This window comes from Mercenaria mercenaria, chromosome 14 (genome assembly GCF_021730395.1).
Source record: "Mercenaria mercenaria strain notata chromosome 14, MADL_Memer_1, whole genome shotgun sequence".
Lineage (NCBI taxonomy): Eukaryota > Metazoa > Mollusca > Bivalvia > Venerida > Veneridae > Mercenaria > Mercenaria mercenaria.
This window is the reverse complement of record NC_069374.1, coordinates 25,871,701-25,935,211: the sequence shown is the minus strand read 5'-3', so window position 1 is coordinate 25,935,211 and position 63,511 is coordinate 25,871,701. Positions and strand designations below refer to the sequence as shown.

General features: G+C 35.8%; 3 protein-coding genes across 3 annotated transcripts; 2 read left to right on the top strand and 1 right to left on the bottom strand.

The window, feature by feature from the left end:
• Positions 1-35,636: 35,636 nt before the first annotated feature.
• LOC123528304 (uncharacterized) lies at positions 35,637-39,570 on the top strand. The gene is made up of 2 exons (XM_045308040.2): positions 35,637-36,070; positions 39,118-39,570. Exons 1-2 carry the CDS (start codon positions 35,698-35,700, stop codon positions 39,525-39,527), a joined length of 783 nt encoding a protein of 260 aa, XP_045163975.2. The 5' UTR covers positions 35,637-35,697; the 3' UTR covers positions 39,528-39,570.
• Positions 39,571-45,263: 5,693 nt separating this feature from the next.
• LOC123527072 (betaine--homocysteine S-methyltransferase 1-like) lies at positions 45,264-52,349 on the bottom strand. Its single transcript, XM_045306339.2, has 7 exons — positions 52,229-52,349; positions 50,941-51,131; positions 50,292-50,486; positions 49,560-49,671; positions 48,661-48,839; positions 48,143-48,224; positions 45,264-47,509 (listed from the first exon to the last, which is right to left on the bottom strand). Exons 1-7 carry the CDS (start codon positions 52,269-52,271, stop codon positions 47,226-47,228), a joined length of 1,086 nt encoding a protein of 361 aa, XP_045162274.2. The 5' UTR covers positions 52,272-52,349; the 3' UTR covers positions 45,264-47,225.
• Positions 52,350-58,688: 6,339 nt separating this feature from the next.
• LOC123528072 (complement C1q-like protein 4) lies at positions 58,689-63,251 on the top strand. The gene is made up of 4 exons (XM_045307816.2): positions 58,689-58,719; positions 59,140-59,217; positions 62,742-62,780; positions 62,812-63,251. The coding sequence occupies exons 1-4, from the start codon at positions 58,689-58,691 to the stop codon at positions 63,192-63,194; spliced, it is 531 nt and encodes a 176-aa protein (XP_045163751.2). The 3' UTR covers positions 63,195-63,251.
• Positions 63,252-63,511: the final 260 nt, after the last annotated feature.

Genomic DNA, 63,511 nt, shown 5'->3' with positions numbered 1-63,511 from the left:
TGCTTGTGAAAGGGTTCTTCTAATAACAGACCAAAATGAAAAAAAATATGTCTGATATCATATTTGCCTCAATTTCGAATCGAATGTGATCTTTCTCCAGTCATTACCGGATAAAAATACAACATATATATGTCTATATCCTTTCGGCTACCATAGCAGACTAATACGTACCATAAAAACGGGGGTCGCTATTACCGCTATCATACACCGACTGACTACCGCAGACGCCTAAAACGTACCATCAAAACGAGGGTCCAGATTACCGACATCGTACAGCGTAGGACTACCGGAAGTTTTTAATTTTTCTTTGTATCTGGGGGGAATCTGAATGCTTTTCATTTATTGCAGAATTTGATCTGAAGTGTAAACTTTCATTTATGTTATTAACAAAACGGTATAAAATCAGTTAAACTAATAAGTTTAATCATTCATATGACATATTAAATAATATTACGCAACAAATTACAGGTCTCCATAAAATTTAAAAACAAAACCAAACGTCTCGTGCGCAATAATGTTCTAAAATTATTGTTATCGCAATTTGTTGACAAGAAAATCGTTTTCAGACAATTAAGGGATCATTACTCTCCAAAAATACCCATTAGTTTTGATGGTTGCTCGTCGCGGTAATTACCGAACTCAGTTTTTAAAACTTAATTAATTACTCATTTCTACGCTACGGTATTTAAAGCTATTTTACTACGTCTGCATTATGCGGCTCTGGCATTCTAGAAGTCTGAAAACCACGGGTCTGCCACTGATGCGTTTTGTAGACTTTTCACCAGTTACTTTCACTGTGGCACTACGGTATTTCTGAACTTTTTTCGATGAAATACAAAATTTCACTGTGGTAATCAGAAATAGTGTACATTTATACACTACGGCAGTAATATTTTAAATTGTTATTGCACATGGAACATACATATATACACTGTGGTAATTCTCTACAGAACGCTTCATCGTTTTTACGCCGCAACGGTAATACATATGCACACATCGCTTCTTCCATTTGCATACTAGACGTGTGTAAATTTATCCACTATGGAAGTATTGTACTTTTCAAATTTAAAACTCAAACTTTAGGTAAGAATGCATTTAAATTATCCCAAAGTACACAATGGTAATTTTGACCTTGAGCTCCATGCATTATGCATTATAATGCATGGATACTCTGGAATGCTTAATAAATGGTACAGTATTCAGTATTTCACATGTGCCTTTGTATACTCATTATATTAATTTATAGTCCGGGTCCGTAATGTAGGAAGGTCGCAGGTTCGAGCTGTGCTACCGACTAGGATTTTTTATGTGAGAAAGTAGGCAGTTGCTTACGGACTTTGGCGTCTAGTACTGGTCTTTCCCAGGAACGATGGTTAGTTGAACTTATTTGCCTTATATAACTGGAATAATGTTGAAAATGGCCGTAAATTCAAACAAAAACAGACTTTAAAATGATCTGTTTCCAAAACCGTACATGAATGTGCTTTCGGTGAAGTGAGATCTTATAATTCTTCATTATATGATTAAACAATTGATACCTTAATTGTGACTTTAAAGAAAAGTAACAACGGAATACAGCTCGCAACTGGGATATGCTCTAATTTAGATATAATGCTATTAATAAATTCAGTTATTTTAAAATCTGTTTGAAAGTCAGTAAGGCATAACAAACTAAGAAAAAGACACTTTTAGCTACTATTATAAGTTTTACCACGAAGTGTATTTCGACATTTTTGAGTTTTGTTTTGGCACTTGCATCGTATACACCACAAAAACAGATTATGAATACGAATAAATTTAAATGAACCTTAATAACGTATAGTTGACGCGTTTACATGGTCCGATCCGCTGACATAACTGGTAGGTGACTAAAAGTAAAATGCAACAAAAACATTTTTATAACAGAAAATAATAAGATAAAACAATAAAATTAACAACTGAATGAAAACACTATAGTACAGGCAATTTCCTATGAACGGGTATGAGTAAGAAGAATCATATATCAAATGCTACACAACCTGAACAACGTATTTTGGACTAAATTTCATGATAGACAGTCTACTTATAGTCCGATCCGGAGAAACGGGTAGGAGACTAAAAGTAAAACATTAAAAGCAAACAAAAACATTTGACAGAAAATAAAAAAAAAAAAAACATATATTTAAACGAAAGCAAGTTGTAAAAGGAGGATCATTCATTACTTACAAATCATCACAAAAGGTAACATAGAGCATATTTAATGTTACATAAAAAGTTCACTAAAAGTCATGAAATAATTCCTGTTTTTGTTGAATTTGTACTGTAGTCCGTTTAAACTGAGTAAGAATGAAACAATTTTGTCAACAATTTACGACAATAACCGTTAATCTATATATACATGTATTTTTAGCTCACCTGTCACAAAGTGACAAGGTAAGCTTTTGCGATCACGCGGTGTCCGTCGTCCGTGCGTGTGTCCGTAAACTTTCGCTTGTGACCACTCTAGAGGTCACATTTTTTGTGGGATCTTTATGAAAATTGGTCTGAATGTTCATCTTGATGATATCTAGGTCAAGTTCGAAAGTGGGTCACGTGCCATCAAAAACTAGGTCAGTAGGTCAAATAATAGAAATACCTTGTGACCTCTCTAAAGGCCATATTTTTCATGGGATCTGTATGAAAGTTGGTCTGAATGTTCAGCTTGATGATATCTAGGTCAATTTCGAAACAGGGTCATGTGCGATCAAAAACTAGGTCAGTAGATCTAAAAATAGAAAAACCTTGTGACCTCTCTAGAGGCCATACTTGTGAATGGATCTCCATAAAAATTGGTCAGAATGTTCATCTTGATGATATCTAGGTTAAGTTTGAAAGTGGGTCACATGCCTTCAAAAAGTAGGTCAGTAGGTCAAATAATGAAATAACGATGTGACCTCTCTAGAGGCCATATTTTTCATGGGATCTGTATGAAAGTTGGTCTGACTGTTTATCTTGATAATATATAGGTCAGGTTTGAAACTGGGTCAACTGCGATCAAAAACTAGGTCAGTAGGTCTTGAAATAGAAAAACCTTGTGACCTCTCTAGAGGCCATACCCTTGAATGGATCTTCATGAAAATTGGTCAGAATTTTTACCTTGATGATATCTAGGTCAAGTTTGAAACTGGGTCACGTGCCATAAAAACTAGGTCAGTAGGTCAAATAATAAAAAACCTTGTGACCTCTCTAGGCCATACTTTTCATGGGATCTGTATGAAAGTTGGTCTGAATGTTCATCTTGATGATATCTAGGTCAAGTTTGAAACTGGGTCAACTGCTATCAAAAACTAGGTCAGTAGATCTAAAATTAGAAAAATCTTTTGACCTCTCTAGAGGCCATATTTTTCAATGGATCTTAATGAAAATTGATCTGAATGTTCACCTTGATGATATCTAGGTCAGTTTCGAAACTGGGTTACGTGCGGTCAAAAACTAGGCCAGAAGGTATAAAAATAGAAAAACCTTGTGACCTCTCTAGAGGCCATATTTTTCATGAGATCTTCATGAAAATTAGTGAGAATGTTCACCTTGATGATATCTAGGTAAAGTTCAAAACAGGGTCACGTACCTTCGAAAACTAGGTCAATAGGTCAAATAAAGCAAAACCTTGTGACCTCTCTAGAGACCATATTTTTCAATGGATCTTCATGAAAATTGGTCAGAATTTTTATCTTGATAATATCTAGGTCAAGTTCAAAACTGGGTCACATGAGCTCAAAAACTAGGTCACTATGTCAAATGATAGAAAAAACGACGTCATACTCAAAACTGGGTCATGTGGGAAGAGAAGAGCGATTCAGGACCATCATGGTCCTCTTGTTATTAATAGCCGTCTAAAGTCAAGGGGGTTGGGGTAGGGTAATTAGCATTGTTAATGACGCATAGAAAGATAAAATGTCCAAAATTCACTGTGTTAAAAACATGGCATCGGTAGAACTGTTTAATAAGTTAGTTATGTGTCTATATTTAATATGCCCGGTTGTATGATTATTATTTCTATACCATATTACAATGTATCAAAATTCACAAGAAGCCAAACTTTATGAAACATGTTTTACTTGAATTTCAAAACTTTAACTCTAAACACCTTTTCCCTTGAGACAGCTCATATTAGAAAAGTATATTGCATGTGAAAATTAATTATCAAAAGATGAATCAATCAAACTTTCTCATTCGTACTAAAAACATAACGTACATATACACACGACACATAGTAAAAATGTGTACACCGTGTTATGTTGTCACTAATCTGAGACACCGTCTGTTTCTTTCTCCAGTTTGTGCTTAATGTCCGCTAGTCAGACAGTCATTTCTTCTTCGTCGATTTCCAAGATAATTTTGTTGGCATTTTACGGGGTGTTTCTATTTTAATATCTACTTTCCTGGGTGATTTTTTGCAACCGTTATGTAGCTAAATTGAAGGAAGGGATTTCTTATTAAAATGTAGTAATAATGAGCAGTAACAAAACGTATCAAGTTATAACATTTAGTGATTTGCAATGGTTATATATACTAAAATCGATTTTCTGGAGTTTCCAATTTTGCTCTTGTTGCCATATGTTTTACGGACGTTTTCGGATTGGAGGTCTGTATGGACTTGTCCTTTAGTTAGCCAATCCCAGTTCTGGACGCATGATACGAAAGAAAGCATTCCCTGAAAGTATTATTTAAAAGATCACGGGGATTAACCCTGAAAATAGATGACAAATATTTTTATGTAAGCAAGACATTTTGATTTTCAACTACAATTATTGCACAACTTCTCTGGAACTGGCTTTTGTACTTAAGGGCTGAATTTTCCGAAACATTTTATCTTGTACTAAGAAGATTAACCTGTTAAGAGCAGTCAAATATATAATGCAATAACAGACTTTTCCTCTTCTGACATGCTTAAATATTTCGAAAAATTTGACCCAGAGCAATAATTTGAGTACATTTTTGGATTTGAGCGACTTGTTGACTCAGACCTAATTTATATACATGGAGTAAAAGAAAGTACGTTCACGTAACATAGCAATGACTCAATAATACCATGAAATCTTTAAAACTACTCATTAGATCAATATAACTTTTTAAGAAGAAGAGTATTGTTATACCTGTGTAAATTGTCTTTACACTGCTTACAACCAAATGATGACGTTGGTGTTCGGAGACCACCGGCGGTCTTTAGTTTCTTCATACTGCAAAACTGACAAGCATTTGTTCGCCCTGACATTGAGATAATTTCATGTGAGTCTACAAACTCTCGGTCAATGGTATCAACTACCTGTGTTTGTTTGGGTTTCCTAATTCCTGAACGGTAACCTTCTTTACTCTAGTTACCATGTTTCCATCTTTGATTTGACGTGTCATATGCTGTCCTTTGTTCATTGTACTAACCGAAACCAGGAATTATAATGTATTACATGTATTACTTTATTCCTGCCGACACATCCTTCTGTCGGACTAATTTCTGTGGTTTCAAATCATACGGCAAGAATTTTTGCCCATATTAAAAGACCCACAAAGATGGGTTGAGCTGGCAAGGAACGCCTGTGCCAAAGGGATGTGTCTAGAAGCACTATACGGTTCAACCAGATGTTCAACAACCTTCCTCGTTAGTTCTACTTCTTTCTTTTTTTTCCCTCTAATATAAACTTTAAACTTCCAAAGATATGCAGAAACTGCATCTGCTAAAACGAATATTTTAAAGCCTCTCTTTAATACATACTATTAACTAAATGTTTATCTATTTATCTTTTTATACTGCATCAGCTGCGCGCCTGTACAAGAACTTTCAAAGTATAATGGACAGGAGAATAAAAGTAACACAGGATGTGTATTGCAAGCATGAATACAGTTGACAGTGTTAAAAACAAGAAGGATTTACAGATAAAAGCAGTTTAAAGAAACAGGTCTATCATGTTAAGCATTGTATGCAAGTTTGGTTACACCCTGCCTAAACTGGTTCAGGGTTGGGGCTTGCACAAGTTGTACTGGAAAGGAATTCCAAAGCACTATGGTGCCTGGAAAAAAAGAGTACTTATAGTAAATACAGGGAGTGAGGATCTAGGTATAGGAGTGGGGATCATATGTCTTGTTAGACGGGATTGGGGAGTGGGAGGTGCTGACATAGGGAGGAAGTGGTACAGCAACCAAACCACTCTGCAAATAATTACCACAGTAGACGTTTGCAGGAAGAACGAATTTCAATGTAGTACCGCAGTGTAGTTTTACTCGTCCTGTTACTAAGAACTATATTAGACTTTTGTGAGAAACTTGAATTTTAAGGCAGTGCCATAGTGTAGTTATACATATTAAATGAAATTAAGTGCACTTCCACAGTGCTGAGAAAGTTACCCTGCGAAAGGATTATACTAGAAATCAAAACTTATCCTGTAGACATTATTTATTCCCCCGATTACCACAGTAGTTTAATGCAGTGCATGCGAAACCAAAGAGAGTGCCGCAGCGTATTAATACATATTCACACAAAATGGCATGTACTGCCACAGTGATGCAGTGGCCGTTTAAATATGTGACTTTTAATAAATAACATTAACTGTTTGTTTTATCTGCATGTAAATACCGTTGTAGACTTTTGCAGGAAACAAGAAACTATAAGTTGTGCCACAGTGTAGTTATACCAATAACCACACAATGGACATAACTACCATAGTGTAGCAACCGTTTTACATAAAAATTACCGCAGCATAAAAATGTAGTATATTTTTGTTAATTCATTCTATTTTCAATTGCGAAAAAATGCAATTTTTACCCAAATACTGCATAATGCGCTATGGAAATGAGCACCCCCATTTTTCTGGTACGTATTAGTCGTCTGCGGTAGCCCGCCTGCAAAACAGTAGCGGTAATGGAGAACCCCAAAATTATAGTCTGCATTTGGCGTCTCAGGAAGTGCGTCGGTGTACGATAGCGGTAGTCGAAAGGATATTTAATATGCGTTGATATTCTATTTTTTATCATTTCAATACACGTATTCAACCAATAATATTGTTTATTCCAAACAATGTTTAGACCCTGCATATATTTTCGTTATAATAAAATTATACGCCTCGGTCGATATTTAAATGCTCATAAAATCGCACAGTTTCTTGGCAAAGATAGATACTAATAACTCATTTTCAAAGTAGTACCAGCGTGACTTGCTCCCACACATAACATCTTGTATGTCTTTAAATACTACGTTTGAGACCTAAATAAGTAATAAATATCCATTATGTCGATATCATTTCCTAATATAAGCAGTAAATACACCAATATTGAAAAGCAGATGCGTGCAATTCCCGAACATTTTCAAGTTCCACGATTAATGACCTAAACCATTTTGTATTCTTTAACGTATACCAAGCAGAAATAAGTAAAATTTATCATACAACCATTCAGCCGAATTGTAGGTCTGTTCTAGTGCTGCATTTAATTCGTATGTTGTAGACATATAAAAGAAGTTTACATTTATTATTAAAGGCTGTATCGAAACAATGGCACAATAGTGCAAGTACTTAAAGTAATAATGTTTAATAAAGAATCAGTAGTTAACTACATACGTATAGCAAGTCTGATTCCTTCTTTATCTATATAAACCGCCATTTTGTTTTTTGTGGGGTCAATTTTTGAAATCAGTCAGGCGTGGAGTTAACGGTGTACGGTGTGCAGACGACGTATGTAAGGTCAACCTAGTGCTAGTGTACTTGTATCCATTGCTTTGTGGGACTCGGAGGCCTTTTGGGGTGAGGCATAGGGGAAAACCCATGTCAACACAGCCGCACCCTCAAATAGAAATTATATCTGATTGTTGAGTGCGGTCTATTGTTTAAGGAATCGTAAAAATGACAGATCCAGGCGTGTCCCTCCGCTCTTTTTGTTCTCGACGAGAGTGCGGTGGTGTTGACATGGGTTTTCCCCTATGACTCACCCCAAAAGGCATCCGAGTCCCACAAAGCAGTCGATACAAGTACACTAACAACTATTGTGTATCCTTGAATGGAGCATCATTTCTCCTTAACAAGTAATGGAATGCCGAGATGCTAGAATTTGGCTAGATGTATTAATTTAGTATAAAGCGTTTCACTTCCATGACTTATTTCCGAAATCAAGATTCTACTGTAAATCTAGTTAGATTTCAAGTCGATATGTCTTTAATTTGTATTCTCCAGATATAAGTAATTGCATCTTAGGTCTGAAATATCTAAGCGTGATAATAAAAATGTCTTGATTAAAAACGAAAATGTAAGTTAAAATGATTAAACGTACATACTCTGGGGATTTAGAAAGAAAAGCAACGGTAATACAGTCACGTTTGCTGGAGAAACCAGGAATAATCAGCAAGAACTTGTATTGAGATACCTTTTTTCAGCTCGTTTGTATGTTGTTTAAGAAACTATTAGCTGTTGTTTTGATATATTATGTGGACTTTGGGGGATATCAAGTACCTTGGTCCCCACCGTTACGTAACTGAAGTACTGTTGAAAACGAGCTTTAAACCATCAGCAAATGCTCTGTAGTATTGTTGTTGCCAATGAGTGTTGGAATTGTAGCAAGTTGTTACATCTGCAAAGGATGCATTTGTTATTATTACATTCCATTTGATTCAATAACAATATGATATTTTTATTAATCTATATTAACTGACTTATTTTTTATGAAACATTTATTTTTTAGCACGTTAGGCATGAAAACTGTGCCTTGTTGCATAAACGTTGAAACCTCTGTTGTTTCAAAAACAGCTCGAAGGTTCAAGTTGTATTGTATGAAGAGTTTCGTGTATGTGCACGACAAAGTACAAGTACATGTATTATGTACTTCCCTCGAATTTGCGATTTTTCTCAAGACAATGATGAATAGAAAAACATTTCCACTGGAGTTCGTATCACTACTTAATGTTAATACCACAAAGCACATGTGTTTTCCACTGGCAGTCATGACACAGGCTAGTCCTAGCACCCAAGGAAGAACTGACTCAATTGTCGCCTTACTGAATTGAAAGATACAAAGCATTTTAATTCGCCAAGCGACTTCTTCCTTCCGGCCACAAGTTCCGGTCCGTAGCTGTGTGTGTAGCTCAGTGTGATTTTTCTTTATCTTTTTGACGCTCCAGTGATAGATTCAGACTTGATAACGGTAATCATATGTACGTTTGAAAGTAAGGCAGCAGTCTGGTCTCATTAAAAAAGTAAATGAATAAGCAAACTTCAGTTCCAGAAATGATATCCTAGAATCTTAAAACAGTTTGCTTGCTTCGCTATCAAGAACTCTTCTTATATTTTACATATTCCACTGACTCGTAACTAAGGTCAGTTTGAAGTAAAATATTATAATCTGACTGCAAGTAAAGACGTATAGAATGTTCATCATCTAACTTGTGTTATCGGCTACCTAACAGTTTTTACCCGATTGTAATGAAACATGGTAAAGAAATAGAGAAAAGTAGAAACTTCACAGGCCGCCCAACACGACGAAAACGAAAATGTTGCATGCTCGGTTTGATTGAGCCTGTAATGGACGGTAATGGAAATGCATGCTACCGTCCACGCCCTCTAGCCCCGGGTTGAGCAGAACTCAACATTTACACATGTTAAAAGTACAAAAAGCAATTTAAAGACATCCGCAGATGTATTCAAACGGCGGTGAACATGGAACCTTCAATGAAACACGTGTTGAGGCGTGTAATTCCATGAAGAGCGGCGTTTGGTCCCCAGATAAAGTAAAGGGTTTGCCCCAAACGAGAAAACAATGGGCAGAACTAAACAAACTGGAATTTAGAAAGGGGATCTGAGGCTATGGAGCCTGCGTATCACAGGAACTGTCAAAAGACAAAATTAAAAAGCAGGCACCATATCCAAGGGGTGATTATATAACACCCAAGGCTATGAAAGCGGGAGTATTGGAACCACCCAGGCCGAAATGGTCATGTTGAGAAACTAAACAGTACCAATAACATGACATAAAAGTCGTGCTGAACGATCTGAGAAGATCGAAATATAACAGCCCTGATTTTTGTTTATATCTAAACTGAACAGCAAATAAAGAATTATTTTATTATGCCACTAAAACATTTTGTTGTATTGTCATTTACAAAAAGTCCAGAAAGCGACTACATGAACGGTCACACTTCAGAATAGTTCAAAGCTTTTAGTACGATACTTTAGTCTAAGATCAGTAAAACGTGTTCAATGTATTTGAAAGACTGTCCAAGTCCTAAAATTGAAATAAAAAGTGTTTCGATCATATAATATTATTTCTATGAGTCCGCTCCCTGATTTACGATTCGTGAGATTTCAGCACTTAGGTAACGAAGTTTTACATTTGTATAATATATTTTTGAAAATGTTGGGATTTTAAAGATGTTGAACTCTCCTGAAGTGTGACATGTTCATGCAACCCTACAAAATTTATTAGTAAATTGACAATCGTTTTGAAGAACAATATACATGTTTACATGATGTTCCATTTTCATGTTACTATAGACAACACTTTTCCCCCATAATCTGGGTTGGGAATGTTTGAATGTTTGAATTTCTCTACTCCCTAAGTTCAGCCACTCTTTATATCCCAATCAGACGTGAATCTTCTCTTGAAACAAACTTCCCATCACATGTGATTGACGAGATAATTGTAATCTTTTTTCCTTATAAATTATAGAGACATAGTCAGTAGCTCCATAAATCATTTTGATTGAACAGTCTTCTTTTGAAAAGAACAAAGTAATTTTCTAGACCAATATTTTAGACTCAGAATGATCGAAGTATCTGAGAGACAATTTCATGTAGCTAGATAATGTTTCCTCGAACTCTTGATCGTGTTGATTTATGCTTTTCTCGTTTCTTCTTTGACAATTGAATAAAAACCTCATCGTGAATGAAGGCGCCAGTAAGCTTGACTGTAATAAGACAGACATTAACATGTCGAACATTTACATCTGTAGATATATGTCAATAGCCTTTGACACTTGCAAGCAGAGGTTTTGGAGTTTCCGCATGTGTGGAAGCATCTGTCTTACAACCAGGGTACGATGACATTTTTGATGCAAATGACGAAATAGTGAGTTATACTTATGCTGTAGATTTATTTTCTAAATTTCATTTTTCTATAATGCTTATAGAATTTGAATAATCCAATTCTGTGTTAGTTTCACAAGTTTGCTTATATAATATTTTTATCAAAACTGTTCATACATGTGTACACGAAAAACACATAACTTTACACTACAGATAAATGTCAACCGGAAATTGCTGCAGCGAAACTTTATCTTTCAAAAACTTTGAATAACGGAGAAATTCAATAATATCAACAACAGTAGTTGTGCATGGGGCATGTTAGGTTCTTTCAGAAAAAAAATTGCAGAGTTACGGGACTTTGTTTTTTGTTACTATACTATATACATAGACACAATCTTGTGCGCACCATCTCTCCTCATCCCCTTGACACAGTTTAATGAAACTTCACACAAGTGATCAGTAACAACAGTAGTTGTGCATGGAGCATGTTAGGTTCTTTCAGAGAAATGTTTTGCAGAGTTGCGGGACTTTGTTTTTGTTACTATACTATATTCATAGACACAATCTTGTGCGCACCATCTCTCCTCATCCCCTTGACACAATTTAATGAAACTTCACACAAGTGATCAGTAATAACAGTAGTTGTGCATGAGGCATGTTAGGTTCTTTCAAAAAAAATTGCAGAGTTATGGGACTTTGTTTTTCGTTAACATACTATGTATATAACGTCTACATAGGCAATCTTGTGCGCGCCTTATCTTCCGAACCCTTGCACACAATTTAATGAAACTTCACACAAGTGATCAGTACCAACCCTAGTTGTGCATGGTGCATGTTACGTTCTTTTAGATAAATATTCTGTATAGTTATTGGACTTTGTTTTTTGTTATTATACTGTATACATACAGTCCACATAATTATGCAATCTTGTGTGCGTCAGATTGCAATGTACTGTGTCAGTGCATGCGGGGGGTACATTCATCCCCTTTAGTGAAAGCTCTAGTTTATTGTGATGGTTTTTTCCATTAATATTATGTATAGCCTTCAAAGATAGCTTTTGTTATTTCCGACGTTATAGAATGTCTCAAAAATTGATTGGAGGTTGAACAAATCCAGATCAATTATAGCATCTGCTTTAATTAGCTGCTGATATAAAAGTACAAAAAACTTAACTATATTCGTATGCAGGAGAAATAGTAAAATGGGGGAAACTTACACGTGTAAGTTTTAAGGTTTCGCGGTAGACAAACATAAGGTGAAATATTGTCCAGAGGAATGTTTTTTACAAAGAGGCAAGCGGAATCTGTAAATAGGCATTGTAGTTTGCATATTGTAGGCAAATCAAAGTTTAAGGCGATCACATCTGGCATTTAATGAAACATTGCATTCTAAAATTTCAGTTGCTTATAAGAATGTCACTTAAACTTTAATCTTCAACAGTTACTGCGCTTTTCAGAACAATATATCATTGTCATCAGCTGACTTACAATTCTAGTAAACATTTCTTAGAAACATTCCAAGTAAAACATTTCTAGCAGACATCCATCACCTGCCGTATCAACCACATACTGTCTTGCGGAATACCTTTACACTTGGGCACTTTATTTTTGAAGGGTAGATGTTAAAATTTGAAAAAATATATGTGCTCACAAAACAATGATCTTGTTATGCATTCACTTCTCTGGTAACTTTAAAAATAATCAGATTGATATGCATTTTAAGGCCTATATTGATATTTGTTTCAAACTTATCTTTTTCCTGTTGAATACATTAGACATTAGCAAATACTTTGATCGTCGCCATTTCTAAAACAATCTTTCTCCCTATCTTCTGATGAGATTAAATTAAAAGGAATAGCGTTTTCCAACTTGTAACGGTAAAGCAGACAAACATTCCCATTAGTCATTATAGAAAATGCATTCAGAATAATATATAATAGCTTAACATGCACAACTTAAAAAACAGACATACAAAACATTCAATACCATCAATTGTGTTTACTTGGTAATTCCCTAGAGTGTAAGGAGGGAATAGAAATAATTTCAGTTTTGTTAGAATGTAATTACATTGTGCCACAGGTAAATCAACAATACATTGATTTATATTGCATGTTTTTGTCAGACGTCATTTACTTTATCCAGTTTAGCAGAATATAAAGTTATTCATCACGATACTTACATTTAAGAAGCAGACGAATATCAGCTTTATATTATGCGAACTGCATGCAGAGTGGTTCTAAACAGACTGGGACAATTATACAACGTTTCGATAAACAATGCCTGTTTTAGCAAATAGAAAGAATTTAATGGTTGCTGTCTGTACGTTCGATGTGTTCAAGTCAGTCTCTTTTCAAGTTAGAATTAACCGCCTAGTGGTAGAGCGCCCGTTTCGAGTGCAGGAGGTTGTTGATATGCTGCCTATAGTCACATCATACTTAAGACGTGAAAACTGATATAAGTATCTTCTTGCTTGGCGCTTAGCATTAACAGGATAGTGCTAGAAATGAATGGTCCGTTGTCAGTACATATCGACTGGGCGGGTTGTTCAAGTAAACAACGTCGATTATACGACTGGGTATTGGAAAAGACGCTAAATTCAAACACACACTCAAATTAAAATTATTAAGATTTGGATATGATCAGTGCCACATAAAGTTTTGTTTAGTAGGCAAAACAACAATCTAATTCTTTCTTCGTTATTTTGCACAACATCGAATATATCCTCGGTTAAAGGTGTCGGCCTTCTTTTCCATTTGTTATATAATATAAAAATGACTATTTGAAGAACAGAAAAATTCAAAAGGGTCATTCCTCGAACATACAGTAGCAAAGTAGACAAGACCGTGATGCTCTATTTACTGATAAAACATTTATTATATGTCTTTGATGTTTTCAAAGATTTGGAAAATGTTCTTAATTCTTTACTATTTATTTGGCGAATTTATAAACTGTCTCTACAAAAGATCCAAAATGTCATAACTCAAAATAGCCGCTAGTATGCCAAAATTGAAAAGAAATATTTTGTAGCATAGGAATTAATAATCGATTTAAAGTCTAACAGTAGAAAAACGAGCAAATAGATTGTTTGACAATATTTGACAACGGTCACATAGGGTGCTATTAAATTTCAGCTTGAAATAAGTTTTCTGATTGTTGAATATCTTAAAATACTGACGCTTTGAAAACTTAACGTATTGGCTCCCGTGATGAAAACAAGTACCAAAGGGTTAAATTCATTTACCGTTTGACGCTTACTGTTTAAACTTTATCCTGCTGTCGGCAACGGTTCTACCTAATATGCGACCAGTGCAGACTAAATCCGTGCAAGCTGATCATGGTCTGCACTGTTCGCCATTCAGTCAGTAAATTTTCATTGAACATCCCTTCAAATAATCAGTTATACTGCCCACATTGAATGATGGACCAGTCCATTTTAGAAAAAAAGCAGGGTTAAGTCAATGATAATAGTTTTCCTGAAGAAAATGGAACCGAGATGACCTGTAAAATGTCGGAAGTTTTGATGGCTTTCACTGTTATCAGCTAGAAAGTTGCGCATGACTTAGATTTTGTTGTAATGACAAACGAGGGACAGAATATCTAAATGCCACCTAAGACAGATGTATCAAAAATTAGTTCCGTTTTTGTACCATTATTTCGGTTAATGGATTAAAATAAATTTGTTTATCATCGCTTTCCCAGAATACATTTGCAAAAATTAGGTGTTAAAATGAAATTTCAGACAGATTCTACATCAAAAGTTATTTCATTTGCTTTTATATAAGACAAGTAATGGATCAGAAACACTTTATATCAATACATCATTATTATCATTATTGTAGAAATATTCAGCATGGAGAAAAATGGCAAACATGTACTGCTACACGGTTTTCTACATTCATTTACTTATAATTTATAGTTCAATTTTGTGAATAAAAAGAAACGAAATTCATCTCAAATTCACTTTTTCGCATATCGCGCAAAACTATAGTACGGCTTATATAATGAATATAGGAAGACTTATCTATAAAGACGTGTCGATATAATAAATCATCACAAAACATAATAATGAATTTCCCGCACATACACGTAATAGTGAGATGTTATATCCTATTAGAGACTTCCATAGGGTACAAATGGCTGAGCTGCTAACATTTTACTGTTTGCATAACTTAAAAATTGCTGAAAACTTAATCGTTGATTTTTTTCACGAGGAAGAATGATTATGATGATCGCTTTATTATGTAGGACACAACTTCTGATTTAGAAGAATTTATACATAAACATTATCATTTGTATATGTAAGCAATGCGTTATATCAAGCAGATGTGTTGTGTAAGGAAATGTTATCAAAACAACAAGAGGGTCATGATTACCCTGAATCGCTCACCCGAGTAACATAAGCCACATGTTTTAAATGACAAACTGATGCTAAATTATTAGAAAGTAGGTCAGTAGTTCACATTCATGGTCACTGAAAGTCAGTTTTAAAATCGGTGTGCAAAATTGTACATGTCATCCAAATTTCAAGGCTGTATCTTAAAAAAAAAAACAAGGAAGTAGGTCAGTAGGTCAAGGTCACAGTCAAGTGACCCCTTATTGCTTGGGGTCATCCGGTAATTATAATTAAACAGTCTAGGAAATACGATCTGATAATTTTTAAAGTTTTTATTCCTATATAACTCTTATAACAAGTGACACCCAGGGTGAGGCCTCTTTTCATCCCAGGGGCATAATTTGAACAATGTTGATAGAGATTCAAACAAAGAAGATTTTTTTCCCATTTATAAGTCTATGTTAAATTTGGGACCCCAGGGCAATGCCTTTTTTTACCACAGGGGCATAATTTGAACAATTTTGGTAGTAGACGACAGGGCAATGCATCGAGTGCGGGAGGTCGTGGGTTCGATCCCCGCCCGCGTCATACCAAAGACGTAAAAAATGGTACTAGCAGCTTCCTCGCTTGGCGCTCAGCATTAAGAGGGTAGTGCTAGGACTGGTCAGCCCCGGTGTCAGTATAATGTGACTGGGTGAGGTATCATGTCACGTGTCTACGGCGTGATATTCCAGTGAGGCAGCACTATAAAGTTGGGCATTGTGCTCACTGCTACAAGTAGACACCGTCGTTTATATGATTGAAAAATTGTTGAAAAAGACGTTAAACCCGAACACACACACACACACACACACACACACAAGGCAATGCAACATACCAACTATCAAAAGCCTAGGCCTTGCAGTTTCAGGAAAGAAGATTTTTAAAGTTTTTTCCTATATAAGTCTATGTAGGACATGAGACCCCCGGGGCAGGGCCTCTTTTCACCCCAGGGTTATAACTTGAACAATTTTGGTAGAGGACCACAAGGTCATGCTACATACCAAATATCGAAGGGCTAGGTCTTGTGGTTACAAGAAGATTTGTAAAGATTTTTCCAATATTAGTCTATGTAAAACTTGTGACTACCGGGACGGGGTCTCTTTTTACCACAGAGAAACAATTTGAACAATCCTAGAGGACCATTAGATGATGTCACATGCCAAATATCAAGGCTCTATGCCTTGCAGTTTTAGACAAGAAGATGTTTAAAGTTTTTCATTTCGGTTGTCATGGCAACCAGAGTTCTGCATGGAATTCAATTCTTTGAATAATTTTGAAAGGGGACCACACAAGGAGCAAGCCTTTGACGTTTGGTGTAATTCTGTCCAGTGGTTTTCAAGAAGAAGACTTTTTATAGAAAATGTTGACGGACGCACGACGGACTACCCACGACTGACGACAGACGACGGACAATGAGCGGTCACACAAGCTCACCGTGAGCCTTTGGCTCAGGTGAGCTAAAATTGATTGGAATTTTCATTTCGAGTAACATCTGAAATACATGCACGTTATGAAACGTTATGATATTTTTATTGCCTATGTTGCTAATGTTATGTGTTGTAGTGTCTGTTCTTCCGTTTTCTAGGCTGGACGATTGAATATAACATGTACGTAGGCTATATATAAAGTTTCAAAGTGGGTGTTATAGAAAGTGCTATATCGTAAGGTCGCAAATAAAGATGTTAACCCTTAAAAACTGCTTAGTACCATGGATTTTGATTATTGTTTATTTAAGAAGAAAAGCATCCGAAACACTGTGAAGCGGCTTAACAAATACACCCACGTAAACATACTGTCTCGGCAGTACCAGATATGACATAATTTGGTTAAATTTAAATATTTTTGGGAAAGCTGTAGTGCGCACTCTCTGTTGCAGTATTCGCTTTATTTTAGGGACGAATTTTACACTGAGTGGAGGAAATTGCCATGGTTTTAGACTTTAGTTCACTACTAGTGGGGTTTTTTCCTAGGTTCGGTTGAATACGGTACCATAACGGTTCTCATAAGGCCCAAGTTCGAGCTTTGGTCTATAAGTTCGATCCGTTGTCTATCGGTGAAATTTGGCCCTCCACGTAGGTCGCTACAACGATACTTGGTTTAAAATACTCACTGAAATTCGAGCTTGAACTTCTGATGAAGTTGGGAAGTGTGTAACAGTGTCACACTTTAAAAAATAATGTTTATAAAGGTATGGATATAATAATCTTTGATTAATCATGTTCAAGTGTTACTTAAATACGAATCTAACAGTAAGGAGGAAACTACAGAAGTCATAAATTACGGTTTTCAGATGATGAATTTCCTAGATGTAATAATTCAATTCTAAAAACATTTCTCTAGCCTGGTTTATCTCAAGGCGCCATAACTTGTAAATAAAGTTGGATTACAATTCGATATTTCTTAAACCTGTCTCTTCTAAATGTAATTTATTGCATCTAAGGTCTGAAATATTTGAAATTCCATGACATTAAATCTCGTTTAAAAAGGAGGTGGAATTGATTAAACGTATAAAATCGAAGTCATTAATCAAGAACTGTGATTTAGATAGGAGAGTATTATTTTTTTTAAATACAAGCATTTTTCAGACTATATTGAAGGCAAAAGTAATTGTGTCAATATCTCTGAAACACGAAGAGAGAAAACTCCTTGCAAACCGTACAGACCGGTTCAGTTAACATTTCAGGTGACGCATGGCGTGATGATCGGTATTGATCGAAGTCATTAAAGGAAAAAAGGAAGAAAGGGCCTGTACTACCTTAAAGTAAATAGGACACCATTAGCCAAAGCATTATGCCCAACTAATCATAATCATGGTCCCTAATGCAAAACTGAATTACGTATCACTGTCTGTTTTCACGATAGCGAGAATTCAGCATGCATTGTGGGGTAAATGAGCGAGATAGTGACAACGACACCGGCGGCTTTGCTGTTATGACTGACACGCTATAGAGAAAAGTGATTGTCATTTCCTTTTAACCAGCACAAACGTTTTGCTTATACTAGAGAACGTTTGCATTGCATCAACGGAAGAAACTGCAGTAGCCTACGGCAAGTACTGTTAAGGACTTCTCGGCCGATGTGCAAACTGGGTACAATTGTCAACACAAAAATCGTATCATAGAAAATGGAATACCTTTATTCGGTAAAAATACTTTGGTATTGTTACGATTGCAGGTAGAATGTACACCTTCTATCTCTCTTTTCTTGTGCATATGGTGCCCTTCTTCTAGGAAAATATATACTATAAATGTTGCTGCATTCGATATAGTCTATACACATTTTTTTTTTTTGAATGATGTTTTCTTTCCTGTGATCATACCAGTCATGTAAGTAATCATGAGTAATAAATTCCATTTCTCCTTCCGACTTATTTATGATTTAATCTGCAGTTACGTTTTAGGATACGAGTGAAACTGTTATTTCAAGTTCTCATCTAGTGTTTTATCTAGAAATGTCCCACTAAAATCATGGACAGTATTCAAAACACATGCGCATGATTATATCATGACTGTTTACTTTCCATTTAGTAAAAATGTCATTTATGTGAACTTCACGAGATGCGTCAAACTAAAATGAACAACGAGAACCCATTTGACCTTAAAACATCATTAATGCCATCAATCAACTGCCAAAGTTGATTATCTTACCATCGCGATTTGTCTAACAGATAGTTCTATCATTAAATTGCCGGCATATATAGGACCTTAAATTATCATGAAGTCATTTGAATCACAAATGATGAATGAGCAGCCTATTCCGCTTGTCTTGTGGATCAATTTATATCCGGCTGATGTTAGGCAGACGTTTGTAACTTTCCTACATGTAACTCCCCAACTTAGTGTTGTTACATTTTCTGGTTCTTTGTGATCAAGAAGTATACATTCAGTTTATTATAATAGAATTCTGCTTAAGCTGGTGCCAGGGGGTTGTAAGAGGCGTTACACTTTTCATTACATCTCACATACAGACTAACCGAATAAGTCAGCTATTAGTTTTCTTGGTTGCATGATATACTTCCAAAGGATCTTCTTATAGATTTTATTGCCAATATTTCTCAACTTATCATTCTGAAAATACCAGAAAATAACAAAAGGGTTTACTTATATACCATGAAAAGAGCCTATATGAAGTGTTCTACGGGACGACTGAAATGACCACACATGACCGGATTTTCAAGACGGATAATTTCATATTGGCCACTGTAACTAAAATTATTAAAAAACAGTTTTTTCGTCTTGATGGAAATATGTACCGATAATAAGTTAAAAAGATATCTGTTAATAGAAATAAATAAAACAGTGCCATCTAAAAGTTTTTTCTTTCTACTGTACATAAGGAAATATAAAAGGGATGTTTTCTTAAATTAGTATAAATAAAGCAGAAGTGTACATATACAGTCGTTACATTTCAAGATGATAAGGTTGAATCGTTTGGAAAAGGAAATTAAGTTGAAGTCAACCAATTTATTTAAATCTCATTATTTAAACAAGAATTTCATACTACAAAAGTTGGAATTAATGAGATACAAATATGAAAATTAGTTTACATAAATCATGATGCTTTTTTTGCTTAAATATACAGAAATCTGATATAATGATCAAGTATAAGCCTAAAGTCTATATCAATACCAAGCAATTTCATAATTTGATCACACGCCTTTTTTGGCATTTTATATGACAGAACTAGATTTTTTTTTCTAACTGACACTGCCAGAAAGTCAGTGTTTGCCTATATTTTATTATACGTGAACTTGTAAATTAACATCTAACTTCCGTTTTAGTTTGTCAACATATTTTAAATTAAATGGCAATGTAGCATCATCTACACAGTTGAATATATAACTTTCGCCGACAAAATATAAGACACTAAATAGAAGGGCGACAAAATATGAAACCTTTGGGAATGTATGCGCATATATCCCTTAAAGGTTTTAGCGCATACTAATTCAAAATGTAATGCGACACTTAAGATGATGCTTTCTTATTGAACAGAATTAATGAGATACATATTTACATTCGCCATATTCTTTTTCCATTGAAACTTTTGACGTTCATTTCGTATGAACAGCAAAAGGAAAGGCGCGAAAGTTATGTCATCGCTGCTTAGTGATAACCGACCGCTGCTTTGACGACGTCCGCGTATAGTCAGGGAGAACGTTCCTTAGATGACTTCGCAGTTGTTCCGTCTTGTGAACAGAATGGCCGGGAAGCTGATTTTAATGTTAAATTCTACAAATTATATGCAATCCATGATATTATATAGTTTACAAATGGAAAGGAAATATAATGTAAATATAAGAAATGAAACTTTTTTTCGGTGTTCATGCGAAATGAACGACAGAATAGGATCGGCAAATTAAACATGTTGTTCTTGTTTAGTGGTGGCGTTCTATGCTTCACTGCTTTGTAATAACTTTGATTTTCGCCAGACTTTGATATTTTAATTTTGCCTAATGCCCTAATCTAAACGCAATCTTCGTGTTTGAGTCTCATCCATAACCAATTACTGACAAAGAGACTTAAATTATACCGACCTTAGATACGAAGTCTTACATTTATACGAGTAAGTTAATTAACCGGAAATATCGTATTAAAATCTGTATAATGTTAAGTTTCACAAAGGATAAGTCAAACTCACAGATTATAAACAGCATAGAGAAATAGATAATGTTTTTTATACAAAGAGCCACCATTAAGAATAAGTTATCAATTAGAAATTACTACTCTTTTTTATTTATTCTTATAAAATATATTTCTGTTAGTAATATGTCATTTTTCTACTGATTGAAACGGTAATAATGAATTTGCCATGCCATGCATTTATAGATCAAATGTAACATAAATCATGCAACGCATTTTTCAAATTAATTTTATTTCAACGGAAATAGTATAAACCAACGTGTTTTCTAGACTTTGATTGCTATGATTGGATATAGTTTTATTTAGCATTTTAATGATAGTAATTTCATGTGCTCGTACAATAACATATTTCGAAAGTACGATGAGCTGGTTGAGAAAATTACAAATCAAGAATCCAGAATCAATACTTATTGCTAAATAAATCAAAAATCAATGTTGAGTGAGTGAGTTAGATTTTACGGCGCATCGACATAAAAAGGCCATGTTGAGGGTATTAATTTTAACATTGATATTTAATGCTGCTTTTTATTGCAGCAGATAATGGCATTATAGCAAATCGATCCATATAGAATGATAAATGTAGTAAAATGTTATATTTGCAATGGCATACATCTACGTTATACTTTTATTTGTTGCATCCACTTTCTTCATTTTTTGAATGGTGATATAGCATATCAGGCAAGATTTATAGTTAAAACCATGGCATTTTATAGCAAATATTATATAAAGTCAGTTGTTTTGAGTGTAATTCTAAATGCCAGACAATCTGTTAACAGCGATAAGAAATCTGTAAGGTATCATTAAGTTCCTTGCTACTGGTAAATAAACATTACTGAAGCGTCCATGAAATGCATAGAATATATAAAATATTGAATTATTGAAACGACGAAATCTTTTCTTAAACATTTCATTTCACTTTTTTTATTGATTTTTAAATGCCTAATTATTTTAATTCATGAATATATACCCTGAAGTACAACCAATAGCAATAAATCATGAAATGTCTTTATAACAACAATTCAGCCCTTTCTTGCTTTGGTCATCAATTATAATGACTCCGAATTAAGGGTTCAATGAATTTTGATTAATACCATTTTGCTTGTGCATATTTCTGTTTTACAATGTGTCCATGTAGTAACTGTTATAATTCACCGTCGGGACCTGGGTAGAATCTCTGCTAGCTAAATGGCTTTCTGACATGAAAGAATGCTACACACCAAGCGAGGATTTGACCACGCAGCGTAAGGGGCATGTGATCCAATGTCAGAGACTTTATCCGCTCGCCAATAAGCAAGAATAAACTTTCAAGTAGTGGTTTTAATACTGATCACTACAATGTTTGAGTGTGTTCTCTTCTGGTGTATGTTTTATATGTTTGTTTTCTTTCTCTGTCTTATTATTGCCTTCATTTATGTTTATGGGTACACATGCTCAGTCGCTGTGTACGTGTAGGTATTTACACCTACCTATATTTGCATGTGTAGTGATATGCAGGCGGCTTTTGAACGTGACATTTTTTCTTTGGAAGTGTTTACTCTTATCTCACACTCAAGTCTTTATATTATAACATTTACGTTCCCCTTTCTCCAATCTCCGCCATAATGTATTTGAAAATAATACTTGCGCTAAATGTTACGGCACGTTTATCTTCTTATTGAAGTATTTTAAGAACCAAAGTGATTTATTTCAATTACTCGTAAGTAGGACTGGCAATAATACTGTGGAAATCTTCTCTCAGTCACGCAGTTTTCAATCCTATGTCAAAACAGAATACATAAAAGGAATAGCTTCAGTTAGCCGTCCTTGAATATAGCCTATTTATTGGACTAGGATTACAGATTACTTAAAATAAGTTTCGTACTAGAAAGTTTGGTTTTTTTTTTATTTTCTTTACTTTTTTTTCTGTGAGGGGTTTCATTTTCCTGCAGATGTGTAGGACAATTACAGAAGTGTGTGTTTGGCTTGCATTAAACGTATTAAACAGCTAGGTTGTCAGTCTCGTCTTTTTTTCCTGTTTCGTACAAGTTTGTAGTTGAATTAATACAATGCTTCTAGTATCTTCGTATTGTCATTTGTGATGATATTATGGTCTATGTATCTCTTGATTCCTTCAATCCTTCATGGATGATTACCTCTATTATTACATACTCATTCAAAAAATCCGTTAACTTTCCACGGAACCTGAAACGTCAATATTTTTCCATATCAACTGAAGTTCAAATTTAATATCGGGTGTGTGACGTCATTTATGACGTCGGTTTCATGTATACCGTCGCGTTTATAAAGGACGATATTTTCAATTTTACACAGGCTTAATAATAAATTTGAATCATTTATATAATAATTTTAAGTGTAGATGCGTATGTAATAAAAACATTATTAGATTTGCATCAAGAGATATGCACTCGTTCTTGCGCGGAATAATATTGCGCTCCTAAAGTCGCGCAATATTTCCGCTGCAGAACACATGCATATTTCTCGATACAAATCTAATAACCTACAATTATTTACCAAATTGATGAATATATCTAGTACTGCGTCCGTATTGTAAAGGTCGCGCGTTTGTTTGGAGTTTGTGCCTGTTCATGAAAAATGAAAATTGCTAAACCGCTTACATACCCTATCGTTCGCCTTAGTGGTATTCTGTTATGAAAGATATAAATAAATAGGTGAAATTATCAAAAAGTGCCAGACATGATAACAAGATCAAGTTCAAAAAGTACAATTTTAAAATATTGCTGTTGTGATGTTTAATTAACTGAAATGTTTTTGTTTGGTTTGAGTTCATTAATACGAGCTTCATTTAATATTTCAAGGGTTTAACATATACAAGATAAATTCAGCCGCTAAATTCAATTTTACGTAAAATTGGATCCTTCAGAGTAGAATTTAGAAAGATGTAACATACTGAGTCTATGATTATCCATAATTATACAATCTAATTAAATGAGTCAATGTGCGAAATCATCCGTTATGACATCTTCGTTTTCTTTAAAGCGTTTTCTGTACAAATCTTGTTAAAAGTCCTAAAGGGAACCAGTTAGAAGAAGAACTCCATAAACTTGCGTTACGTACTTATCCTTCTTGTGAAAATATGTATCTAATAAACATAAAAATGTGTTTAATTTGGAATATACATGTATGAAAGCAATGTGTCGCAAGTTAATGTAAACGTCATAAAATGAATATAATCAATCAAATCGAGTCTGTGTTTTACTTAGTTGCGGTTTACAATTCCAACTGATTTTTTCATAGAAACTGCTGAACTTCTATATGGTTTTAACTATTGCTGAATACTTGCACTTTTTATGGCATCATCTGGTTAGTCTAAATGTTACAAGTGAGCCGATAAACCATGCCAATCATGTACCATTGATCTATAGTCATAGTTTCTGCACGTTCGTCAGCACGTACAATGTTCTTTCATAACCTTTATTTCCATTGAAGTTATTTTTATTACAAAATGTGTTTTTCTGGTTATTACGCACTTACTCTAAACTTGGCACTTAGTTGTCTTTTTGCCATTAAGATAAACCGTCTTATATCTTGTTTAAAGAGGTCAAATCCGGCACTTATCGATTCCGTACGTAATAATTGTTCAACCTGTCAAACGCATCCCATATTAACTGATGGCGACAACACCAACGAACTTATTGATGGTTACAGTTCTTACACGTATTGCAAATACCTTTAAATACATACTTGATAAAAAGATGTTTAGTTATAAAAGACACTAAAATGAAGTGTAGGCCTCCTTTAGGAATAATCTGTATCAGGAAATCGGTATATTCTTGCAATGTATTTTCGTGTCTCGTCCATAAATCATTTATGTTTACCTCTAAAATTAATGTGTGTATTTATACTGCTTAAGTATATATATATAGAGAGAGAGAGACTAAAATGTCACTACTGATTTGTGAGACATGAAAACAGAGATTTGAGTATATATATGCAGATGTTGAACCAGTACGAATGTGTAGTACAGTTCGGGCTCGTATATAAAGCAGCATCGAAACTAATCTTAAAGGGTTAGTGGACTTGCTGTGGCATGTGCGTGTTCGTTTGTACTGCTAGGCGCTTTGCCGTAATTGGTCTGGTATATTGTGGTGGTGATTTAGTTCGTATAAATTCTCTCTACTGTATAATAATTAATAATGCGAACTTGTATCCTAGCGGATCTCACGTATGGGAAAGTCAACTGTTCTGAATATAATTATATCCCTTAATGCAAACTATCTCTATATATTCAATGTATCCTCGAGATCCAGTTAACTTTCAGAGAGAGAAAATATAGCTTCTCTGGTCCCAGTTAGTTAAAAAGACTAAAATGTCACTACTGATTTGTGAGACATGAAAACAGAGATTTGAGTATATATATGCAAATGTTGAACCATTACGAATGTGTAGTACAATTCGGGCTCGTATATAAAGCAGCATCGAAACTAATCTTAAAGGGTTAGTGGACTTGCTGTGGCATGTGCGTGTTCGTTTGTACTGCTAGGCGCTTTGCCGTAATTGGTCTGGTATATTGTGGTGGTGATTTAGTTCGTATAAATTCTTTCTACTGTATAATAATTAATAATGCGAACTTGTATCCTAGCGGATCTCACGTATGGGAAAGTCAACTGTTCTGAATATGATTATATCCCTTAATGCAAACTATCTCTATATATTCAATGTATCCTCGAGATCCAGTTAACTTTCAGAGAGAGAAAATATAGCTTCTCTGGTCCCAGTTAGTTAAAAAGACTAAAATGTCACTACTGATTTGTGAGACATGAAAACAGAGATTTGAGTATATATATGCAAATGTTGAACCATTACGAATGTGTAGTACAATTCGGGCTCGTATATAAAGCAGCATCGAAACTAATCTTAAAGGGTTGTACTGATGAGTGTATTGTCGAGACTGATCAAATTTGTCTGAACATGGTAATTTGGTGGTCTAATGCACTGGTCATTTAATCCATCTACCTATTGAATAATTAACTGTTGTAGCTGAATGACTTAATCTCAGTGTTGTTATATTTGCCGGTTCTTCGGGATCATTGATTTCAACTCATTTAGATTTGAAGATTGAATACTGCTTAAGCCAGTGCTAGGGGGCATGGGCAGTGTTGCATTTTCCATTACTGCTCATGAACAGACTCAATGAAACCGAGTCTGCAATTTTCACTGTTTGCCTTGTTCTCGGTGCTTCCGAGGATCTACTTTATCAGATTTTATTACATTTGACACCCCATAGATAATAGAACAAGTGATTTATATTTGATGCATCAAATATAATAAAACAACGATTTACATTTGATTCCATAGAGATGATGTCGGACTCATACAACTGGTGCCTCCGTGGCCGAGTGGTTAAGCTCGCTGACTTCGAATCACTTGCCCCTTGTCGATGTTGGTTCGAGCGAGGACTTCGCGCGGGGCTTTGAATTATTCATATGAGGAAGCCATCCAGCTGGCCAGTTGGCTTACGGATAGTTGATGGTTCTACCCAGGTGCCCGACTGTAATGCAATAATGCACGGGAAGGCGGGGGGGGGGGGCGGGACCTAGAGTCTTTTTCTACCATTAAATACCAGTAGAAGTCGCCATATGACTTATAATTGTTTCGGTGTGATATTAAACCGAACAAAAACAAACAAAACAGGACCATTCTAGGAGAATTGAAATTGTTTGTACAGTGTGTGTCAGGGGAACTGATCCATTTGTAGTGAATAACTTCCGTTTAACAACCCGATCTCTTCACAATCTGTGAGTTGGAGTCTTCTCCTAAGATATTAAATATGTAATAAGCTTTTCCACACTGGAGAACTAACAATTCACATTTATTTAGACAGATTTGGTTATTCGAACAAATGTTGAACCGTCAATGTAGGATTAGGCATGACAGGTCATAATAGTTAGTCGCAAATTGTTAAAATATTTAAATAAAAACTTATATCTCGGGATCGAAATGAAAAGGGCTCTGTTTTCAATAAATTTCCTTTTGTTTTGAGAAATTCTGATACTATTGCAAAGAATTTGTCTCGATAGAAACGTTATTGTAATGTTAGAGAAGATAAGATAATACAATTGTCTAACAGAGGTTCAAATTTAACAGAAAAGACAGCAATCATGATATGGAATGAATATTCAGCCAAGAGTTTTCAAGACTCGATTAAATTGTCATTTTGATTTATCAATAACCCATGCATGCATGCATACAATATATCACTATTAAATTCAATGAAAAGAAACAGCAAACTAATATAAAAGAAGTGTTGGATGTATTAGATAATATCTTATTAAAAATGCTTATAGGCCTTTAAGACAACCAGCTCTTTTCACATTTAGAATTTTATGACATGACAAAATGCAATATTATCATAAAGCATGAAACGTAACGTTTAAGTGATTCTGAATAGAACTGTTTCATAATTTGTATCAAAGAACGTTTGTGTTTTGTCAAAATATAGTTCATTGTGCATTTTACGGTTGGTATTAATCTGCTACAAAAAAAAAACTTGATGTCATGAACGAAAGAAGTCATGATTGCAAGATGCCAGTCTTCACTATAAGAGGCTATGTTAGTTTACAAAATAATACCACTTTCACCCAGTTTGCACGAAACTAGCCTGTACCTTTTTCGGTCCACTTACGTTCAGTTGCCCAGTTACGATTTATTTACACACTGAGTAATCGGCAAAGTACGGATTTTGTTTGTCTAAATTCAGAGAATGCGGTAGTAAATGGAAGTGGGCCGGAGAAAATCGTTACATGGCTTGTTCCTGACCGGATATGGGATATACTCTGTCTCAAAAGTCACTTATGCAACACCTATGTAGTTTCGAAAACTGACTTGGGATGTAAAATTCTTTATGTGAGAAAGCCAGCCAGCTGGCTTATGGGATGCCGGTGGTTCCAACAATATGCTCGCCCGTGATGAAACCTTCCTCTACCATAAAAAGCTGGAAAGTCGCCATGTGACCTAATGTTGTTTCAGTGTGACGTTAAAGCCAACAACAAAAGATCAAACAATTATATCAGAAATTGAAGGTGAAAGAATTATTCAGCAAGGAAACCAAGCGATGGCATTTCTTTGTGAAATAAACTCAGTTACAAACGGCGCATTGCCATACTGCTTGTATAAGTATTTTAGTTAAAATATATAAACCAGAAAGCCGAAATTAATCAGACAATGATTAGGATTTCCCGAAAACTTGCAAAAATGACATCAATCAGCGCCGATTTATTGTAATATCAGATTATTTTTAAGCTGTAACGCAAGCAATTCCATTAATATCTGACATTGCACTCAATATTGTTTTCAAATAGCTAAACGATTTAATTAAGTTTAGTGATAACGTGTCTTAAAAGGGGCAAACTTATTTAGAAATACTCCTCAATAAGAAGATAAACGTGCCCTTACATTTGCAGAAAACATTATAGTCGGTAATATTAATGAAGAGCTAGGGTGAACAGAAAGCATAAACCGTTAATGTAGAAAAAAGTGTTCTTTATTCAGATTATTAGAAATAAATGTCCGTATAACATGATAACAATAAATACGTTTTATTACAGACCGGGCATTATAATACCAGCATGAAGATTGTTTGATATACCTATAAGGGTGCAAACGATTGGGACTGGGATTGCTGTTAACGTCACCAGTGCTGAAAAAAAAATCCATCTGACACCTGTAAGTAACGTATAACGAACTACATCTGTATGTTAGATTTGTGTAGCAATAATTATGTTTCACGTAATACGGGATAAAAATCAAATACAGTCAAACCTGTCTATAGAGACCACTCTTGGGAGAGCCAAAATGTCGTCTATATTGGGTGATGGTCTTTATTCACAGGTTAAAATCCACTTTAAATGTTAAAATTGGAAACAAAACATGTGGTCTTTAAGGCCAGGTGGTCCCTTTAAGAGGTGGTCTTGAACACAGGTTTGACCGTACCTTCATAGTTTCTCTTTATTCTTTATAATATATGTCTCGATTCAAAAACGACATTTAACTGAGAAAAAAAATAACGTTTCACTACAGATAATAAAACGAAACCGGAACTACTAGCAGTGGTTGCAACTTCCTTTTAACATGCACATTTTTCATGTGGTAACATCTGCAAATCTACACAAAAGTAAAACAAAAAACAAGATAACTGAGTGATACCGATCTTCTCTGTACTGCCACAGGTTATTTCCCATACACCATTTGCTTAACATTTTGCAAATTTTAAATATAATTTGATGTTATATACGTACGTTTTAGATTAAAATTAGGATTGCTTGCTTCTGGCCGTTTAATAAATTGCACTCAAATTTTACTTATTAAGCTAGATTTTAGGTTATAAATATTGATAGAGGAATAGATATACATGTTTGTCTGTGAGGAATTTGTGAACAAAGCGAGTGTAGCGAATTGATTCACCAACATGCTCCATTGTTTTACTGATTGGTTTCGGTAAAACGTTTATTGTAAGTAAGAAAAACAAAAACAAAAAAACAACAACACATACTATAAATTGCCGGACACAATGTGATATGAACAAGGGCGCCGCCTGCGGGTGAAAATGCTAGTTTATAAGTGCTTGACCAAATTATGGATTCATGACTATCTTGTCCACCTTGTGATGGTGAAAAATGTATAAAGGTTCAAAATTATAGTATTTAAACAAGAGTTGTCACTATTAGTGCCAAATGTCCCCCGAAGCATGGACCGGACACGAAACAGACCCTGTTAACGTTTGACCTCAAAGTGTGACCTTGACCATGGAGCTAGGGGTCATAGATGGCAGAAATATGGATCGGACAAGAAACAAACTATTTTAACATTTATCCTCTAAGTTTGACCTTGGCCTTGAAGCTAGTGGTCTGGGTCTTCCGCAAAACGTATTGTCTAACTAGGTAAACATTTATGTCAAGCTATTTCAAAAGCCGTTCCTGTATGATAGAGTTATGGACCGGACAAGAAACAGACCCTGTTAGCCGTTGACCTGTACGTGTGACCTTGACCTTAAAGCTAGGGGTCTGGGTTTTGCGCACGAAACGTTGTCTCATGATAGTGAACCTTTATGCTAAGTTATTTAAAAAAAATACAGCCCGGACAAGAATTCGGACGCACACACAGTGCGATTTTATTATGCTCACCTTCGGGGGCATACAAAGTGCATCTAAACAAGATAATAAACTAGAACAAACAATTACAATGTCGAGCCATAATTCAAACAAAATTGCAAGAGAGAGCTGTAACTCTTAATGTACCTACTAATCTAATAATGATAAAGAAGTGTACAAAGCTGAAGCTTTTGTTTTATATTATTTAGAAAAGTAGACCTAAACAAAAATGAAGTAAGAAATTCCTTTTCTTTTCTAAGCACATTAAGTAGCAAAATTCAGATAAAGTGTATGTCCGACATGTCGTTCTACATTTAAGTATCCAAGAGTGGTCTACAAGGTAAGCAATGTGGTAAAAGCCAGAAACACTTGAAGATCAGACCCTTCCCCCGCACCGCCCCTGCTAGATTTCAGATACAAATTCATAAAATCTGAGAAGCCAGATCGATTAAGCAACTGTTGCCCGTCGAAAGTATTGAAATTCATTCTTAATTCGTATTACCTAAGTAGTATTTAGCTTTGAAAAAAAATACATATAGATCCCATGAATTCAGATATTGTCTCCTCGTTTAATAGCCAGCTTCTTAAACGTCGTTCTAACATTTTCTTGTATGTGACCGCTCCTTTCAAGTGCATCATCTCTTTTATGTCTTTCAATGGTGTATCAAGTCGACATGGTCTGGAGTATATATGTAATGTTAAATGCGGTAGGAAAATGCCACCCAGCAAGTTTCGGTCAGGTTGCATGAGAAATACAAAAGTTATGGCCATTTGTTCATAATTATACAATGTTTGATTCCATTTTATGTCCGTCCGTAGTCATACCTATCAGATGGATAAACATGGTAGAAATGTTAACTGCTATAGGATAATGCGCCTCTACAAGTTTCACTAAGTTTGGTGGAGGAAGACAAGATTTATGTTCCTTTGTACTTTGTTTGATCCGTCCGTGGCCTGGCCTTTTAATGCCACATATATCATACATTCTCTTATTACAAAAATATCTTGTAGCAGCTGTTGGCAACAATCTAGATACAAAAGTTATGCTTAAAGATACTTAAATAAAAGTACTTGTTACGCGTGTTTTACCTCTAGAAAAACTTCGATGATTGTTCACGACTCCTTATCATCAACATCTCAAATTTAAACCTTTAGCAATGGTTAAATTTGCTAAAGTTGATTTATATAGATTTTAATGAAATCTGTATGATTACATGATTTGCTACGTCAGACAAACTTAAAATTTAAATATTTATGACCTAATATGTTTATATTTCAGCGTTAAAAAGCGGACGTAATGGTTCACTGTCTGACTACAAATCCCGGGATCGTGAGTTCGAGCCTCCGCTCCTCCATCTAAAAAATACTAACACAAGGATAAGAGCCCCGTTTCATAGTGCTTTACATCCTGCACCCTGCACGCTAAAGAACCAGGAAAGATTCTGGAATTAGAGCGGCTTCTTTATCTTGCACTATCTACCCACTAACATTACTTACAGTGTATTGGAGGAGTCGCCCATATGGGTTACCAGTGGCGGCTATAAATAAGCTCACATACAATACAAACACTCCAGCGTTAAACGTTCATGCATTATACGGAAACTGGCTCAAAGCCCAAATAGCTAAGGTTCAATAATATCACTGGTAAATCTAACGTTATCCTTCTTAAGGACTTAAAGGCTAGAAAGACAAGTTTTGAAAGAATTACAGATGTGTGCTTGTAAAGGGTGTTCCTATTTGAAAGTGTTATCAATGTGGTAAGAGCATTATTTTTCCTGTATAAGAAACATTACGAAGTTCTGTAGATACATGAAATGTTCATTATTTAAGAACACTGAAATCAATTTAGTAATACTATTTAGAAATATAATCGGCCGGCATTTAGACAATTGTGAACATAACTTTATTTATTGATCATACTCATTATATTTTTTGTTGTTTTATTTGTGGCATATACGATATCGAATTTTGGGGTTGGTCATTATCTGAATCTTTATATACAATAATTATTGGGAGAAGTTGGCAGTTACCCTTTCGTCAAAGTACATTATCGAGTAACTGCTGTAACCTACATGTAACAGAAACAATTTCATCGTTCAATTAAACTTAGTGCAGTGTGGTGACAATAAAAAAAAACTCTCCGTACATTCAATCAAGGATGTTATATTTCGATTTCCTCAGATCGTTCAGCACGACTTTTATGTCGTGTTATTGTTACTGTTTAGTTTATCAGCTTGAATATTTCGGCCTGGGTGGTTCCAATACTCCAGCTTTCATAGCTTTGGGTATTGCATAGTCACACCTTGGATATGGTGACTGCTTTGTAATTTTGTCTTTTGGCAATTCTTGTGATATGCGGGCTCCATAACCTCAGATCCCCTTTCTAAATTCCTGTTTGTTTAGTTGTGCCCATTGTTTTTCCGTTCAGGGCAAACCCATTATTTTTAACTGGGGGCCATACGATGCTTTTCGTGGGATAACACGCTAGTGTATCATTGAAAGTTCCATATGCATCGCCGTATGAATACATCTGCTGATGTTTCTAAATTTATTTTTTTACTTGTAGCATGTGTTAGTGTTGAGTTCTGCTAAACCCGGGGCCAGAGAGCGTGGACGGTAGCATGCATTTCCACTACCGTCCATGAACAGACTTAATCAAACCGAGCCCTCAACATTTTCGTTTTTGTCGTGTTGAGCGACCTTTTGAGTTTCCACTTTTTCTATTATAGAATGCTAGTGTGAAACTAGAATTAATACGACCATGGCTTTAAAATACAACTTACCAAAATGAGAAAAAAATGCATAGATTAGGGCATTCTGATATTTGCCGCAGTTCATAGATGTGTTTTAGAAATCTTCAAAATCTTGTCAAGTTGATGTTTTTGATTTTGTATTTCATTTTGAGGCGGACCTATGCACTCTTTATACGGTCTGTCGATAAATAAAGGTATAAGATAAAACTATTTATACTTAAACATTTAAACAAACCAGTGCGCTTAACTTTCTGAAATGGAAATCGCGCGTGTACGTACAAACAGCAGTATTCAGGACATGTCAAGGAGATTACCTGATCTCTGGATAGATAGGTCACATGTAGTGCAGTGCAAATAAAGATAACGGTGAATGGCATTATGGCCAAAAGTTTTGTCTTCTACGTATAAAATTAGAGGTTTCCGTAAACATGGTATGTTATGGTATGATTCGAGCATATGATAATGTACATGCACTCTTTAAAAATTAAAATGTCAGCGGCAAACTCAAACATGGAAGAACATTTGTGATAGGTTGATGGGATTTGATAACACGAAATTTTGACATACTGTCTCTGAACTATGAACTACTGTCTAGGATAGCCCTAGCGGACCATTGCTAGAGATAAGCCAATGTTCACATAAAGAAAAAATAACACTACTTTACCATGCTTAGGTCTGAAAGGTTATCAACGAACCGAAGGTCGATATTTGCTATTTCAATTAGCCATACTGAACAGAATTTGACATACATTGTGCATGCTATTTTCCACATTATGTTCTTTAACTTGTCACAACTATATATCTAAGGTTCTAAGGTCCTTTATCGGCAACCGTTTAGCCTTGCGTTATAGTTGTAAACACGGACAAATGACTCTCTGATAGAAAACAATCAATCTTTGTTGGTTCAGAATTATCTCAAATATATAATATATATACTAGCCGTAGAAAGAAAATGTACTCAAAATCTTCTAAAGCTAGATCTTATGTCATATCTATTGTTCGTGGAATAGCATGGTGAGGGATTGTGAACCAAGCGATTGAAGCGGACAAACTTACCTAAATGACCTCCATTGTTTTACTATTCGGTTTCCGTAAAACGTTAATTGCAGGAAAGTTATTAAACAGAAATAAACAAAATAACATGAACACATGCTGCAAATTGTCTGGCACTATATTATTGCGAAATCTTTAATATTCGTGTGTGACTAATTTTCGTGGATTTCGTGGTTTAGTCAATCCACGAAATTTAATACAAATGAACAAGTAAAACAGTATATAAACTAGTTAATCGCCTGTGGGTGCAAATGCTCGTTTGTAAGTGCTTGACATAAGGTAGTACGCAAAAGATATAAGTGCACGATCATCGATATCTCTTTTCATTGTGAAAAATAATGCAGAGAGGATCAAACTTATAGTATTTAAGAAAGGTGCATTTAAACAAAATACATGTATAACTAAAAATAAAAAAAGAAACATAATTCTTACAAAATGCAAAAGAGAGTTTATAATTCTAACAAGTGCTTTTAACGGTAATTAAAAAGCGTACAAAGTTTATATAAGGCAGTTAGCCTCCAGATTTGGATAAAAGAAATATTTCTTTCAAATTGAAATTTGGTCAAATTTTGAACATTAAAATATGAGCTTTTGTTTCTAAAATATTTGTTTAAAAATCAAAATCAAGAAAGAAAGAAGACCGCGTCGGGAATCGAACCCCCAACCGCCGAGGCAATTATAACATTTTTCCATCGACGTAACCAATAGCGCTATTGCGGAATTAATCTAGTGACTCCTGACTTAAAAATATATATATTTATTATCGAGACAGTTTACCTAGAGTAAAGCGTTACAAACCCTTTTCGATTTTCATCGTAAAAAGTAGGAAAAACATATAGTTTGACAGTAATTAAGTTTTTAAGTTTTCTTAGGAAAAATAGCATTTAATTCCAGATACCTAAAAATATTTTGTTGGTGAACAATCTGGAGGCCAGTCCCTTAAAAGAATTCAAGAATATAACCTTTCTATTACACAATGACAATTTTATGAACGAAAGTCATTGTTACGTTTACAAAAGCAAGACCTTTTAACCTCACAATTAATCATGGTAGTGCATGTGATCCACGTGGTTATAAAATAGAACTATAGCTGTTTAATAGTCATCGTTTGAAAACGTCCTAGATTCCGAATGAAAGAACAGAGGTCGCCAAGCACGACAAAATGTTGCACTCCTGTTCGATAGTTTTGGGTTTTGGAATTGCATGCTGTCTCCACGCCCTCTTGCCCTGAGCTGAGCAGGACTCTATATTTGCACATATTAAGTAAAAAAAAAAAACAACAATTTTTGAATTAGAGACATTCGCAGATACGCTGGTCTGCATGGATCGTAATTATGATTGTCATAAACGAAACAATATTTGGCAGAGGTAAACCATCCGGGATTGAGTGGAAATCTGAGATTATGAAGCCTGTGTATCTAAACATAACAGAAACTCAATTTAATGGCAAAGTAATCCAAACGTATTCCTAATGTAATATTAAATTATGGATAGGACGGTTAATTCAAAATAAATATTTGCCGATTTAAGCATACTCCCAGTCTCTTTATAAGATATTTGCATTAACAATTATATGTTCATGTTCTTTGTTTTTATGTTAAATGAAAATCAGACTTAAGCTAAGGAGTGCAATCTGGGCACAAATGATGTCATCATTTCGTCAAGATAAGTAGTACATGCTAATCTCATGAACTTAGTAAAAGCTATATAAAGGTTCATTTGAAGTTCAACGTCTCACAGTTCTTTTCGGACAAAAATGACAACAGTTACTGTTTTACGTATTATTTGCATAGCACTGTGTTGCATATTCTCTGCACACGCAGACTCCTTGGAAGAACGTTTAAATACGCTAGAACGCATTGTGGAAAAACAAACGGCTATGATTGATCTCTTTAAAAATGAAAACAGCGAACTGAAATTCCGCGTGGAAAAGTTAGAAATAGAGGTAGTGAGGTTGTCGGGTGTCCAGGAACGTGATGATGAGATGGGAGCTATGAATGGCAATTTTGGAAACAACTACAAAAATACAAACAATAGAACAGCCACAACATTCGATAAAGTCGGAATCCAGGATGGCCTGAAATCGAGTATGACTAATAAAAGCACTAAACTGAATAGACTAGCGAAACGTAAGTAAATATAAAGTATAGGTCTTATTTATTAAACCGAGCCAAGGGGCTTCCGTGGTCGAGTAGTTAAAATCGCTGACTTCAAATCACTTGTCCCTCACCGATGTGGGTTCGATCTTCACTTGGGGCGTTGAATTCTCCACGTAAGGAAGCCACCCAGCTGGCTTACGGAAGTTCGGTGGTTCTACCCAGGTGTCCGCTCATGATGAAATAATGCATGCAGGGGCACCTGGAGTCTTCCTCCACCATCAAAGCTGGAAAGTCGCCATATGACCTATTATTGTGTCGGTGCGACATTACACCACCCCCACCCCCCCTCCCCACCCCCCTCCCCAAAGAAAAATAAACAACGATATTAAGCGAGGTTACTCCGAGGTTTATGAACTCATTCTATACAAAGAAGATTCGAAACCAAACAGAGTATACTACCATTTATATTGGTTGCACAAGTGAGTCTGTTCATGGGAAGTAATGGCATGTGTAACAACCCTCACGCTTCCTAGCACCGGAACTGCGGAACTGGCAAACCATCGTTTTATGCTGTTCAGTGAAATACTGAAATTTATCAGCGAAATGAAGTTGATATTTTCTGTTTGAAATAGTGAAAATATCTGTTTTTTTACTGAAACGGAACTACATTTGAATACGAAATAATATTAATTTTAAACAAATCTGATATTTTTTGAAAAATATACTTCTGGATTCCACGGTTTCAAAAGACCAGAAAATATCTAAAAAGGCAATGACAAGTATCGCATACGAATAGCAAATATCCGAGACTGAAGACTGAAAGCAGTAGCGCCATCACATCGCCAACTTTGAGAGAATTTCGTATTATTTTCAATTACTGGGAGCTAATTGAACAATTCAAAACGTTACCGGGAAGAGCACATTTAAATATGAAATTAGTTAATTTAAAGATTAGACAATTGAAGCATGAGAACACATGTTGCAGAACTTTGTTACAATAATTTTGAAAATTCACTAAAAAAGTCGTCATGTAGCATAATGTAAAATTGTTTTTAGACATTTTACAAACGGTGATATTTGGATGCATTTTAAAGCCTATCATATATTCCTAATTCCGCAATATAAGTTTTATTTGCGTATCAATATTTATATAATGTTGTTACATTTCATATCTCTAACAGCAGTCAATACAAATTATAAGATATCAGGCAAATCATGAAATAAACAGCACTCTACAGCAGAAGAGGGATCGAGAGGGGAAGGACATTTTTTTTTTTATTTTGTTGTTGTTTTTTTTTTGTGTTTTTTGTTGTTGTTTTTTGATAGCTTGGTTGAAATTGATGTTGTAATATTGTATGAAAAAGACCAAAAACAATATGATTAAGCACCCAGGCCAATTAAGATATAAACCTTTATATATTATTTATGATGCAAACAAAACGATTAAGGAGTTTACTCACAAGATTGTAGTCATACAGGTTTTATTGTTTGGAAGGCCGGAGCGCTAAGCTAATTGCCAAATGCTAGATATAAAATGCTAAATGACTAATGTCAATATTGCATGCCAAACGAAAATTCTTAAATGATAAATGATACTTGTAAAACAATATTAAATGGCTAATGCTAAGCGCATATTCAAATAACGAGCTTAATATCTCAGTGGATGAATACATCTTTTAAAGTCACTGGCCTTCTTATATAATTCTGTCTCTGATAAAACATTTTTTTACATTTAAGAGTAAAAAGTTTGGATCCCATGTTCACATCACCAGTAGAATATTTTAGTGCCTTAGTTCAGACTAGTAGACCATTATATATTTTGAAATGATAACATTCATTAATTTTAGAGGTAAAAGTCATTAAATTGAAAAAAAAATGGAAATAATTATTAAATATATGTCATTTACTATTTGGTAATTAGCATGGCACAATGGCCTTTCGCAATATGATATTATTATACATGCATGCTAACATGGCCTGTACTGCAAATGCAAATGTCAATTTAACTAACAGCTAAATAGAAGTCTTTAAGTGCTGTCGTGCGACCTAATAAATCCGCCGTACTTTGACATGATGTTTAGTGTTTTCTAGTTCTTTTGGATCATAAAGTCCATTCATTGTGCATGTATAACAGAATTCCGCCTAAGCCAGTGCTAGGGGGCATTGAGGGGTGTTGCCCATTTTAGTACCTTTCATCAATAGGCTCAGTCAAACCGAGTCCACTATAATTATTTTGCTTCGTTGCTTCGAAAGGATCTCTATGACAATTTCAGATCTGTGATATTCAGATGATTTTAAATTGAATGTTTAAAAGCACCCAATAAACACAATCAGGTTGATGAGGTGTCCGAAGGGGTGGGATGGGGGGGGGGAGCTGTTCGTACGGCTGTACAATACAAAGTGTTACCCTGTATTTCCATGTATGTTCAAAACATCTGTAAATGACACTTGATATCTAGTGAGATCGAACACCTTGTCCTTGATTTGTATAAAGACAATTAGACAAGACTGTCGGTCCTCCTAGATAAATATAACTGTTCGGGTTGCAACTGTATGTAATACTGAAAGCTGAATTTAAACATCTGCAGACCTAAACAAACTCATTCAATCAAACAATGCCTTGTTTGTTCCAATTCCTGTGCATTTTTTCTAAATTCTTGATAAATGTCAAACTGTGAAAGTATATCAAATTTCAAGTTCTTGGCTATTGTCCTGCTATGGTATGGTGTACCTATCACACCATCTGTTTCTTTGATATTATATTAGAGATTCGCCTACGGGTGATACATTTTATCTACACTTTCCTGTGATTGGGGTTTACGATTTTTAGTGGGAAATTGTACACAGGCAAACAGTGTTGGTTTCCTATTGGCGATGTTTTTGTTTGTTTGTTCTGTTTTCATTGTTAATTTGTTGTTTTCACTACAGTAACTTACTTTTTCTATAGATTTCAAAAACTCCATGACAATGTTTATGACTTAATATTGCATTAACCCCACAAATTCACTTAGCTTCTACTTATTATGCTACCGTCCATACAAATGTGTATTCAATATATTGGGAGCTTTATATTTCAGGACAGGCAGAGAGTATTGCTTTTCATGTCTACCTGACTGGAAACAGCTGCTTCAACGATCAGCAGGTGCTCCTCTTCGATGGTGAAGAAGTTGATATTGGAAGCGCGTACAACGAGCATGACGGGATATACGTAGTTCCGGAAACAGGAATCTACGTTTTCTCCTGGAGTTATCTCTCTAACTACCACGAATGGGCTCAAACTGAAATAGTAGTTAATGGCGTTTCGAAAGGGTCTACAATCTCCGATGATCCAACAAATGTCGGCTTTTGGTCGCCAGCAACCGCGCTTGTAGTGGTGAGTGTCAACGCAGGTGATCACGTGTTCATCAGGCGAGTAGGTGGGAGAGGATGTACAGCAATTGGCAAAAATGGATACGCAAGGACCACCTTTTCTGGCTGGAAGCTTTAAGTAGATACATGTCAGTCTACTGTAATAAAATTTAAAGCCATGATGTATTATGTTCTTCGTTATTAAATAGGATTGTAAACACTTTTTGCATAGTATTAAGAAAAATAGCAAAACGGATATGATGAGTAATTTGAAAAAAATGACTGTTTAAATGATTTGACAGATATTGTGTTAGACTTGTGAAACAAGTTATCGGTAATTTATCTTTGATAATAAACAAAAATAAAAGAATACAAGGGTTGTCCAGAAAATGGCGGACTTTTTTATCAAAGTCAATGCTAGTCGGCGAACACATATTTTTACCGGCATACAAAAAGAAGCGGCTTCGTTTTAACCGTGTAACTTTCCCGATATACATCTCACACAATTGAAATTTATACGGTCGTTAATCATTGACTGTCGTCCATTATTTAAAGAATACTCAAATAACATGAGAGGTATTCAATTTTAAAAAAAACCTCTATAGTCTTGTCGATTATACATTGAAATACCATCAGTTAAAATAATTGTTTCATGCGTCGCTTTTTTCGAAATAATAAGACAGGTTCGCGATTTTCTGCGACAACCCTCGTATATAAGAATAACATTCGCCACACACGACAATTGTGTTATACAAATAAAAAAATAATATAAAAAACGTTTCAATAAAAAAAACTCCAAATGGAACTTTTTTCAAATTTTTATTAAAAAAAAAAAAGCCAACTGGACTTTTTTTCCAACCGGAAATTCGTCCGGGCGGATATTTTTCCATTAAAAAATGTTGGAAAAAAATCCTATTGGATTTTTGAAAAATTCTCAAGAGACCGCTATTTGATACAAATTATGTTCACATATATAATATATACAATAACCAATTGTTTTTACACACTTAGAACAAAAATATGTTTTCCGCCCGGAAAAAAACTCAGCACGCCAAAATATGGGAAAAATATCCGATTGGATTTTCAAAAATTCCAATCGGGCGCCATATATCCGATTGGAAATTGGAAAAATCCAATTGGACAAATTTTTTAAATCTTCTTTTTTGTACATAAGTAAATTAAAAACTATATCATTCATTGCTCCTTGGATCCTAAATTACCATCCAAGCTAAAACAGAAGTTTCTAAGTCACTTAGAAATGGTAGTGAAGTTTGCCAAAATCCTGGTTTTGCAAAGATATCCTGGTGGCTGTTATTTGTAAATTAAATCTTCAAAAAAAATCTATTTTGGTCATCCTGTTAGGTGATACCTTTAGATGTACAGCCAAAACTCGGTATCTCAAACTCGCTTACCTCGAAATTCCGCTTAAGTCGAAGAAATTTTCAAGTCCCGTCAAATTTCCTTCTTCATACTTATAATTAAACTCCGGTTACGTCACAATTTGACTTACCGAGATTCCAGATGTGTCGAAAGGGATTTTCAGTCCCGTCAATAAAATTCAAATGCATTATTACTCGGTAAGTCGAAGTGAGAAAAATATGCGATAAAATTTCACACATCTCATTGCGAATGTGGTTGGTTTTTAACACATGTTCATGTTTATTGCCTAACCAGAAAGCCCTGATGCCGACATATCAAAGGTGCGGCGATTGCCATTGTGAGATGACGTCACACTTGTTTGCACGGGCCTCAATGATTATTGTTTGATGTAAACATTAGATTTCTTAGTCAGCGATCATTTGTTTTCAAGACGTTATGAAAGTTGCTTTTAATTTAAACTAAATGAATTAATTAGTTTGAACAGCTGGGATCTTTAATAAGGATTAATTAGAGGTAATCGCGATGAGACTGAATAAAAAATTAACTTCTTGGGGAAAAGCATCATTCGTTCAAAATTTCTGATCGAAATGCTTTCAATCCTCCGGGAGAGAAACGTGGTACAAAAAGAAAACTTGACTCAAAAACATTTGATGTTAGTATCACTTTTATTCTTCGAAAAACTAAAAACTTTGAAAAACACAAACTTTACGGAATCGTGTACGCGTAAAGTGCCGAGAGCGTATACACGGCATCAGAGAAACAGTTTTTATTTTTTATTAAATCTTTTCGTAACTTAACCAACATTTTTCATCATTTGTCCATAATACATCCATCCGCATAACTCGAATTTTGGTTATCTCGAAATAAAAAGTATCGTCCCTTGAAATTCGAGATACCAAGTTTCGACTGTATTTAAACCCAATGTCAAGTCATGAAAATAACGAATTTGCAAATTGATAACAAAATACCGAAAATGATATTGTCTTAAAATATGAGATAAATGAAAGCTAAATTTCTTCTTTTTTTCCCATCAGATTGTTACCGGTCCACTATCGCAATAGAGAGCTTAATTTTTGTCGATCCCGCAAGGGAGCGAAGACATAGTTGTCCAAATGGCTGTTTGGTGGGCGTGCGTGCATGCGTGAGTCAGTGCGTCCGTCCGGATTTCTTTGTCCGGACCATAAGTTTGTCATTGATTGTAAGATTTTAAAATAAAGGACTTCGGACACTTTCTACATGAATTTGCCTACTCCAAGTGTAAAAAATAAACTACTAAGAAATAAGTATTTAATTACAAATGCCATCAAAATACATATTTGAGATTATTTCTTAAAGTCAAATTTTCAATATTTGTTTCATAGAACAGTAATTTTTGTTCTAATTAGAATTACGTACCCTGTTATATAGTTATAAAAAGTGTTTTGCTTTATACAACATTGTTCCCACCCATGCATCAAAACCATATTTGGCCAGCATATGTAGATATTAATTATACACATTTTCTGTGACTATAGTGTTGATGCAAGGGGTGGAACAGTACTTTTAAATAAAAAATATAACTACAGAGTGTTCCCAAATGTAAAGTAACCAATACTTTTTATATTAATTTTTAATAAATTGATAGTCACATATTTTTACATCTATTTGTAACTCAAGTACTATACAAATGTTTGAAAGGGTTAACATAGGCATGTTATACATGTCAAAAGTAGTGAAAGAAGCAAATACTGTGAATTCCTTATTATTCGTTGGGTTAACTTTTCATTGGCTTATCCTGGTTGTTTGTTGCAGTAGATTGACAAATATGTGCTTTAACATACATGCAACACACCAGGTAATCTTCTGCATGCCCCCCTCCCCCCACACCCCCACCCCCTTCGCGACGCGCACGCCACTAGCGATGAGGATGTAATTTGTTTTCCATTTGGTTTTTATTATTTTTTTTTTTGTATTTCTTATATATTTTTCATTTCTTTATTTTTTCATCTTCTTCTGTGCGTTTATAATTATTTTTTAGACACATACTAAATGTCACACGCATTCATCACTTCATGTTCTTCCTTCTGTGAAAACTGAATTGAAAACTGTTCTTTGCGGCGGATTAGGCCTAAACACCACAGAAACAAGGCAATATGTGCACAGCAGTTAATCTGATCCTGACTATAGTCTATCCAACAGAAATAACGCTTGGCATTGATATGCCTGTGATGCATAGGTCAAGAACAGTAGCTTCATGGCAGGTCATATCAGTGACGGTTTCACATTCAGTGTGATGCCACGAAAGTGATGTTTCAAGTCGCTTTCCATGCAGATGTCATATATAAATACGGCTAGACGCGAAAACAAACTAAAAGGTCCAGCCGAGTTTCAGGTGGATTTTTATGCAGCGACCTGGATACATTTGTGTTACATGTTTAAGCCAATTGAGCCGTGCCATGAGAAAACCAGCATAGTGGCTTTGCAACCAGCATGGTTCCAGACTAGCCTGTGCATCTGCGCAGTTTGGGCAAGATCCATGCTGTTCGCATTCAAAGCCTATCGGAATTAGACCAATCGTTAGCGAACAGCATGGATCCTGACTAGTCTGCACAGATGCGCAGGCTGGTCTGGATCCATGCTGGTCGCAATTGCACTATGTTGGTTTTCTCATGGCACGAAATGACTCGAAACGATTTGGGTATTGATTAAATACCTAATGAGAATTTTGCCTTCAAAATGTAGGCTAGAAGCATATGATAGTGTCCGAAGTCCTTGGCACAATTGTTCAACACCATGAGACGGCGTGTCGTGCGCAACACCCGTGTCAACATCTTACAGGTCAAGGTCACACTTGGAGTTTAAAGGTCATATAAGGCTATAATTGACCTTGTCCGGACAATAACTTCGCCATTGAATGTGGGATTATAAAATAACCTGGCACAATTGTTTTATTTGGCACAAAAGTTTGTCTCAGTTAGAAAGAGTTTTGTGTGCAACTCACGGTTCTTTTGACAGCTGGCGGGCTCGACATGTTGCCCTTGGGCATCTAATTGTGACAAAATATGTAAAATTTACTTATTATATAATAATATATTATTATATATATAATAATCACTTAGCCTTACAGGTAGAAGTACTAGTACAGAATAAAAAAATACTGGTTAGGTTAAGGGTTAGCCGTCGAAAAAAAACGGTGCTTAACCCCAAACAAACAAACGCTTTACTTTATTGGAACTTCTACATCTTATACTGAACCAAAAATAACATAAATTTAGGCAAGGGAGGTAAATGGTCTATTTCAATCTTGTCTATTACGTTCTTGTATCCCATGCTAACGCGTCACTTATTGGTAATATCCGACTCATAACCACTGGACTACACGAGCAAAGGATCACTCTAACGAAAATGTATACTTTTTCCAGCTTAAAATGTTCCACAAAGTCATAATTTTTAATTTTCTATATGCCGACACAGCCGTGTTTATATCTTGTACACACAGTCGTAAAATATTAACACGATCATGTCCTGGTGTAAAATGCAATCTTTTTCTGAAAATATAATGTCTGGTCTGATCATCTTAAATGTTCAATCAATTCTTTAGATTTATCGACGCGGTCATTTGTCTGTTTTTTGTTTTTCCCCATTAAGATAAGCCGCGTTAAGTCTGGTCAATAGAGGTTAAACCCTGGTCTAAAAGAGTTTGAGCGCAATTCATTAGTCGATCTGTCACAAGCAGTTCTCATTTACTTACCTTACTTACAAAGAAAAGAGTAACCGTTAATGTTAATGTACATGGTGAGTACAGCCGAAGGAAATGTTATCTAAACGATTCGATGTAAGCAAGAGAAAAGGAAAATCATTTATGACAACATGATTTAAACACAAATGGAAGACATATCATTGGCTAGGATATACTTCAGAAGTCCAAGCTTTATTACTTAAAAATGACCAAGTTGAACAGACATTCAACTAAATATCACATTATCAATAATAGGTGATAGTAGGAAACCGTATGCGCTCGTTAAGCTCTTGACGGACAGTAAGTTTGATGATGTCAGGACCTGCAGCTTTATCTCTGACATGAACATATTCTCTATCAAGATGAAGTTTGTCCCTCATAGTATGCAGACAGGACTTTTCGAGACTGAGGAGATTTAGTGGAGTGAAATGAACTTGAAATTGGCAGTTAAGAATATTTGCTTTGTCAGTGTTGCCATATTTCAATTAACCGCTGAAATGCCTAATAGCAATACCTTGTGTGTCTTGTCTATTATTTTAATACGTGAAGATACTTTTTGAAGGAAATGAGCTTTGATCAGGATTGTAACCGTCAAGCCCAAAATTATTTCCAAAATAAGTGTTGTATGATGCTTGAATCTGTTGTTTTATTAATTTTTAAGTACTAGATGCCCAGCATGTTTAGCCAGCTCAATAATTCGTCTCTATTTCTAACCAGTCTTTTAACTTCCATGTTTATTCCGGACAGAGATTTCTTTCCTCAGATACGTTTAATTAATTTTAATATGAATTCAAAGAGAGTCCAATTACATCATTACGACTCACTCATGATCATAAATTAATTGCTGACTCTTGTTCTAGGGGCATCCGTAGTCGAGTGGTCAAGGTCGCCGACTTCAAATCACTTGCCTCTCATCTATGTGGGTTCGAGCCTCACTCGGGGCGTTAAATTCGGCATGTGAGGAAGCCATCCAGCTGACTTACGGAAGGTCGGTGGTTCTACCCAGGTGCCCGCACGTGATTAAATAATGCACGGAGGGGCACCTGGGTCTTCCTCCATCAATGCATGACCTATAATTGTGTCGGTGCAACGTTAAACCCAACAAAATAAAACTCTCTTGTTCTACTGAAGCTTTGATTTTTTACAATTCATGATCTGAGAGGTCAGAAAGATTGCGGGTGGTGCTCGGGATTGTATAATTGGATGTTAAAAAAGGTCAAATGTATTATCTAGTCTACTGCTTTCCTAGACCATTTGGACCAAATTGAAATCATCACGATTTAAAAAATGTTCATATATTTGAGGATACGGACAGCCAGGTTTGCTGGATAGAGTATAGGCTTAATAATAACCAAAATTCACCAAACATTCGGATACTACCTTCTAAAGTTAGTCTCAACAGTTCAGTTCCATAAATGTCGGACTCTCATGGACGATAGAATACATATATATACATGTATATAAACTGGTTAACACTTTTTCAGGTTTCACCCATAGTGTTTCACAGTCAGTGGGTAGTTCCGATTGTACAGTTTCAGTAATAGGTTTTCGGACTGAAATATAGACACCACCATATTTTGACCCGGATCTATCCCTTCTAATATGTAGCCCAAAGACTTTGGAAAAATCCAGCAATAGGATGTTTGGAGGAACGCCATTACTCCATACCCACAAAATTTTCGGGTTTTTGTTCTTTTATGAGAGCATATATTTCATGTTTTAATTGATTCTAGTTTGATAGTTAAGCTTAATGTCTTAAATGACTGAGTGTGTTTGTGATAATGGCATGGCATTTTTGAATTTGTTTGCGGATATTTAGCATTACCAGTGGACTTGTCTCCATTCAAGTTTTCAAGGACACACACGAATAAAACAGAAATACTTAAAATTGTATCTATCATATGAAGGTATATAATAAATATGGCTTGGAATCATGTATTTCGCACCCGAGTTGATGAAGCTAAGGTATAATAATACGACTTTCATATAATAAGACATTCTTTGAAAAAATTACAATTACTACTTTTACGGACGTTGATTTCCCGTATGTTCTTTTTAAATACGCTGCTCCAAAAAATAGTGCTATAAAAAGTATTTCGTTTGATTTGATGTTTCACTATTACTTGTTGAATATGGTATGAAAAAAAGTGATTCTGTCACTAGCCGTAGTTGCTGTTGGGAATATCCGACTCTCAGGTAATTGTTTACATTTTAGAATACACGCGTGCTTGTTCGGGTTATTCTATCAACTTTAACTGAAAAATGTCTAAAACAGGAAAACTTATTACATACATGATAAAAAAAACGCATTGAATACGATTAATGTTAAAGTTATTAACAAGCGTACATTATTTTATAAATTAAAGCTGGATATAACGTATTAATCATAAATCATATGAGCCACGCCATGAGAAAACCAACATAGTGGCTTGGCGACCAGCATGGATCCAGACCAGCCTGCGCATCCGCGCAGTCTGCTCAGGATCCATGCTGTTCGCACACAGTTTCTCTAATTGCAATAGGCTTTGAAAGCGAACAGCATGGATCCTGACCAGACTGCGCGGATGCGCAGGCTGGTCTGGATCCATGCTGGCCGCAAAGCCACTATGTTGGTTTTCCCATGGCACGGCTGAATTATGTATATACAACAGTTCTAATCCAGAACTTATGTTCATTATACGACATGTTTCCGAAAGATAAACATATAAGGCGGCTTTTTAAATAAGTAACAAAATCGGCTCAATCAAAGTCGCCTCCCTTGTTTGCTCTTAGACCTTCCGTGAACTCCTTTCTAAATTTGGTTTTGTCTCCAAACATGTAGTGCTTCGCCATGTCCGGAGAGTACTTGCTAGCGGGTGGGGTACGGCCGTATTTCTCCGCTACGATGCGAGTCAAGTTTGAAGAATTCCCGCAACACAGGCCCACATACTGGATTCCAAGCTGGTAACACTCGGAGGCAAAACTTGCTATATCCTGGCGACTACACTGGCATGCACACAAGTCGAGTGGAAAGGCACGCTTATCTGAAAAAAAAAGGAAAAAGCAGGTTGTATCTTATCAAAACTCCTAAATTTATACGTATATATAATACATGCCCTTTACATGGCCCTTTAAAACGTTTACATGCAAAGCTGTTACATACATATGTGTACTAATTTGATTATCTACATTTCAAGAGTAAACGTGGTACTACACATTAGAATTACGTCACAAATGTCTCCACCCGCCCAGTTGTATTTGAAAATTATCGCATTTTATGTGCTATCCTTCTCCGTGTATTTACAATAGGAACGATCGGACAGAAATAACAGATTCAAGATACACCATTAGGCAAAAACACATAGTCTTATAAACTTTGCATCCACATGCATTAGATTCCAGCTCTGCTGTGGTATGATATCCTGAAATCGCGCCGATTCTCAACAGCAACACTCGAACATATATTTAGATACACATCTAACATTCGTATTATTAATGTTGAAGTTTAAATATTTTAGAACAAACTGAGGATATCTTGTGTAGAGATGCCTTGCAGACAGGCATTATAAATGTTTTAGTCTAATACCGACAAAGTTAAATAAACGACAGTAGCCTCTATAGGTTAACTTTATTTTGATAGGAACTGACTTCAAATAGTTTTAGTCTGAAAGGTTTACCTGTATTTGGTATAGTCAGCGAATGGAATGTCGGCTGTTCAGTTGTTGTCCTGTAAACTACCGGAAGTGCTGCAACTGGTCCCTACATAGAACAAAATAAAACGTACAGTATTATTGCAACGGAAATGCTTTTTAAGAATAAAAATAATAAAAACAGTTTGTTAATTCTTTCATAGATGGGTAGAAATATCTTTGTACATATTATTATATTAACAATAATGTGTGCCGTGCTTTAAGTCTTTTCAGGAGCGAAAAAATGCACGTAACCCTTGCGCAGGCGCAAAACTGTGTTAGGTTCACATATCGTCTGATATGCAACTGAATCGGGGATTCTTGGGTATGCACGTCGAATAATGTAAATGACAAGAGCTCCCGATGCACTATTCATCCGTGTGTCTCTGAATGATAGTTATTTATGCATAGTCATTTTGTATCACTTCAATTAGCATGAAAATGAAAATGAGCCAGCATTACAAATATTTCGAATGGGTCAAAGAACACATTTTAATGAACTGCACCTTGCAAGCTTTTCTGACTTCTCTCAGGAGAGGAAGCATTGTGGCTGGGCCACGTGCACAGTTCAAGCCAACTACAGCAGCTCCAGCATCTTCTAATTGTTTGCAGGCGTCAATCACGGTCACTCCGTCAACCAAGATATCGTTTGAGGGAGCAGACAATGTAATTACCGCTGGTAAACCTAGGGAAATAAGTTTTTAGTCATTCTAAAACTTTGTTGTTTAACCCTTACCCTGCTAAGTTTCTATAATGAACGTGCCCGTCTTCCGATTTGGACAGTAGAATTAACTGTTAAAAGGGGTGCTAACCAATGCTACAGGCTGAATAGCGAACAGTGCAGATCATGATCAGACTGCACGGAAGTGCAGGCTGATCATGACATACACTGGTCTCAATGGCAAAATCAATCGTATCTAGCATGGTAAGGGTTATAGAAAATTTATAGAAATTTGTCGTCTTCATGTAGCTCAGTGTTCAGTAGATATGGCCAAACAATTTTGCTTGTATATATTCTGCAGCTGAACATAGACATTAAAACATCTGTTTGTAACAAATAATGAAATAGAAAAATTTTTATTCAGTCTCGTTATTTCTTCTTTTTTTTTTGCGACTACGTTATTTTCAATCAATAAACAGAATATTAACATCGTTCGTCAACAAAATGTGTTGATATATATAACGATGATACCGAACTTCCCAACGAAAGATGCTTATGAGCACCTGCATACACATACTTACAACAGAATAATCATTTAAAGTGAATATTATCTGTAATTTTACCAGCTAGAGACAGCTTACGCTTTAAATCGTTTATTGACCATAGCTACTTCAGGTAAGAATAATTATATATTTTTTACTTTACCTTTTTCAAGAAAAGGAACACATTGTGAAGTAAGTTTACCTTTTCCGTACTTTTTGATACATTCCAGTGCCAATAAGGATTCGTCAAAGCCGCAGTAGGTTTCACCAACAATATAGTCAGCTCCCATTTCTACCGCAAGTTCAATTTGTTCCTGTAAGTAGACAAAATTACAAATATGTGTATATACAGTAGAGGTTTAATATGTAGTAAATACCATATCATGTGAGGGCAAAACAAAGGCTTCGCAATAAATTCCTTGTTAAAGATAACAAGATGGTTTTAACTTTAAGTATTTGATCGGCAGACACTTCTTTGCATTCTTGATTTAACATATTTATTATTATACACTTACTAAACAGCAATGGCGGGCCTTGGTTATTAGCAAGACTAAACCTGTATTGCATGAGGACTTAGCCCTAGTGTTATAGGCGTAAGAGTGCTAAAACCACCTAAAGAATGCCATTGCCTTTTAACGATTTGTTTACATCAACATAATAGCGATTACTTGCTTTCTTGAATCACTTATTCATATAAAATATCGTCGTTTTTATTGTTACGAAAACTGGATAAAATGACGATCACATGACGTCATTCATTCCTCGCGTCCAATAAGCGGTTACAATCCCCTCATTCGGTAATTTGAACAAGGGTACAGGAGTATGTCCTATGCAGTTTTGTTACTATTTATAGTGATTTGTGTATAATGTTGTTTTATACAATTGATATTACAAGTTAATGAGGAACATCAAAAAAGAATGTATTTCTACTTACCTTAAACATGCCTTCAGTTATTATGTGCGATTCCTTGTCACCTGTTACATAAACAGCCGAATTACAGATATTACCCGCCATTAGACAACCATATTCGTCTGCAACCTCACGTGCTAGCCTCAAAGCCGTTCTGTTTATTCTTTCTAGATCATTTTCCCTCCCAACAAGACGCAGCTTTTCACGATGTGCGTAATACTGCAAGTAAAAATATAAAACATATCAAGATTTCTTTTAACGTTTAAAGTTGTAATGCTCTCCTAATCACATTTAATTTGACAAGAAAACGTTTCTTAAAGAAAAGATGGTTTTAATGATATAGTTATTCGTAAAAACAATCATAACAAATGTTAAACTTTGCTGGATATGTGTCTTAAAAGTAAAACACTTAAGTTTGCTTTAGTACTTAGTGTGTACGGGCCTAAAGACTAAATTATTAATTAGTCCTTTCATAAAGTCGCGGCCAGTGTTTATGCTATCTGACAGTTTGTAGCTCAACACAGGGTTGCTAAAGTCAACGCGTAAGACAAACAACTACAGATTATACTTCTGATGTCATTTTATTAAACACTTTCTCGGACTAAGGGCAAAATGTTTTGACTATTGACGAGCAAGCCATTGCGATTAAATAAGTGTGTACTGATATACGTACTGTGAAAGCTAAAACCACGTCACTTCCTGCGTGCACAAATTCCTCGTATAATTGTCTCACCAAATCCGGATGTTCAAGCGTCACTTCCGGTACGAAGGCGCCGGCCTGCAAATATCCTCTTCTTTCAAATTCAAAAATATATCCCTCAGCAACAATAACCGTGCCTCCATTTTGAAGCCTGTCAATCAAACCTGAATATGAAATTCAAACAAGCTGAAACTGTAATTCCAGGAAACGTAACACCTTTTGTGTTTTTGCAAGTAACGTTCTTTTCCCTGAGAAATATCTAGATAAAACTATGAATAGGAGCAGAAATTTGTTACGCTTTTAGACGGTGAATTACTCCCGCAGTCACTCCGGCTGTTATGTCAGATGTTCGATTTACACAAACGACATGTAACTAAGGTGAAGACCTTTAGGAGGTGATGTTGGGAAGGAGATAATTCTATTGATGAGGTGGGGATGTTGTAAAGGAGGAAATGTTGTCAAGGATAAGATGTTATTATGGTGGGGATGTTGAAAATTAAGTCATGTCGCTAAAGAGGCGACGTTGCTAAGGAGGTGATGCTCTTAAGGAAGAAATTTTGTAAACTTTAAGATAGAAATGCTCTTAATGAGGAAGTGTTGTTATTGAGCAGATTTTTTTATGGTGGAGGTGCCGTTAAGGAAAGCAGGAGATCTTATTTAGGACGAGATGTTATCAAGGATGGCTTAATGTTATGGAGGTGATATTGTTAAGAAGGAAATGCTCTTAAGGAGATGTTGTTAAGGAGGCGATGCATTTAAGGAAGAGAAGTTATTAAGGAGATGATGCTTCTTATGGACTTGGTGTTGGTAAAGACTTGATGTCACAGATAGATGTACAGATGCTCTGAAGGAGAGGCTGTTGTTATTGATAAGATATTGATAAAAAGGTGATGTTGGTGAGGATGAGATATTGTTACATGATGTTGTTAACGAGGAGATGTTCTAAAGGAGATGCTTTTAAGAAGAGATTTGTACATGGGGTGACATTAGTAGTAAAGAAGTTAAAGCACCAAGATAAGCACCGCCTAAGAACTGTCAGTAGATTCAACACCACGAGTAATTTTTTTCATGCATAAAACATGTAGATAAATGTCAACGCTGGCTGAATCTGTAAGTAAGCGTATTTAATGGTAACAAAGACACGATATGTAAGCAACACAAATGTCTAAAGATGTTAAGATGTAATGTAAAATTAAAAGATATATTTAATAACATATCAAACACATGTATTTAAGAACTATAGAGAGTTTTCAAAAATTACCTTTTCTAATGTCCGACATTTTACTTCTCAAACATACGTACATAAATGTACTAGATGTGCCTGTACATACTTATCTAAATGAACGTTTAGTCGTAGATAAGACCGTGACTTTACATTTGATTAAAGTATATCTATGTTCATTTTAACTTTTTGGGTTGAACATAAACTTTATTGTGTCGGAAAAGATGTATGTTATATTAGGAAATGAAACGCAGACAAAAATAGTCTGGCACATTTTTGAGATAATGTATCATGTATTCTAAACTAACGTTCAATTCGTATTGTACCCGTTACTTTGTACTATAAGCTCTATTGTTCCTCTACTGCTATAGAGTATTCTTTGAATATCAGAAAAAAAAGACATTTTAAGATATTTTAGGGCCTCCGTGGCCGAGTGGTTACGGTCATTGGCTTCGATTCACTTGCCACTCACACATGTGGGTTCGCGTTGAAATCTGCATATGAGGAAGACATACAGCCGGCTCATGGAAAGTCGATGGTTCTACGCTGGTGCCCGCCCATGATGCAATAATGCACGAAGGGGCACCTCCAACATCAAAGCTAGAATGTCGCCAAACCGCCTTGGTAGCCTAGTGGTAGAGCGTCCGCTTCGAGTGCGGGAGGTCGTGTGTTCGATCCCTGGCAGCTTCATTACAAAGACGTAAAAAATGTGACTAATAGCTTTCTTGCTTGGCGCTCAGCATTAAGAGGATAGTACTAGCACTGGTCAGTCCGATGTCATTATGATGTGACTGGGTGAGGTATCATGTCATGTGTCTACGGCGTAATAGAAATCTATTCCAGTGAGGCAGCACTTTAAACTTGGGCATTGTGCTCACTGCCACAACTAGACACCGTCGTTCATATGACTGAAAAAATGTTGAAAAAGACGTTAAACACGAACAGACAGAAAGTCGCCATATGACCTAAAATTGTGTCGGTGCGACGTTAAACACAGATAAGTTAGTGGCATAATTCATGTATTTAAGGTTAATACATTCAATTCTGTCTTAGACTCGTGTTATCAGGAAGTAAATTACTGTGAAATCATTTAATATTGTGGGCATGGAACTTAGTGGTTTTGGTCAAAACGGCAATTTCGTGGTATTATGAATTCGTGGATTTTAACTTTTGAACATAAAATTAATGAGATTTTTTCTTATTCCTTGGGATTAAATTTCGTGGACTGACTCAACCACGTAATCCACGACAATAAGTCCCCCACGAATATTAATGATTTCGCAGTAATTTCTGATCATAATGACTCTTCAAAAAGAACATTCATAAAGTTTTATTCTTTTGCTTTGAAATATTTGATTGCATTCCCTACTGAATTCAATATTTTTCAGAGTTTTTTTAATCCAATGGAACCAGCTCTTAAAATCGTTTGGTATGCACAATACATATCATAATATATAACTGTCTCTGTTGCAAATCTTCCTGACTATTTTCGGCAATTCTACTATTTTACAGTGAGTGACTCTGGAAAAAAAACGAACGGTTATTTCCTTTGTTTGTGAACTCAGTCGCTCTTTAATTGCCATCGTGTTTCCTAATAATTTTTAGATTTTGAGGACTAACAGGTGCGTTTTTCTTGCATCTTGAAAGCATTTACGATTAAGATTTTCAGTCAATTTCTGAGTTTCATCCAAGACATAGAAAACAGGCGTCAAACATATCTCCGCTATAATTTATTGATTTCCGTTTAATTTATATTTTGTTTCTTTCTTTTATTTCCCTTCTCTTCTTTCTTTTTTTAATAAGATGAGTACAATTATTGACATGGTATTTAATACATACACAAACCTGACATCATCATAACTAGTTGTATACTAACGTAGCCCAGAGCTGCTGAATTGAGCATTACATTTGTCCGAGGTCGTGGTCACTCATTTAAACTTCTAAACACACAAAATTATATGGATATGCAATTGTAAACTTTGTATACTAGGTCCGCATGAACTCTCTTATAATACTGGTATTACATGTTCAAATGAACTAGGTTTCACACGAAGTGTGCCGGAAGTTGTTTTCACAACCGCAGACAATCATGACAAATACCGCTCAATGTACAATATTTCCTCACTTTTAATCAAAGCAAAAGGTGGAATTTAACGCAAACAATTTAATATACGGTTTTCCTGCCCCTAACATGTATGGTACGGAATGTCACCACGACAATTTAGGTGTGCGAATATCTGAAACTTGACATTGCTCCTGCTGCAGTGGTACTTATTTAACTCGTACAGTTACTGAAATCTCCCACAATATTTCAGTTTACTGCATTTCTGTCTTTTCATTTCTTCTCTTCAAAACTGCAAGTCATGAAAACTCATTTCATGACTTGAATCTCTGATAATTCCGCAGTTATCTGCATTTCTTTTCTTCAGTTGTGGATACCCTTTTCATGTCTCTGGTAACATTTCACTTTTCAATTACTGCATGTCTTTCTCTACCCAAACCTTTTTTAAACTACATAAATGTATTTGATTATTTCATGGTTCATTGCATCTCTTATCGAAAATCCCGAAACTGATGCATTTAATAGGCTCCATCAAACAGCAGATTTACATTCTTTGTTCCGTTTCTTTTTCAAAACGTAATTCATGAGGCTAATCATTGATACTTTGGCATTTTATTTCGTACTTTGTTTCCTCATAAACTGAGTCATGAAAAGCGCAGCATTTTATTTGTATTTCTGATAATTTTGCATTTTACCGCGTCCCTTTCTCGGGAACAAATTAAAACTTGCACATTCACTTAAATTCCATGCACTTTCGCAATAGACTAATGTATGTAGATCTACCTAAATTCGTTACACTATTTTACTGTTTCTTTCCTTGTTCTTTTAAAGCTGTAATTTAACAAAATGCATGAATTTACTTAAATCCTATATATGGTTTTGATTTTTTCCTTTATTTGTTATGAAAAGATGTTGTTTGGCTGCGTTAGATATTCTTCCAAAAGATCTTCCTACATACTAACTGTTTGGTCTATGTCATCTGTTACAGGACTTATGTAAATTTACTAAAACATTGAAAGGGGCATTTTAAGGTGAAGGTCGCTGACTTCGAATCACAATAACTCCTTTCCGCTGTGCGTTCGAAACCTCGAGTCATCCGGTTGGCTCGCAGATAATCGATGGTTCTTACTCCGTTGGCCGTCTGTTCATATCGTGAAAAGCTGAGAAGTCACCATATGACCTATAACTAAGTCGTTGTAACGTTACTAAGTGGGTACATTATATCTTACACGTGCACACGTAATGAATATGTGTGCACGTAATATCTAATACGTGAGCACGTAATAACTTAAGGTATTGGACCCCTAATGGTATTGTTTAAAAAATGGCATTTGCTTGGCATATTCTTAAAGTTGACCATGTTTCGCACTGTGTTGCAAATTTTAAACAACTTTTACCGTGCCGTTTTTTGTTGTTGTTTTTTTTTTGTGCTTTTTTTTTATAAATTTTGAATAATTTATGGTATTTCCTCAAGCTCAAGTGGAGACAAATTTCAATATGATGACCACTATCTAAAACGCTTGCAGAGAATTCATTATAGCATTAATTTTGATAAAAGAAACATCAAACTATTTATATAAAACACAAAATAACATTTTTTTATTGGGTGCCTCAAGTAAACAGATTTAATGGGACAGAATTCTAACTCAAACATTGAAAAATTAAGGTGGAATCCTGTGGGTCCGTTTTGAATTTTGCTCACTTCATTCAAAAATAACCTTGGGGCACAAGCAAAATAGAGAATGTATTCAATTCCTACCATAAACCTACTTTGACTGTAAAGGTTCAAGTTCCACTGGGATCACATTTTTTTCCCATATTTTCCTTTTTTCTAGTAAGTTTTTACTTCTTTCAAGAATTATTATGGATTTATTGTACAAAAGTGGAAATATTTCATTTTATAAGCGATTTCTTGCTGTTCATAGTGAATTTACCTCTGAATCAGGAGGGGTAGGGTTAGACATCTTTAAAAATACGGAGTTACATGCGGTAAAAGTTCTCTATTTTGCCTTAATTCTTTAGATTACATATTGTGGAAGAAATGCAGGTAGGTTTTACTTCTGCCCCAAGATTATTTTTGAATGAAGTGAGAAAATTCAAAACAGACCCAGAGGATTCGACCTTAATTTTTCAATGTTGGAGTTAGAATTCTGTCTCATTAAATCTGTTTACTTGAAGCACCCTAGAAAAAAATTATATTTACTGTTTTATTTTGTGTTTTATAATTGTTTAACAATAGTTTGGTGTTTCTTTTATCAAAATTAATGCTCTAATGAGTTCTCTGCAAACGTTTTAGATAGTGGCCATCACATTGAAATTTGTCTCTACTTGAGCTTGATGAAATACCATAAATTATACAAAATTTACGAAAAACGGCACGGTAAAAGTTGTTTAAAATTTGCAACACAGTGCGAAACATGGTCAACATTAACAATATACCAAGCAAATGCCATTTTTTAAACATTACTATTAAGCGTCCAATACCTTAAAATAAATAACATATTTAACCGCAATTCTTCAATGAGAATTTGTAACGCTTGTCCATGTCTTCGTGAAGTGTTTGTAACATCATCGGTAAGGGCGTGGAACATGTTATGAAATAAATAAAATATACTGACGAGATAAAGAAACGCCTCATTGAAATTTGGCGTTATTTTTTTCCTAACGCTTTTAATTGTTGTGAAATGTAGTAAATCTACATGTACTCTGACCGACAAACACAGTGAACAAAAACTCGCGCGATTTCATTCAGCCATTTGTTCACTTCATGTACCTGGTCATGATTTCCTCGTGCAGTCCGTGCATGTAAACCATGTGGTTTGATTGAACGATTTTTGCACATGTACATGTGTAATACGACACACAACCATATTTTTTTAGCTATTCTCTGAAAAAAACATTAGTTTTCGTAATGCCGAGGCTGAATTCTGAAGAGAGGGCTCAGGTTTTGGCTATGCTTGAATATGGGCGAACGCAGGAACTAGTTGCTAGACGTTTTAACGTCTCTCGTTCGACAATTGTGCGTCTTATTCGACGTGTTAGAGACACGGGAACGTCTATCGATAGACCACGTTCAGGTAGACCGCGTGTAACGTCAATACGACAGGATAATTATATACGTCAACGTCATTTACGTGACAGATTGTGACGGCGCAATCTACGTCACGTATAGTTGTAGGTAACCGTGGACGTCCAATTAGTCGACATACAGTGAGAAATCGACTCAGAGAACGCGGAATTACCTGTCGTAGGCCCTACCGCGGTCTAATTCTAACGTTACGCCACCGTCACAAACGTCTTATTTGGGCCCGCAACCATCGCGGCCAGCGTTGGCAGAACGTAGTGTTCAGTGACGAGTCGCGTTTCAACTTGTGGAACGCCGACGGACGTATCCGTGTCTATAGACGACGCCATGAACGCTACGCAAACAATTGCGTTTTGGAGCACAATCGTTACGGTGGAGGTGGAGTAATGGTGTGGGCAGCAATCAACCATAGGTTTAAGTCCCAACTCGTCGTTTGCCAAGGTAATCTCACAGCCAGGCGTTACATCGACCAGATATGACGTCATGTTGTTGTCCCTTTATTCCGTCAACGTCAAGGATTAGTCTATCAGCACGACAACGCGCGACCTCACGTTGCACGCGTCACCAGGGACTTTCTACAGGCTAGAAACATTAATGTTTTACCTTGGCCGGCGTGTTCACCGGACTGCAATCCGATTGAACACGCTTGGGATTATCTCGGACGGCGGTTACGCCAACGTCAACCCCAGCCAGCAAACGTCCGGGAACTGGTAGCAGCGCTGCACCAGGAGTGGGCCAGAATCCCACGGTATCTGTTACGCAACTGGTGCGGCTCTATGAGGCGTCGCCTTGCTGCTGTGGTTGCTAGCAGAGGTGGCCACACGCGCTACTGATTTTTCAAATGCAATTTCTCCGACCGGGGTATTAAAATTCAAGATTTAAGCTTAATGCGACAATGCAATGATTTCTTATTGACCATAAATTCTTGTAAAGCATCTAATTTGCGAATGGAATTGTTCTTTTCTAATTTTGAATCACGGTTAACGAAAAATTGTATACCGAGTTTGAATGAGGCGTTTCTTTATCTCGTCAGTGTATTTTAAGATAAAAACTTGCCTTGTATTTAATTCACCATTAATTATCTATATCCATTGCTTCTGAAAACATATAACATAAATTTCTTTTGTTCTTGAATGTAGATTACTGCTTCTGTTTACTCACTATCTATTTCAATTTTTTATGTTTAATTAATTTGTGCGTTTACTTTTAGAATCTGAATACAGTTTAATGGAAGAAAACTTATATGTGTAATCAATAGAATTATTATCAATGTAAATTTTCTCAACCAGGTTACATCGACCGATACCGTAACCAATTGTCGTTGAGAGGTTGTCATATGTTATCGTTGAGACATGACTTACGTTCGAACATACCTCTCCCTGAGTGAGTTAGCAAAATCATTCAGATAAGAAAATCTAAATAAAGACATGAACATAAGTCGCCAGTGAGGAATCGCCAAGACAAGATAAAACACCGATTTCGGTGTAACTTCAGCCATTTATAGTTATGTTGCTTACTTTTTTCATGGTATTTTGTTGTTTTGTCTGTGCCAGAGCAGACTCCGTTGAAGAACGTTTGAATAATTTAGAACGCATTGTTGACATTCAGAGGTTAACAATTGATTCTCTGAAACATGAAAACAGTGAACTTAAAAACCGCGTTACACATCTGGAAATGAACGTTTTAAGACTGACAAAAACCGCGAAACCGGAAGATTTAAAGGAACCTATTACTCTCGGACACAAGAACGATCTCGCTTACACAAAAAATGAGACAGACATAAGTCTCATAAGTGATAACAAGGAACATCCCGTGTGAATGACAAGATTAGTTTGGCTTCGAAGAGGAAATCCAACGAATTCATTGGAAGAATATCTAAACGTAAGACAATGTTATGTGTACACAGCTTATCGGATAACTTCTGTTATATTGTACCGATTCAGATGTTTTACTTAGGATTGGGAAGTTTATACATAATTTATTTTAGGTCGATTGTGAAGGAAGTTCTACAACTTATATTAATCACTCTCGACACCTCATTTCTGATGGAATCCATCACCACGAGGGTATGAGAGAAGAGGCCAGTTTCCCTTTTGCTGAGCGCCAGGCAAGGGAGGTACTGGTACAATTTTTAACGTCTTGACCGGTATGACGCGGCCGTGCATCGAACCCACGAATTCCCGCTCTCGAAGCGGGCGCTCTATCACCAGGCTATCGAGGCGGAAGTTTTTAAAGAATCAAATAATTTAATATATTTAACCATAAAAAAATTGTAATGGTGTTTTTTGAAGAGGTCTAACACGACATTCGGTCTATTCAAATAATGCTTTACTAAATTAAATGATATTAGTAGGTTTTTTGATTGTCATTATGGAGACACTCAAGTTGCTCGATAGAGCTGTACTTGCCAACCGCTTTATCTTATATTTCCATTTTGATCAGCACATGGATGTGCATGATATTATAATTTTGTGTCTTCTTGTACATTAAGTAAAATGCCACAGTCTTTCATTTGCTTATAACAGCATTGCTGAAACATGATGGATGGCTGTCTTTGACACATTTTAGAGAACTTTCTTTTTCGAAATAAAATGTGAAAGAGTGGTTTCATTATTATGATATTTAAGTTGTCTTTTGAAAGCATCCAAAATAAGCAAACGGGTATATAACTTTGAAGAACAGCGCAATCACATTTTATTAATCTTTGTTTGAAAAAATGCCCAGTTGCATACCATCAACGTAATTTAGCTTTTCTTGTGATGCAGTGCTAAGTTTTTAATTTGACGAACGAACAACAGTCATAAAATGTATATATATAGGAGTTGTCGACAGTTTCAGTTGCAAACACATTTATTGCTTAACATCTTCTTTGCTCTTCTGCCCACAAAGATTTAACAATTCTGTGGTGGCTGATTTCTGCCATTTCGTGTTAGCGTGTTGACACGACAACACGAAAACTCGACAAGAACCTAATTTGCCGAGTTGTCGTGTTGGCAGGGCGAAAACACGAAAACACGACAAATTTTACGCGAAAACTCGACGTTTAAAGGGCGCCGACATGACAGATTTATCTGTCGAGTTTTCGTGTTGGCGGGTATAAATATGTCGTGTCGGCGCACTTTATTTGTCATGTTTTAATGGAAGAAAACTTACAAAGTGTGGTTTCATTATTATGATATTTATTTGTCTTTTGAAAGCATCCAAAATAAGCAAACGGGTATATAACTTTGAAGAACAGCGCAATCACATTTTATTAGTCTTTGTTTGAAAAAATGCCCAGTTGCGTACCATCAACGTAATTTAACTTTTTTTGTGATGCAAGACAACACGAAAACTCGACAAGAACCTAATTTGTCGAGTTTTCGTGTTGTCGTTTCGGCAGGGCAAAAACACGGAAACACAACAAACTTGACCCGAAACGCGAAAACTCGACGTTTAAAGGGCGCCGACACGACAGATTTATTTGTCGAGTTTTCGTGTCGGCGGGTATAAATATGTCGTGTCGGCGCACTTTATTTGTCGTTTTCGTATCGTCGGGGCGAAAACACTATAACTCGACATATTAAGTATTTGTCGTGTTGTCGTGTTTTCGCCCCGCCGACACGAACACGACAAATTCTTTTCAGAGTAAAATGAAATGTATGTATACTTGACCTGGTTCCAGAAATATTTCATTGGGGTGCGGGGAGCGGCAACAGGTAAAGAATGAAGGCGGCATCGGCGAGCCGAATGGGGTTAGATACGGAAAGGGTTAAACCCTCATGTTAGGTTGATCAGGGCGTATCTGCCTTTAAATGTTTGAAAAATATGTATAAAATGGTGGCCACTGCTGCATTTTTGAGCCCAAAGTTTGAGGTACGAGGGTTGGGTATTTCGTGTGAATAAGTTAATCTTCATTGAGGCCCACGCATATACGTAATTATTTTTCTATTTGTACAGGCTCGGGTCCTGGGCAAGGACCGATGGCCGTGCCATTCCCCAGCCCCAACCCAAACTCCAACACCCAAAGTGACCTGTACTCGTCATAGTTTCACCCAACCCAACTACTTTGGCAAAGGATTTTTTTTCAGAATTTAGACCCAAAAATACAACAGAGGTCATCATTTCATACCTATATTTCGAAAATGTCCGTGAGGATACCCTCTGACCCACTAAATCGGAGGGCATGACCCCCTAACGTATCTCAAATTTTGGAACAAAAATGCAGCAGGGACCACCATTTTATACCTATATTTCAAAAATGACAAGGGAAAGACCCTGTGACTCTTCTGTCAGGAGGGTGTTAATCGTATCTCAATATTTTCAGCAGAAGCCAACATTTTATATATGTATTTCAAATACTTAAAAGCAGAAATGCCCTGACCCATCACTCCACTCAGTTCGCCGATGCCGCCTTCATTCTTTAACTGTTGCCGCTTCCCGCACCCCAATGAAATATTTCTGGAACTGGGTCGGTAATACATACACTTCGTATGCTTAAAACGATAACTGACATCTGACATATTATTGTACTGTTTTATAATCTCAAATCTCCTAATGCAGCTTTAAGGAATATAAATAAATTTTGAATTGGCGGTTCGTTAGAATAGAAAGAAAAATGCTTCTAAAACCCTTTGCCACTGGCTTCAGAATAACTCTACATTTCATAAGAAATGTCTAAAAAGAATTTGTCGTGTTTTCGTGCTTTTGTGTTGTCGTGTCGGCGGGCGAAAACACGAAAACTGGACAAAAACCTAATTTGTCGAGTTTTCGTGTCGGCGGGGCGAAAACACGACAACACGAAAACTCGACAAATAATGTATTTGTCGTGTTTTCGTGTTGTCGCGTCGATGGGGTGAAAACACGTCAACACGAAAACACGACAAATACCTCATTTGTCGAGTTTTCGTGTTGTGTCAGCGGGGCGAAAACACGACAAATAAAGGGCGCCGACACGACAAATTTAAACCCGCCAACATGAAAACTCGACAGACAAATTTGTCGTGTTGGCGCCCTTTAAGCATCGAGTTTTGTGTAAAATTTGTCGTGTTTTCATGTTTTCGCCCCGCCGACACGACAACACAAAAACATGAAAACACGACACATTAGGTATTTGCCGTGTTTTCGTGTGGTCGTGTTTTCGCCCCGCCGACACGACAACACGAAATGGCAGAAATCAGCCACCACAAAACTCACATAGGTTAGGTTTTTGCATCTTGCGGATTGTTTCCAATGAAAAATCATACCTTGTGTAAGGGATTAGATACTGAAATCGCATGACGGCGATTGTATTGTAATCAAATTTAAACACGTACACTTTTATAGGACATTTTTCATTAAAATAATTCGCGACAATGAGCAAAGCTAAACATATTAAATTGTTAACGAGTATGAACTTCGAATTGATATAATGTTGTTTTATTTAGGCTTGTTAGGACAAACTGGCCGAGTTGCGTTCCATGTCTTTCATTTGCTTATAACATGCGTTCCATGTCTACCTTACCTCAAACCGCTGTTACAACGACCATGAAGTGATTGATTACGACGGTGAAGAACTGGACATTGGCAATGGATACAATGAAAAAGACGGAATATATGTCGTGCCTGTATCGGGAGTGTATGTCTTTACATGGACATTTCTTGCAGACTATGCACAGTACGCTGTAACAGAAATAGTAGTAAATGGGGAGAAGAAAGGATGGACAATCACAGACGGTACTAGTCAAAGTTTGCTACTGAGTCCCTCTTCCAGTCTTATTGTGACCAGTGTGAATGCTGGTGACCATGTCTTTATCAGGCGTGTGCAAGGAAGAGGTTGTTCTGCTGTAAATAGTCAATATATGCGAGCAACGTTTTCTGGGTGGCAACTGTCTCCATGAAATGCGTTTTAAAATGTTCGCACATTTTATATCAATAAATGACATTACAATTTTTTATTTTCTCTTGTTGTCAAGTTGTTACTGTTTCTTATCTTTAGAATATAGTGGAAATGTAGAGTAAGATGTTTACCTATTTAACAGATTTATCGCCCAAATAATATTTCAAAGACAGTATCAAATTGTTTCCATTTATTTGTTTCCTTGTCCTTGTTCTGATTAAAATTGATGCTCCCACCCCCGCCCCGCCCCACTAAACACGTTTGTGTGGTAATATCAGAGGCGTTCCTTCTGTGTCAGGTTTTGAATAACACTACATT

Bases quoted from the DNA above. Each gene is read 5' to 3' on its own strand.
- LOC123528304 (XM_045308040.2), top strand. From the start codon at position 35,698: ATGACAACAGTTACTGTTTTACGTATTATTTGCATAGCACTGTGTTGC. The intron at 36,071-39,117 runs GTAAGTAAATAT...TTTATATTTCAG, and splicing joins ACTGAATAGACTAGCGAAAC to GACAGGCAGAGAGTATTGCT.
- LOC123528072 (XM_045307816.2), top strand. From the start codon at position 58,689: ATGACTTACGTTCGAACATACCTCTCCCTGA. The intron at 59,218-62,741 runs GTAAGACAATGT...TGTTTTATTTAG, and splicing joins CATTGGAAGAATATCTAAAC to GCTTGTTAGGACAAACTGGC. The intron at 62,781-62,811 runs TTCATTTGCTTA...CGTTCCATGTCT, and splicing joins CCGAGTTGCGTTCCATGTCT to ACCTTACCTCAAACCGCTGT.
- LOC123527072 (XM_045306339.2), bottom strand. From the start codon at position 52,271: ATGTACGTATGTTTGAGAAGTAAAATGTCGGACATTAGAAAAG. The intron at 48,840-49,559 runs GTAAACTTACTT...TTATTTCCCTAG, and splicing joins TATCAAAAAGTACGGAAAAG to GTTTACCAGCGGTAATTACA. The intron at 47,510-48,142 runs GTAAACCTTTCA...TTTTTTTTTCAG, and splicing joins GCTGACTATACCAAATACAG to ATAAGCGTGCCTTTCCACTC.